General features: G+C 34.6%; 1 non-coding gene across 1 annotated transcript; it reads left to right on the top strand.

Annotated features, from left to right (window-relative positions):
* The first annotated feature begins 40,205 nt into the window (after positions 1 to 40,205).
* Trnai-uau (transfer RNA isoleucine (anticodon UAU)) lies at positions 40,206 to 40,278 on the top strand. Its single transcript has one exon. It is a non-coding gene; the product is annotated as a tRNA-Ile (tRNA).
* The last annotated feature ends 31,811 nt before the right edge of the window (positions 40,279 to 72,089 follow it).

Raw genomic sequence — 72,089 nt, 5'->3', positions numbered from 1 at the left:
ATGTTTTCTGTAGGTTTTTGGCAGGCAGTGATTTGAATTAACAAGTGATCTAAGTACAGATATCCGGGATATGTAAGTACTTTGTAAACGGAAAACAATATGCTAGATAATAAGCAGTATGTATATGCTTTACTGGTGAAAAAGGAATTTCACTTGGATTCTGGGCAGCCAGCCCAGTGGAAGGAGAAAGAAAAAAGAATGGTAAGAATAAACGAACAGTCCATAACATCTCACTTAGATATAGCCTACATCTAAAAGAGGTTTAGACTTTATATTTATATTTAACAGAAAAAAAAGTTTATAATTAGAACAAAGAGAAAAACAGCTCTTTCATAGTATTAACAGTAGCAGGCCTTTAACATGGAAACAAAACCTTGGGAATCAAGATTCAAATGCAACTCTTAACACATAGGTAACATAAAATCTAACATTAAATTTGTTCCTGAGGTTTTTATCTAATAATTTTCAACCTCTTAGGTCCAGGCATACCTACACTTGAAAGCAACTTCAGGTTCTATATTTGGAACCCTCTATTAGTAAGACCTAGAGATTTTAAAAGAAAATGATGACAATTATAGTTGTGAAATATATGTTTGTAAAATAAAGTGTTTAAATGCTGAGAAAAATAAACTGAATTCTTGTTAAGAAAATCTTACCTGAATTGGTACATCTTGTGTGCTCAAGACAAATACAACTGAATTTCCAATTGCTATGTTTATTTGTTTAGTGATCTCAGAAGAGCCCTTTAGTAGATCAAAAACTCAGCTTTCTTTTATGAAAAATGGATATGTTAAAGTAGCTCTTCCCAAGAAATGAATAAAATTTTGCATTCAAAGTGTTTAGCACAGAGTTTGCATGGTAGATAATGGTTTACCAATAGTTAAATATTAAAATTATTTTAATATATATTTAGATGTATCCTAAAAATGAGAACAAATAATTTTCCAATAATCCTAATTTATCTTGATCAAAATAATCATTGAAAATTAAAATTTTTTTTAGTTATTTTAATGCATATTGGTGTATGTTAATTATACAGGATGGTGGGTTTCATCATGGTGTATTTATACATGCACATAATATAATTTGATTAATTTTAATCCCAGTACATAGAATTATATTTTAAATAGGTATGCATGATTCATAAATGATATTTTCAATTGATCATTATACATTTGTAAACTTAAATAGTACTTTTAAGAATTTATATTTTTGACTGCTTTATAAGCCTTATCGATAAATTCTAAAATTTTGAAAACCCTTTTTCATTTAATTTGAGTATTATACAATAAGAATGAATAACTCCAATATTCTCTAGAACTGATTTTCAACTACCATGTTGTCATTTTGACTCATTAAAACCTGTTTGAAGTCTCTTATGTAATTTCAAATGTATTTTGATTGAGCGTTGTTAGGGTTTAGATATTAGGTGTCCCCCAAAAGTTCAAGTGTGAGACAATGCAAGGTTTGGAGGAAAAATGATAGGGGTATGACAGCCTTAACCCAATCAGTGAATTAATCCTCTGATGGGATTAATTGAGTGGAAATTGAAAGTGGGCAGGGAATGATTGGAGAAGGCGGGTCATTGGGGGTGTGCCTCTAGGGTGTATTGTATCTGGTGAGTGGCGTCTCTCTCTGTTTTCTGATAATCACGTGAGCTGCTTTTGAGCATCCTCTTCCACTGTGATGTTCTCCCCCACTTTGAGCCTGGAATGGAGCTGACTGGATTGAGACCACTAAAACCATGAGCCCCCAAATAAACTTTTCCTTCTATAAAATTGTTCTCATGAGGTCTTTTAGTCACAGTTATGAAAAAGCTGATTAAAACAAGTGTAAAAAGTTGAGTCTAAAAAAAAATATGCTTTCTTTTTATTCCAAAGTGTAAGAAATAGAGATCACAATCTCATTTTAGTATATGTGATCTAGGATTGAAGATTATGTCAACGTTATCTTAAAATTCATATTTACTTTTGTTTATTATTTTCAAGTTATTTATTTATTTATTATTAATTTTTTACAGACTGCATTTTGATTCATTGTACACAAATGGGGTACATCATTTTGTTTCTATGGTTGTACATGATGTGGATTTATACCATTTGTGTAATCATACATGTACATAGGGTAATGATGTCTGTCTCATTCCACCATTGTTCATACCCACCTACCTCTCACTTCCCTCTACGTAATCTAAAGCTCCTCCATTCTTCTCTCATCCTCCATCCCCCACCCCCATTATATATCATCATACACTTATCAAGGAAAACATTCAGCCTTTGTTTTGGGGAGATTTCGCTTATTTCACTTAGCATGATATTCTCCAGTTCCATTCATTTACCTGCAAATGCCACAATTTTATTCTTCTTTATGGTTGAATAATATTCCACTGTGGATATATACCACTGTTTCTCTATCTATTCATCTGTTGAAGGGCATCTAGGTTGGTTCCACAATCTAGCTATCGTGAATTGAGCTGCTATAAACATTGATGTGGCTGCATTACTGTAATATGCTGGTTTTAAGTCCTTTGGGTATAAACCTAGGAGTGGGATAAATGGGTCAAAAGGTGGGCATCCAGGTTTTCTGAGGAATGTCCATACTGCTTTCCAGAGTGGCTTTCCACCAATTTACAACTCCACCAGCTATGTAAAAGTGTGCCTTTTTCCCCACATCCACACCAACACCTATTACTGCTTATGTTCTTAATAATAGCCATCCTAATTGGAGTAAGATGAAATCTTAGAGTTGTTTTAATTTGCATTTCTCTAATTACTAGAGATGTTGAACACTTTTTCATATATTTACTAATTGCCTGTATGTCTTCTTCTGTAAAGTGTCTGTCCAGATATTTGGCCCATTTATTGATTGGGTTCTTTGTATTTTTGGTGTAAAGTTTTCTAAGTTCTTTATAAATTTTGGAGAATAGTGCTCTATCTGAAGTGTGTGTGTGGAAAAGATTTTCTCCCACTCTGTATCCTTTGCTGAGAAAAAGATTTCAGTTTAAATCCATACAATTTATTGATTCTTGCTTTGATTTCTTGTGTTTGGGGAGTCTTGTTAAGGAAATCTGATCCTAAGTCAACATGATGAAGATTCAGGACTACTTTGTCTTCTATTTGGTGCAGGGTCTCTGGTCTAATTCCTAAGTCCTTGATCCATTTTTAGTTGAATTGTGTGCAGGGTGAGAGAGGTTTAATTTCATTTTACTGCATATGGATTTCCAGTTTTCCCAGCATGATTTGTTGAATAGGCTGTCTTTTCTCCACTGTATATTTTGTCTAGTATGAGGTAACTGTATTTATGTGGGTTCATCTCTGTGTCTTCTATTCTGTACCATTGGTCTGCCTGTCTATTTTGGTGGCAATACCATGCCATTTTTGTTACTACTGCTCTGTAGTATATTTTAAGGCCTGGTATTGTGATACTTCCTGCTTCACTTTTCCTGCTCAGGATTGTTTTGGCTATACGAGGTCTCTTGTTCTTCCAGTTGAAGTTCACGATTGCTTTCTCTATTTCTATGAGGAATATCATTGGAATTTTAATTGGAATTGCTTTGAATCTGTATAGTGCCTTTGGTAGAATGGCTGTTTGACAATATTAATTTTGCCTATCCAAGAACATGAGAGATCTTTCCATCTTCTAAGGTTTTCTTCAATTTCTTCCTTTAGTATTCTGTAGTCTTCTTTGTAGAGGTCTTTCACCTCTTTTGTTAGATTGATTCCCAAGTTTTTTTTTTGTTTGTTTTTTTTTTGGTTTTTTTTTTTTGGTGAATGAAGTGGTTTTCCTAATTTCTCTTCCAGAGGATTCATCACTTATGAATAGAAATAATTAGATTTATGCATATTGATTTTATATCCTACTACTTTGCTGAATTCACTTATAACTTCTAGAAATTTTCTTGTGGAGTTTTTTGGATCCTCTAAATATAGAATCATGTCATCAGCAAATAGTGACAACTTGAGTTCTTCTTTTCCTATTCATATCCCTTTAATTTCTTTGTTCTCTCTAATTGCTCTGGCTAGTGTTTCAAGGACAATGTTGAATAGAATTGGTGAAAGAGGGCATCCCTGCCTTGTTCCAATTTTTAGAGGGAATGCTTTCAGTTTTTCTCCATTAAGAATGATGTTGGCCATGGGTTACACATGGATAGCCTTTACAATGTTGATGTATGTTCCTACTATCCCTAATTTTTCTAGTGTTTTAAGCATGAAGGGATGCTGTATTTTATCAAACACTTTCTCAGCATCTATTGAAATAATCGTATGATTCTTAACTTTAAGTCTATTGATGTGATGAATTATATTTATTGATTTCAGGATGTTGAACCAACCTTGCATCCCTGGAATAAACCCCACTTGATCATGGTGCACTATCTTTTTAGTATGTTTTAGTATGTTTTTGTATGTGATTTGCCAGTATTTTGTTAAGGATTTTTGTATCTATATTCATCAGGGATATTGATCTAAAATTTTCTTTCCTTGATGAGTCTTTGTCTGGTTTTGGTGTCAGGGTAATACTAGCTTCATAGAACGAGTTTGAAAGGGTTCCCTCCTTTTCTATTTCCTGGAATACTTTGAGGAATATTGGTATTAATTCTTCTTTAAAGGTAGAATTCGGATGAGAATCCATCTGGTCCTGGTTTTTCTTGTTGGTAGACTTTCATGGCTTTTATTTTGGTGCTTGAAATTGATCTGTTTAAATTGTGTACAACTTCCTGGTTCAGTTTGGGAGGATCATATGTCTCTAAAAATTTGTCAATGTCTTTGAGATTTTCTTTTTTGTTGGATGATAGATTTTCAAAGTAGCTTCTAATTATGTTATGTATTTCAGTGGTGTCTGTCGTGATCTTTCCTTTTTCATCATGAATTCTAGTAATTTGAATTTTCTCTCTCCTTTTCTTTGTTAGCGTGGCTAAGGGTTTATCAATTTTGTTTACTTTTTCAAAGAATCAACTTTTTGTTTTGTCAACTTTTTGAATTGGTTCTCTTATTTCGATTTCATCTATTACAGCTCTGATTTTAATTATTTCCTGTCTTACACTATTTTTGGTGTTGATCTGTTTTGTTTTTTTTTTTTTTTTCCCCCTAGGGCTTTAAGATGTAATGGTAGGTCATTAGTTGTTGACTTTTTGGTTTTTTAATGTATGAGCTCAATGCAATGAACTTTCCTCTTAGTGCTGCTTTCAGAGTGACCCAGAGATTTTGATATATTGTGTCATTGTTCTCTTTTGCCTCTAAGAATTTTTTTTATTTCTTCCCTGATGTCTTCTGTTATCATTACATCATTCAATAGCATATTATTTAGTATCCAGCTGTAGGAGTGGTTTTTGTTTTTTTACCATTGATTTCTAATTGCATTCCATTATGGTCGATAGAATACAAGGTAGTATATCCAATTTTTTGTATTTACTATGGCTTTTTTGTAGCATAGCATATGGTCTCTTTTGGAGAAGGATCCATGAGCTGCTGAGAAGAAAGTATATTTGCCCAATGATGGATGAAGTACTCTGTATATGTCTGTTAAGTCTATATCATTGATTATATTCTTTAGTTCTACAGTTTACTTGTTCAGTTTTTGTTTGGAGGATCTATCCAGTGGTGAGAGCAGTGTGTTAAAGTCCCCCACTATTATTGTGTTTTGGTCTATTTGATTCTTAAAATTAAGAAGGGTTTGTTTGATGTACATAGATGCTCCATTGTTCGGGGCATAAATATTTAAAATCATTATATCTTGCTGGTTTATGGTTTCCTGGAGCAGTATGAAATGTCCTTCTTTATCTCTTCTGACTAACTGAGATTTAAAGTCCACTTTATGATATGAGGATGGAGACCCCTGCTTTTTTACTGGGTCCATGTGCATGGTATGTATTTTCCCATCCTTTCACCTTTAGTCTGTGGACGCCTTTTTCTATGAGATGAGTCTCTTGAAGGCAGCATATTGTTGGGTCTTTCTTTTTAATCCAATTTGCCAGTCTATGTCTTTGATTATTAAGTTTAGGTCATTAACACTTAGGATTATTATTGTGATATGATTTGTATTCCTGGTCATTTTGGCTTATTTTTTATTTTTAACTTGACTTGATTTCTCCTTTGATTGACTTTTCCTTTAGGATAGTTTCTCCCTTTGCTGACTTGTATTGTTGTTTTTCACTTCCTCCTCATCAAATATTTTGCTGAGAATGTTCTGTAGTGCAGGCTTTTTATTTGTAAATTCTTTTAACTTTTGTTTATTGTGGAAAGATTTTATTCATCATCAAATCTGAAGGTTAGTTTTGCGGGGCATAAGATTTTTGGTTGGCATCTATTTCTTTCAGAGCTTGAAATATATTGTTCCTGGCACTTACTGCTTTTAGGGTCTGGACTGAGAAATCTGTTGATATCCGTATTGGTCTCCCCTTATAAGTAATCTGATGCTTTTCTCTCTTAGCCTTTAAAATCCTATCTTTATTTTGTATGTGAGGTATTTTAATTATAATGTGCCTTGGTGTGGATCTCTTATAATTTTGTGCATTTTGTGTTCTGTCTCTTGTATTTGATTTTCCATTTCATTTTTCAGGTTTGGGAAATATTCTGATATTATTTTGAACAGGTTGTTCATTCCTTTGGTTTGTATCTCTGTGCCTTCCTCAATCCCAATAATTCTTAAATTTCGTCTTTTCATAATATACCATAATTCTTGGAGTTTCCGTTTATGATTTCTTATCATCTTCTCAGTTTGGTCAACTTTATTTTCAAGATTAAATATTTTGTCTTCATTGTCTGAAAGTTTGTCTTCTACAAGATCTATTCTGTTGATCTGCTTTCTATTGAGTTTTTAATTGGGTTCATTGTTTCTTTTCGTTTCAAGTATTTCTGTTTAGTTATTTTTCAGAATCTCTATCTCATTATTTAAGTGTTCTTTGCTTCCTGCATTTGCTCTTTTATTTATTGGAGTTTATTGGAGTGATCATGCATTGCCTGCATTTGCTGTCTTTTCTCATCTTTTACTTCATGGATTATTTTAATTATGCAGATTCTAAACTCTTTTTCTGTCACTTCTACTGCCATGTTGTCATTGGATTCTTTCAAAATAGCATCTTGGTTTGTTAGGGATACTTTCTTCCCCTGTCTTTTCATTTTGTTTCTCTATATTCCCCTCTAGCAGTGAAGTTCTCAGGTACTACAGTTTCCCCCCTGCAGGCTTATTGTGAACATGCAGGTTTCCAGTACCTCTCCTTTGTGGGGGAGATCAATATTAGCAGCACCCAATGCAAACAATATGCAGCCTTAAACCAGGTAGTCCCTATAAAGTCTTTAACACTATTGTAATAAAGAGGAAGTGTTTGATTATTATGTACAATATTTCTAGTGGTGGACAAAGAGGATGTAAGTGAGTAAATAGAGGTACCTGTCAAAAGGCCTCCAGTCTCCTGTAGGTGTCTCAGGAAGGGATCTGCCCCTCCAATGATGGTGGCCACACCCTCAGAAATAATTCAAAATGTCTGCACCAACCTCCAAAGAAGCTGGGGAGTCACAGAATTTAGCACAACTAAAGTGAGTTATAAGCCATACTTGTGTAGACTTCAGGCTTAATATTCTGAATATCTCACCAATTATGCCCTTCCCTTTACTAGTTTCTGATACTTTACTATCTGTTATCTAGTTCTGTGTTAAACATTGACAGAAGTTGAAAGTAACTTTAAGATAAATCATTTTTTATAGTGTTATATCTGGGTGAAATGTGAAAAATTGGTAATCTTTGGAGAATTATTTAAATCACATGGGATTTTAAAGCTGAAAATTTATTTTCCATGACATTAAAAATATATTACTTAACAAATGTTTTAGTCAGTTTTTTCACTGCTGTTACTTTAGGATCTGACCAGAACAATTTTAAAGGAGGAAAAGTTTATTTGAGGGTTAATGTTTTCAGAGGTCTTAGTCCACAGAAGGCCAGTTCCATTCCCTGGGGCTCAAGGTGAGACAGAACATCATGACAGAAGAGTATGGCAGAGGGAAGCAGCTCTTATCATGATCAGAAAACAGAGACTTCACTGGCCAAATACAAATATATACCTAAATCCATTCCCCAATTCCCACCTCCTCCAGCCACTCATTTAATCCTTATCAGGGAATTAACTCACCGATTGGGTTAAGACACTTAGAACCCAATCATTTCTCCTCAGAACCTTCTTGCACTGTCTCACACATGGGCTTTCGGGGAACCCCTCACATCCAAACCATAACAACAAATGTTCACTTAAAATGTTATTATTGTATAGGTGTTATTGTTTGTACCTAAAAATGTTCTCCAAAGAGTTTAGGGGTTAGACAATGTGGCAGTTTTCAAAGGTGAAATATTGAATTATGAGAGCATAACCTCATAAGTGAATTAATCCAGTTGGTGGATTAATAGTTTGGACTCAATGTATGCAGATAGTGGAATGTGGTTAGAGGAAGTAGGTCATTGGGGTATGACCATGGCCTGTATCTGCCCCTGGCCCCTCCCCGCTCTGTTTTTTACGATCATGAAATGAAACAGCTTTTCTCTGTCATATTCTTCCACCATTAGGTTCTTTTTCACTTCAGATTCAAAATCATGGAGTTAGCACACCATGAACTGAATCTGAAGCTAAGAACCAAAAGTAAATTTTTCCTCCTCTAAGTAGTTTTTTTCAGGTATTTTGGTCACAGTGATGAAAAGTTAAGATGATAGACAATTAACCATGAATTCTCTTGCTAGGAAATAAATAGTAAAGATCTCCAGGTTTTTTAAGATCAGTGTTCAGATGTTCAGGTGCTTTAAAGGGAAAGACAAAATTTATGAACCTGACTCACCTACCATAAAGAAAAACTAAGTTTGAGTGCATTGAGGAACCTTAGTCAGATTAGAAAACCACAGTGAAGCCCTGAACATATAGTCAGGAAAAAAAATAAAATAATCCAGATAGGAGATGCCTCTTTTAAAGAAGACAGAGTAATTAGGAACATGTAAAAATTCTCAAGCAGTAAATTTTAAATATGTGCCATTTACTGTATATGAATTGTTCTCCAAGAACACTGTAAAACCAAAAAGTAAGAAGAGATGCAAAAGATCACAAACAAAACCAAAATGATAAATAGAACATTCTCAATAGCCTAGAGATAAAATTCTGAATAACCCATCATGCAAAGAAGAAATCACAATGGAAATTAGAAAATATTCTAAATATCATGAAAACATAATACATAAAAGTATGGAAAACAACTGAAGCAGTAGGGAGTGGAAAATTTATAGAATTGTATAAAATAAATATTGATAAAAAAATGTAGTTATTTTGAACGGATGTCCTGCTGAGGGTGAGGATGATGATGTCACCCAAAGAACACAGACATTGGAAGGTACAGACCTAATTTTACTTATGATTGTACAAGACATATCTAGGCACATTATCCAATCAGGTTAAGACAGTTGTTAAAACATAACAAAATCAACCTATTGGTAAGCTATATATCATACTAATGTAAACAAATCAAGGATCCCTAAGTGGTTCTGTCCAGCAACAAGTCTGAGACAAAGGACTGGGGAAAGGGCAAGACTCCAGCACACAGCATGAGGCGAGGCAGCGCAGGAGAACTCACATCACAGCTTGCCTTGATGCCTGTTGAGTGAGGCTTTCCCTCAGCTCGTAGCTCAGCCTCAGTAACTGCAAAGGCCTGCAGTCCATGGCAAATCTTTACCCTTTCCTCAGTTTCCCCATCCAGACTATTGTATTTATTTAAACCATTGTGTCAGCGACTGCTGTCAAATAAACTTGAGGAATGTTCCCTACAGAAAAACATCAATTTTCTGAAGTATTTGGAGAAGTTAGAACCAAAGGGAAAAAATCAAGCATAATGAATGTAGAAATAGCATTAAAAAAACAGGAGTAACAATTTAAAATCAAAAACTATAATGCAGAAAAGTTCACAAAGTAGAGTTGAGTTTTTGTAAGTGTTAATAAAATCAAGTAATATCTTACAAAAACAAAGAGAAAAAAATCTATAACCCAAACTAAAGAGACCAAAAACACCAGTTACAATCTGAGGAAAGATTAAATGATAGTAGTTATGACAAAATAAATGCATTAAATGCCCAGTAATAAAACAAAGGTCATGTAAGATATCTATGAACAAAATGAAGCAAAACACCTACAAAAAATTTTGGAAGAGATCAGAGACTAATTAGGAATATAGAATATTCATGGATCAAAGGGATTGAGATTATAAATAAGATTATTTTCTGCATATTGATCTAAAACTTTAATGTAATTAAAAACAAATTCCTGGTAGTTTTATGAAAATTGGCACAATGACTTTCTAATATGCATAAAAATGCAAAAGACCTGTAATAACCAAGCAAATGTGGTATCAGATAACTTACAACACCAAGTGTTTCATCTTCATCTAATTACAATGTGAGTAAGTACTGAGATATTGGCACAAATAAAGTGATCCACAGAACAAAACAGAATGTAGAGTCACACACATATATACACAGTTATGACATAATACAAAAAATTAACTCACAAAAGCAAAACTCTCAAATGAACATATTGAACCTTATTAAAATTAATTAAAATTCTGGAACCTCAAAGAATATTAAGAACTTGAAATGCAAATCATTGAGAGATTATATGTAAATATGTGTGTATATAAACATATATAAATGGCAACTATTAAGAAAAACAAAGAAGATTTCAGATCAACCATATCAATATAGATAACCCTATGAAAGGACTGTCTCAAGACTAGGGCAGTTACTTCAAATAAAGACAATTCAAATGATGTGTAAACAAACTCCCAAATTGAAACAATGAAATATCACTATATATTTACTGGGATGATTAATACATAGAATAATGACAATTGAAAATGTCTGTGACAACATAAATCTCTCATGGTAGGAATGTGGCTTGCTACAATCCTTCTGGAAAATCAACAGTATTTATTGAAGCAATTGTCTATCTATGAACATACCTAGCCAGATATTTATATACGTTTATCAAAATGCTTTAGATATCCACATAATGGAATGCTTTAAATTGATGAAAATAATTGAAGTGCAAAGTCACAAAATTGATAATTGTCACTAACAAAAGGATAGGCAGAAACTCTTTTCCCAAATGTGTACATACATTTTCTTTTACATACATTTCATAAGTAGGCAAAGGTAATCAATGGTGATAGAAGTTCAGACAGGAATAACAGATAACAGTTAATAATAGAGGCAATGACCATGAAACACAGTTGTCAGAAATGGAATATGCCTTTCTTCTGTGCACTAATTTATTTTTTAAGACAAGTTTTCTAACTAAAGGATTGTCTTCACGAAATAGTGACAAATGGAGAAAAGCAGTGAAGAAAAGTTCTGTAAAAAATATGATCCAACATCCAAGCCCTTTTGATCCAAAGCTACCCTGTTTTTAAAACCCATTACATCCCATGAGTGAATCATAGCATGTGTTCAGAATAATGAAAATTTGGTTCACTTAATTTCTCAATTTTTTTATTCTTCCATAAACCAAATATCAATAACCTTAGAAAAATGATGCTCAAATCTAAATTAAGTGGTGACCTCTGTTTTTGTTTTTTTTTTTTTTTTTTTTCCTGTCATGGACCCATTTATTTTCTTCTCTAGCCTCAATTAGCCAAAGAAGAAAGGGTATCTTTAATTATCTCATTGATCCATTTGTCACCTGAAAATGTAGGAATATAGTGATTTATTTTTCTTAATATGACCTTATAAACCACAGCCAAAATAATAAACTTCCAACTGAGTTTCTTCTATGCTATTGTCTAAATTGAACACCCATGCCTGTTACACCTCCCCCCACAACACACACACCTTTTAATGTGTTACACAAGGTGCAATTTTGCTAAAACAGGCCCTTTAATTATACATTGCCAAAACTGTCACCTACTGTTAAATGATTCCTGTGCTACAGACAGAGAAACTGTGAGCCCTGCAAGGTTCTGACGGTTTCCATTATGTGCACAGACCTCAAGAACAGCTGTCAACAAATCTGTTGGTGATTTTGTGTAAAAAGGAGTCAGGCTATGATCTTGCTACACTTTTGGTCAGAGAAAGCTAATTGGATTTTGACAGAGTTTATGGACAGGAGAAAAGACAATATGGGTATAATAATAGTTCAGCATGAAAGATGGGCCAACATACTACTAACAAGGAAAGTTTAATTAAATGATGAGCAGGAATCAAAAATAATTTATCTTTTGGGAAATTGACAAAATGAATAAGAATATATTTTAATGTTCTCTTAGATTGCTCCTTAATGGGAATTTAACTTTATCAAAATGAAGCAGAAAAAGACAAATTTGAATAGTAGTGTGGATCAAAGTTTGGATTCTCCAGCTTTTATAAGACCTTTATCTATGTTGGCTCTGATTATTTTTATCATGTGATTTTAAATTATGATATATTGTATATAAATACAGATGATAGATATGCTTTATTCAGTGACAAAAATGTATACTCTTCTATTTTAGTGTCATTCCCTTTTACTATGGAACTTAAACATGGGGATATAGAATGGACCACAGAACTTATGGATTTAAATGTTAAGTCTAAATTCACTCACCATATTATTGCAGCTAAATTACTTACTTTAAATTCTTCACTGTGTAATAAAAATAATATTATCAAAATTGTTTACATTGAGCATGAGTCTCAACATAAGATAATTTATATTTATAAATTGGTAATAAGAAAGAAGTACTTTCTTACTGTGATGAGGTTGATTATAGTATTCAGTATCTGAGTTTCTCCTGCTTACTGGACATACCTAAATATATTCCTTATAGTCTTTGCTAATGAGCTTGACAAGAAAAAATTCTGGTTTATGAAATGTGTTATGTAAACTTCCAGAGCCAACCAAAAAGCAATCTTCAACACATTATTTTCTCTAAGGCCCTAGAAGACAATGGAAATAATATAAGTTGGGATCTTCCTCAGTCAAAAAGCTACCCATCGGGTCACCCACGAAGGAACAAATGTACAGAATTTTACATAAATAAAGGATAAATTTTTATTTTGCTAACTTCAGAAATCTGAAGAGATTATTTGTTTCCATAGTTATCCTAGCATGGCTAATAAAATGCAGATATTTTTGCAAAATATATACATATATTTCTAAGATATAATTGGTCTATCTTGACATCAACACTAAGTATAGTTTGGGAGGTTTTTTCTTGTAATAGAATTGGAAAATTCAAATACTAATGTGCTGGAGATTATATATGAGAAATGTTAAATACAGTACTTATTTTTCTATTTTTTACAACCCAAAAGAGTACAAAATTTGTTTAAGCTTTTTAAATCTTACCCTATCATTGCATAACAAATAGTGTGCATATGATTTTAAGGAGAAATTTTATTCTATTTGTAAGTATGTGGAGCACTAGTTCTATAATTGTTCACTGCAGAGAAATACATTAATCTTCCTTTGTGAAAAAAATTATCTTATAAAAGCAAGTTTTACCACTTATATGTTTTTAGTTATCAGTAAATAGTATGGTAACTCTGGTTTATTAGTCTTAAGTATATTTTATTTTGCAGACTGTTTGCAGACTGTTATTGTTCACTTTATTATATTCTAATCAAGCTATAATCTATTATAATCAATTAATGTATTCTTAATTATAAATAAAAGGGTTTGAGATAAAATAACACATATATGTAAAGTGTTTCATTGAAAATCAAAATTCAAAGCTATATACAGAGTAAAAGAAATGACTTTCTGAAATTAAACAGAATAATACTTCTTTCATAGATATATACTATACTATAACATAAATGTATGGTGATTATAGAATACATCCTAAAGGTAAAAAGATAATGATTTATTTTAGTAACTCTATATAACTAATGCACTTTTTTAATACATCTTCTTGAAGCATCTTGAAGCATTTCAATACAGCAGAATCTACAAGACCTGGGTTATCCAAGGCACACATTCCTTAGTAACAGACTCCCTCTCTTTACACTCCTCAACTATTTTGTTTTCCTTTCCCCCTCTGGTAGTCCCTGTTCCACAAACTTTCTAAAATCCTACAGCTCAGAATATTCTTTGGGCCTCCAAAATTGATCTTTTTATTCATCAGTTACTACACCATTGAAGGGTTCACGTATTATTCCCACAATTATAGTTTTGTGGAAATATTTCCTGATTGCCTGTGTAAACTTGAAGTTTAGCATATTATCCTCATCAGTGCTTCAGCTCTGAGAAACAAAGAATGATAAATAAATGCATAAATAAATTTTTGCCTCTGTAAATTTGAGTAATAGTTTTGAGGGAGAGTTTTTAGTCAGCTCAGAGATACCTGAAGAAATGTTGAAAATACAACTAATAAGCAGGATCAAGATGGCATAAAAACAGGTGATGTGAACATATGTGTCATGAGAAGTTTGCCTTTATTCACCAGGCAATTTTGAATTTATCAGTCAAGCTAAATGAAGAGAGGAAATATCAAAAAGCCAAATCACTGAAGCTGCCTAGTGAGTATCAGTACAGAAATATTTCTAAAACCTTCACTCAACAAATGATTCACAATGTTTTATCTTTCTCTACGACTGAACTTCTTTAAAGTTCCATAAAAAGGTTTGCCTTTACTTTGTCAACTCCCACTCACTCACTTCATCAACTCTTTACAATCTAATGTCTGCCTGTACTACTATATTAAGATTCAAGCCTTAAAGGCACAGTATAAACTTCTAATTGCTACATGTACAATGATTGCTAATTCATCACCTTGGTACTAGTTACTTTATTAATTAAATGTTTTTTTCTTAGCCTCAGTGACACCTTCTCTTTTTCTGACTTTGCTTTCTGCATCATGTACCTCCATGAGTTTTTAAATTACCTTTTAATTAGCTAAACCAGATTATATTTCAATGCCCTTGTAGACTTTATGTTCTTCTTTTGACCTCACTGCTCAAAATACTCTCCTTCTTCCTATATGCTTTAGACTTACCACACTTCCCTCATTTGCTTCTTCATGGGTTTTGCATAAACCATCTTCTTTAAAGAGTTCTTTTTACTTTCCTACTGGCTAAATTCTGCTCTCTAAGATAGACCTAATGTATCCCTTGACTTGACTGAACTTTGTTCAGGCTTCTTCCCACCTCTTATCCCTGACATCCTGTTCACATAGAACCTCACAGAGTCCAGGTGGTTTTATCAAAAAGGTATCTTATCTCCCTTCATTCTAAAGTCAATGTTCTCAGAGCATTGACTTTAGAACACTTGCTTTGTTAATTTGCAAAATACTTTCTTTTGATTATGTATTTATTAGTGCATTATACATAACAGTGGGTGCATTGTGATTACTCATATATGCATATAAAAGAATTACAATTGTAATTACAATTCTTTCTCTGCCTTTGAGATATAAATCCTTTACAAAACCTTTGTCTAGACTATCATTCTTAAGGGTCTGAGGGTCATATTTTTGATAAGAAATCAAGGAAAATAGCACCCCTATCTTCTATCTCCTAGTCTGTGTGGGAGCATAGGAGACAAATTCTGTTGGGAGCCTTGTTTCAAGTTGTAGAACTCCTTGCTATTACAAAGATACAAGAAATTTTACTTTCCCTTTGGGTAAGGCCAGTTAGCAAATCATAGATGGCTTATGATTTTCCCACCCCAGCTTTACTGAAATGGTCCAGAGAGGAACATGGTCTCTAGTAAAGGTCACCATCAGACCACAATGACTCTATTAAAAGGAAACTGAGTTGAGTAGCAGTTTGATGGAATAAACACCCTGATCATACGTACTTTTTTTTCCTCTTCTGCCAATCCCTAACTGAAAGTTAGGTTAAGAAAGCCTATTGATATAAACCATATGGCCACCTAGTAAGGTGGAAAAGGGTAGAAAACAGATATAGAGAAAACCAGATGAAAGATACACATCACAGTTAGTAAGCTAGTTGAGTCACTCATCAATCTGCCTACTCAACCCTCAACAAACATTTTTATGTGACAGCAACTGTATTAGATTCTGGAGATTTAAAAAATATATATCATTGTATTAATAATTGCATTATAACTGCTATGGCACAAGTATTTCCAAATGCTGTGGAATTCTAGAAAACAAAGCAAACAAACAAACAAAAAAGGTAAATAGTGAAACCTTAACTGCCATTTGAGTTAGGGCACAGAGAGAAGTACATTGCTAAAAAGAAAGTGGAAGCAGGGATTACCGGGCATGAGTGGCTGTATGTATCTGGACTATGGTAATCCGCAAAGGAAATAGAATGTTCAAAGATGTTGGTAAAATTATAGATAGAAGGAGCATCACCACGGAGACCATAAAATAAAAGTGATGACAGTGGTGTAACTCAAGTGTCCTGAGTGTGGAACTCTCAACGAGAATCAAGACTGAAACTTGACCTTTGAGTTTTGATTGTGCAAAGAGTATTATTGGTCTTCACAAGAGTTTTAGGAAGAACATTACAGAAGATTGAACTTTTATTCAAAGCTCAAGAAATCTAAACATTTATTACATTTTTTTTCCAAAAAGACAAGTGATTTCTCATTTCTTCCCATTATTTTTTGCTGGAAGAGGAGATTTTAGTGGTGGATTCTATTTTCACTGTCCTCCAAACCTTGCTTTTCTTTTCAGAGGCAAGGAAATGATTAGGCAACACATGAAATAGTCTAATCTGATATCAATGTTGATCCATATCTATAAATCCTAAATGTGTGTCTATTTCTCAGAAGTTCAAGATAAACATTATTTGTATCATTCAAAACTGTTTTTTCATTTTTTTGTTTTTAAGTCAAAGATCTTTAATCAAACCCTGAACTTCAACCTATTCTTTATAATCCTTTCCTATTTTTTTGAAATTTATTTTAGTAGCATTTTAGAGTACTTGTAAGTTTTTAATTATGAGTTATAATAAGTACTATGAGGAGATACCTTATACTTTAGTATTTAAAAATTTTTTTTGAAATGATAATTGATTTATTCATAATAGCTGTCAGAGAGAATAAACCTCAAATATGAGGGAAACATATTAGTTTATAAGCTAAGGTAAATCTAGATGCAGAGACAGTTTCAATATAAAGAGAAATCAACCAATTAAAACCTAATTAGATCATACTGAGAATACAACTTTTATTAATATATTTTATTATCTTGTCACTAAAGGTAGATGAAAATAATTATATATAATTACATCTGTGATATGTGTAATTATATATGTAATTTTTATCTATCCTTAGTGACAAATTCTACCTCACATGCATATATAATTTTTATATAGGCTTATTTTAATCTACCCTCAGTTCCTCATATTTTGAGATTTCAGTGCCCATTAAGACATTTTCCAACTGCAGTAACCATAAATATTAACAGAAGCTTACCATGAGTTTGTAATTTTGAATATGAATTCGATTTGTTTAAAATTACTCAGTTAGCAAGCAAATAATATAGGCCTTTCCCTGTGAGTAGACTATAGTTTAACTAGAGTATACTATTTCACATTGTAGTACAATTGCATAACTTCCTCCATTATAGACTCTAAGCTCCCTAAGTTACAGAAGTGTTTTATTCATCTATGCATTTTTTTTTACTACCACAGTAACATTGAATGAACAAATTAGAATCTAGTTATACAAAAAAAAAAAAAAAACCCACAAAGAAGGCACCTTGATATACTTTGTAGCATTTATATTAAGTTATACTTGAAAATTCTTAGAATCCAATGAGTAGGTTCAAGAAGATTCTGACATGCTAAGCAACTGCTAAGGAACTAGTCAAGTGTATACATGAGCCCAGAGTGACTTATCTTTTCCTTAAAAGCTGAGAATTTCAGATAATATATTATAACAAACATTTCCTTCTTCTGGAGCCCATTTTTGTAATTGATAAAATTATTGCTTTATTGACTGATGGATTATTTTAGTGTAGTTTATTTCCATCCCCCATCTCCCGCATTTCAATCTTCTGAGGTTTTTCTTCAAACATCAATGCCTTGTGCAGCCCCCAGACCGCCTGGGAAGACCATTATTTCAGGGGGGGCTCTCTTTGACATCTCCTTCTCTGACACAACCAGCTATTACTATCCTTTAATTGCCAGACGATTATTCTATTGTTTTTAACAACACCTACACCTAATTATATTAGTTTTCTACAGATTAATCCAAATTTTTTCAGGAATTGTCCCTTAATTAGACCCATTGTCCCACAGATGGAAGCAAGTAGAAAGAAGCTCCTAACCTCTAGGGCAATTTCAATCAGAATTGTGCCATTAAAACAGACAGCTCTAGGTTAGGGAAGAACTATTGATGCCCTTCCCCTCCCAGGAAGATGTTACATTTCTAAAGTGGCAGTTGGGAGCAACTTCTTGGAGTGGAATTCATAGTGGGACTTCTAGTCATGAGTAAGGAGGGACATAGAGAAACAGTACAAATGTCACGGACTATAGTGGTTCTCACCTTGTTTTAGTAGATTTTCTTGAATAAATACTTTATTTTTTGTATGTACTTAATACCATCTAGAGATTAAGTGTAGGATGTGTGTGTGTGTGTGTGTGTATATATATATATATATAAATATATATATATATATTTATCATCAGTGTATGTATGTGTAAGTATATTTCACCAACGTATTTCATGAGGATTTCTTCATGCTGAATTCCAGAATACTTATTCGGGAAATAAACACTTATTAAATACTATTTCTGATCATATTATGATTTAAAGGCAGAAATCAGAGAGGGTAATTCAGAAAATAAAATCCTAAATCCCTTATTTTTAAATGTGTCACTAAAGGTAGATAGCATTAAACATCCTAAAAATATTATTTCGTTAAAATAAAAATTATACGAGTAAGATTTATGAGATGGCTTAATTTTTTCACATTATGAATTTGTTAGAATAATTGAGGAGTCAGGGTTGGAGGAGTAACTCAATGGTAGAGTACTCGCCTACCATGCTTAAGGTCCTGAATTCAATCCACGGCATAGGAAAAGAAAATGGAGAGTCAGTTTAGAGAAATATCACAGGAAAGGTTGTGTTTGCTGACCTCACAAGTTCAAAATGGAAATTTTTGTAATTGCAAGAAATAAAGCCATCAACGAAACCAAAAAGTATGGATTATTTAGTGGTTACAGGAGTAATAAAACATACAAAACCAAAAATCTAATAATAATAAAAGTTAAGTAGTGAATTATAATAGGTTAATGTGTGGAGAATTACTGGTGATTTCTAAACATCTGGGATGATGTCTTTTGCCAAGGAAATCTAGATGGTGCAATGGGACCAAAAAAATTAATATTGAACAATGTAGCAATGTAATCAGCAGATATGGCTATTGGAAATGATGTCAGGAATGAGTTTGTATATTAGAAAAACATAAAAAAGTTCACTCTATCTGGGCCATGTAAATAAGGAGGAAAATGATAATTTTAAAGGTATTTTGGTCATTATATTTCCCAATCAGATCAGCATCATACAATTCATGTATGAGACTATTCTGTGACAAGTCTTAGAATTTTCTGTGCCTTTGTACGTCCTCATGAAGGAGGAAGTAGTGACACTGAAGGAATAGTGTTATGATGTGAAATCGTGATTTTTGGTACCAAAACACATGAGCCTTAGTTTGTGTTGTTGTGGTACCAATTTATCCTTACTATGTGGAGCTCTCTCTCTCTCTCTCTCTCTCTCTCTCTCTCTCTCTCTCTTCTCTCTCTCTCTCTCTCTCTCTCTCTCTCTCTGAGACAGAGACAGAAAGAATGAGAGGAGTCTATGTAGCCTGTGATACATTATGATACCGTACTATCATTCATTAAAACATAAAAAAAAAGATGCATGTTTGCTTCCAAAGTGATCTTGTATAAAATCTATGAAAAATTTCTAGTATGACTTGTCTTCTGTTTCTGCTCCCTGGAATCCCAAAGCACCCACCAATGCCATCATTACTCATTTTACAAGTGGGAAGAGTGAGACACCAAGGTACCTATTGCAACAATGGTTATATAATGAAATGGTCTTTAAAAAAGGCCTTTTCTCCTGGGCCCAGGTGGAAGGTGGTAGAAGAGAAGATGAAGGGACTCATCTTCAAGAGAAGGAAGAACAGTCTTGAGCCTGCATAGCATGTCTGTTTAGTATATTTTACAGTCCTCTGCTGGTAGAGGTCAGGGGCCCAATGCAGGACCACAGAAGGTAAGTTGGTAGACACACAGATAGTAAAAGGAATTGGCTCCCACAATTATGAAAGCTGATAAGTCCCTAGTTCTACAGAGTAATTCAGACAGTCTAGGAACTAGGGAAGCTTGTGGTGCAGTTCTAGTTGAAAGGCAACAGGATCTAGACCCAGGAAGTATAGATATATTAGTTTTATTTTGAAGGCAAGAATGAAACCTGTTCCCATTTGAAGTCAGTGAGGTAGAATACATTTTCTCTTACTCAATGAAGGATAACTTTCTGCCCTATTCAGACTTGAGGCTGATTGGATGAAGTCCACCTACATTAGAAAGGACCATTCAAAGGTTAATCTTATCCATAAACTCCCTCATAGAAACACTATGAATATTGTCTGACCAAATATCTGATCATCCTACTACCTAGTCAAATTTACATATAAAATTAAACATCATACTTTGTGACCTTGTACAATTCATATTCTCTATATACTATTTCATTTTCCTATAGATTATAGTAATAACATCCCATAGAGATATTATGAAGAATAAATAAAATAACCATGAAAATATATGAAGTACTTTGTAAATTGGCATAGTTATGCTATTTACTGTTATTTTGTCTGGTTTTACCAAAGAAGTTTTTAAAAAAATCAGCTATAGGAATTTCCAAGTTGTACATGTAAAGTTATATTTAGTAGTCATACTTCTGGCACATATAGTGTTCTATTACATGGCATATATTTTATTGAAGGTTTTGTAACTTTTAATACCATTTGAGAAAAACTGCTAAATACCATAAGAAGAAATTAAGACAAGAACTTTTTGAAATTCAGGCAAGGATTTTTAGAACATCTGTATTCAGTTTAGTTTAATATATTAATTTGAGACTTTTCCTTTTTTTCTTTGTTTAAATCACTTGAAAGAGAGCACAAGTGTGCTTCGGGAAAGCAGCATCTGGCATTTGTTGGGGATGGGGATGGTTCAGAGAGCCAGGAGGATTAAGCTGTTGGAAGGGCAGGCCTCAGGTGCTGTTTACTGTGTTAACAGTTAATAATTATGTTGAGGATTTTTGCTCACACTTCTGTTATATTCTAATTATTTATAGGTCAGGTGTCCAGGTTTGCATACCACTCTCTGCCCCATGGTCTCTGGAGATATCTGGAAACAGCAGCTGGAGAAAGTGACTTCAGGTCATGGACTGAGTTGAATTAAAGTCTTCACATTTTAGAATATGGAAGGTTGGATTCTCCTTCCTGTACTGGCAATAAGCTTCTCTGATTGTTGATCACTCCCAGGCTATTCTACATGATGACAATCAATAGGTAGTTAGAAGCAAACACTATCAGTAAGAAGATTTCTTCTTACATTGTTTGACACCATATATTTAAATGCACTCATAAGTGTTGCTTAAGGGAAAATATTTTTAAGAAAAAGTTAAGAGTGTTTGAAAGATGGAGATTTGATTAAAATGTGGAATCACCCTCAGTGGGGGTATTAGAGTTCTCCAAAGAAACAGAATGGATACGATATATTTCTGTCACATATATTGTTCATACTATGTACAATTCTTTATTGCAATATATGGTGTAAAGAATTGACTCACATGATTATGCAAGCTGTTATCTCAGGAAAGCAGGTGGTATAATAAAAGTCCTAGTTCAAAGACCCAAGAACGGGAATACTAGTGTTGTAAATCCCAGTGTAAGTATTAGAGAAGACCAATATCACAGGCACAGAGAGCAAATTTGTCTTTCTCCCTTTGCTCTATTCATATTCTCAACAAATTGGATGATACCTGCCCACACTAGGGAGGGCAATCAGTGTAACTCAGTCTACCAATTCAAATGCTAATATCATATAGAAATGCCCTCCCTAAGAAATCATATATTAGCACATATCTGGGCATCATATAATGCAGTTAAGTTGACTGATGCATAATCACCACAGAAGTTATACCATCAATTGTATTCCCTAAAATTTAAAAAAAATTACACATTATTCTGGATATGCACGAATTTTGGATATACAGAGGTGTAAAAGGTTGAAGGAAGCTTAAAAATGCCCAAAACCAGTGAGACAAATTAAAGAAAAAAAAAAAAGCAGTGGTGAATATTGAATAAAAGAAGTCCCCTAGCTAAATTTTAATGTGAAAAAATATAGAGTTCCATCTCAAAGAGTGGAAGCAAAACAATACTTTCTATCAGATTGAACCTGACCTTCTGTGGAACAGGAGATTCTGTAAAAAAGTGTAGAGAATGATGATATGTGAGAGTCCTATCAGGTCCTACATATAGATTTTAGGGAGGTTTCTTAAAAGTGAGGCATTAACCTTTATGTGAAATTTCAAATTTTTATTTTAGAAACTATGAAAATGTAATTTTTTTGCCTACAAACATTATTAAAATTCTAGCCTGAAATATTTATCAACAAGAATGGTCTCAGTGAAAATAAGATATTAGTCATAAAAACAGTTCCCTGTTTTCCCCACTTGATAAGTTCTTTAAATATAAAAACCAATTGCTTATTTCTTAAGAATTTGAAAATTTTAAATCTGATCACCTTTATAGATGTGTATATACATACACAAGTACCTATAGATATGGATAAACTAAATCAATAATAAATATTGACTATATTAAACATGCTACTATTAGTTGTATAGAATATTAGTTATATATGCATATATAAACTAAATTATCAAATTAACCTTACTTCGAGTATTTTTTCATTTTTATTTTACTTTTGGGGGGTACTTTTAGAATTTTTTTCTTGGTTTATTATGGTTCAGTTTTATTTCTTGAATTTCAAGGGTCTTATTAAGGAAGTCAGTACCTGTGCCAGTATGTTGGAATGTTGACATTATGTTTTCTTCTAGCAGTTGCAATATTTCTGAACTAATTCCCAGATCTTGGATTCACTGTGAACTGATTTTTGTGCAGGGTGAGAGGGAGGCATCTGTGGAGAGTGAAGACATGAACCATGGTTTCTGATTGCCTCATGGCTGTGTTTGCGCTAGGAATTTCCTGGGCAAAGGTACAGGTCAAAATGACCCAGTTGCTATGTTAATTCTGGTCTGAGGAGGCTCTGTGCAAAAGAAACTTCTATCAGTTGGACCTTGAGCTCAGGCACCAACTCCCAAGGATAAAGAATTCTGGGGTTGGGGATTTAGCTCAGTGGCATAGCGCTTGCCTAGCAGGCACAAGGCCCTGAGTTTAGTCCTTGGCCCTGAAAAAAGAATTCTGAGTATAACAAGATAACCCTAATTTTTCACCAGTCCTGCGTTCTTCAGATTGCCTGCTTTGCTGAAACTTTCCCACAAATAACCTTTTGATGAAACCTATATAATAAAAGTGTTATACATGCTCTGGGTCATCATCCTCCATGAGAGGGTGCTATCCCACCTGGCCTCAGCTTTCTCTCTCCATGTGTGTCTGTCTTTTCTCAATCCCCCATTGCCCCTGGCCAGTTTTTCTGAATTAATGGTCATGGTTGAGAGCAGGATGGCCACAACAGGTATCTAGTTTCATTCTTCTACATTTGGGTATCCAGTTTTCCCAGCACCATTTGTTAAAAAGGCTATCTGTTCTCCAACATGCTTTTGACACCTTTGTCAAAGAGCAGATAACTTCATGTAAATTTGTCTCCATGTCTTCTAATCTGTTCATTGGTCTTTGTGTCTGTTTTTTGCCAATATCATGCAGTTTGGGTTTACGATAGATCTGTAGAATAATTTTAGATCAAGAATTGTGATGCCTCCAGCATTGCCTTTTTTGGTCAAAATTGCTTTGTTTATTCTTGGCTCTTTTATTCTTCCATATAAATCTTAGGAATGTTTTTTTCTAATTCTGCAAAGAATGTCATTGTTGTATTGATGCAGATGTCATTAAATTTGTAGAATAGTTTTCATAACCTGGACATTTTGACAATATTAATTCTGCCTACCCAAGAACAATGAAGGTCTTTTCATCTTCTAAGATCTTTGGTTTCTTTCAATGTTCTATGATTTTCATTCTAGACGTCATTCACATTCTTGGTTATATTTATTCCCAGTTGTATGTTTGTTTTGTTTTGTTTTTGAGGTTATTGTGAGTGGAATTGTTTTCCTGGTTTCTTCCTCAGCAGATTCATTATTGGGGTTAGGAAAGCTATTGATTTTTTTGTTTGTTGATTTTGTTTCCTGCTGCTTTGCTGAATTTGTTTATCAGCTCTAGAGGTCTTCCTGTGGAACATTTTGGTCTTCTAAATACCTTTTAAAATGTAACATCTTATATATCAACATATTCAAAGATGTTATAAAACTGGCTTCTTGACACTATAGTAGGATAACCCAAATAGTGAAACTATGTTGCAGGTCAACAGAGAAAATCAATAACCCAAAAAGACATTGTGTGGAAATAGCATTAAATAATTCTGAAGTCTATTTGCATTTCTACACAATTGCTTCCAGTGAAAATCTCAACCAAATATTAAACAGAATGTTTATTAGAATTGTGAAACTAATGGAATTTGAAGATTTTGGAACACTTCACATAAAGAATTATATGCAGAAATAAGTGGAGAAAATCAGCTATATTTTGAAAGGGTATTCTTTTACAAATGATTCTTTTGTTAAAGTGCTTTGCTAAATTTAGAATAAAGTAAGAGAGATTTAAATAGCATAAATGAATGGAATTTGCAAATCTTTCCCAATATTAGTTTTCACAATTGCATGACAACATGTAAAACTAATTTACAATTAAAATACTTAAGAAAAATTGATCAAATAATGATGCAACATTTATGTATAATGACTGGTTAATTTATTTAGTTTGAATACCAAACAGGAATGTGAGGTTTATGAATGAAACAGTTTGCTTCTTTTTTGCTAATTATCACTATTATACAAATTGGTAAATCTACATTTTTCACAACATTGCCTAGAATGTGGAAAAAAATAAACTTAAACAGATATTAATAAATTATTGAAAATATGTTATTGCTTGTAAACCTTTTAATCACCAATATGGTGTTATTGTTGACTAATATTGGACTTGGAGTTTAGATACAAACTAAAATTATTTGATTCAACATTCCTTATTTAAAAGTTGAGTGAAGAATTTCAAGCTTGTGTAGACTGTCAGTGGCAAGTAGAAAAATAATTTCTGGATTGAAACCTATTTTTTTTTAAATTTTTTCTTTATAGTTATACATTACAGTAGAATGTATCTTGACATATTATACATACAGGGAGTATAACTTCCCATTCTTCTGGTTGTATATGTTATGGAGTTACACTAGTCATGTATGTTGAGAGCAGGGTGGTATCTGTGCTGCTAACTGTCTCAAGGACAAACAGGACTGCTGGGCCCCTGTGCTTACCAAGGTTGTTAAGAGATATTTGTCCGAGGAATGTGCAGTTGCCTGGAGACCTTATCCGTCAAGGACGAGAGCAGGGCCTAGCCCCGACTCAGCTCCTGAATAGTTCACCCCTTCCCTCCTCCCTTCTTCCTCTAGGACCGTCCAGTTCTGGCCAGACCCAATGAAAATCAAATAGATTGACCGGACCCAACCAGGGGAGGTTTAGCTGTTCGAATGTTAGCCAATTAGAAGAACACTGTAAAACTGCTTGCTTTTCCTTATAAAAACCCTGCTGACGAGGGCTCGGGGCCTCTCTCCTAGCGTCGTTGATTAAGGACGCAGAGGACCGGGTTCGAACTCGCTAATAAATGACTCTTTGCTGCTTGCATTGATCGTGGTCTCTGGTGGTCCTTGTGGGGTCTCAAGCCTTTGGGCACAACATATGGGGGCTCGTCCGGGATCCCCAAGCCCACCCAGACACCTGATCATAGAGTCATAAGTGACATCTTCCACCGGTGAGTAAGGCATTGCCGTGTGTTTTCTTTTCTGAATTGCCTGCAGGCTCTGGTTCTGGGCTGGCACAGTCCTGACGGACGCGCTATAGGACCCCAGCAGGGTCTCGGGAGACGTCCCCTCGACCCATCTGGTGACATTTGTCACATCTGAGCAGCGGGTGCTGCATTCTGGCGATTCGTCGCATCTGGTGACATTATTGTCACATCTGAGCAGCGGGTGCTGCATTCTGGCGATTCATCGCATCTGGTGACATTATTGTCACATCTGAGCAGCGGGTGCTGCATTCTGGCGATTCTTCACATCTGGTGACATTATTGTCACATCTGAGCAGTGGGTGCTGCATTCTGGCGATTCGTCGCATCTGGTAACATTCTTGGCACTTCTGAGCAGTTTGTGCTGCATTCTGGGTAAATTTGTCACTTCTGAGCAGCTTGTGCTGCACTCTGAGCAGTTTGTGCTGCATTCTGGGTGAATTTGTCACTTCTGAGCAGAGTCTGCGCTGCTTCTGAGCAGCTTCAGTATTGCATTCGGACGACGGGCCACATCTGGTTAACTCTTTGTCCCATTTGGGCTTTGTGTGGCACCTGGGAAACTACAAAATACCAGCTAGCCAATTTTTGATTTAGCATGCTATGTGTCTGTCTGTTTGTGTATTGTACTATATGGTCTTTACTCTTGCCTTCTATTAAATTCTTCATTGTGTTAATCCAATCTTAGGCTTAGGGATACTCATTGCAGGGTACTTTGCAGTCCTTCTCCTTGTTCCTGAGAGATTTATTTACTCCAATCCCCCTAGGCAGAGAGCTCAGCAGCTCCATTCCTCAAAAGTAGTAAGAAATAATGTTTTGTGATTTTCTGCATTCAAACCTAACCTGATTTCTCAACCAGAAAAAAAAAAAGAGTTAAAAAAGTCCTGGGTGATCCTCCCTCCCCCCTGCCTGGCCTTGCTGAAGCCTGCATTGGAATGTAAACTGCAACAGTCTCAGCGGGAAAGGGGGGTAACCTGAAGATAAGAAAAAGAAAACAAAAGGGTGTCTGTTTTAAACTTATGGGTTGCTAACAGAACTAATTCATTTTCCAGGATTCTTGTTTTGTTTTGTTTCTCTTTAATGCTGTATTTATGAGCTCATAATTTTGATCTTGCATACCTAGGTTAATGATTTTTTTTTGATCAGTTCTATTTTTTATTCAACTAAAGTTTTTGAACATCTGTTACATTGCAATGGAGATTCACCTATAAAGTTACCAGGCCTTTAATTTTGTGTTATTTGCATGTCGTGCTCTCTGGTGTCATGTCTTGTCTGCATCAAAAACTGAGCGCTCCTAAAATTAAAATTTAAAGATGGATCCAAATACTTTTATTCACGTGATTTAAAGGTTCAATTCAAATTGGGTAAACTAATAAAAGTAAAATGTCTTTAAAAATAACTCATAAGTCTCTAGGTGGTCAAACTAATGAAATGTTGATGTTAAACAATGTCTAATATCATTTGTTTCTAGGACTTTTCTTCAACAGGAAAGAGACAGCAAATACTGTTCAGGACACTTGACTGCTTTCTTGGTTTTTGCAGAATAAGTAAATTAGAGTTAACATGTATGGGATTACTCAAATGTGTTTGTTGGTGACATTTGATTAATTTGCAAAATTAAAATGCTCATTGTTAAATAACATCAAGTACTCTTAACCCCTCAAATTCCATGGGGCATCATACTTAAACATTATTGGTGTTTTCATAGGTTGGTAAATTAAAAAGAGTTTAAAATTGCTTTGTGTCATTACTAAAAACAAGGTTATTAAGAGTTATGTTCTAACAGATAAAACCTCAACTCGGAGAGTGAGTGTTCCATCTGCTCCCTTACCACTTCCCCCTGCTCCCCCTCCAGTTCTGCAAAGCTCCAAGGAGCTCTTAGACTTGGATTTAGAGCTACCATCTCCCCTTTCACTGTGTTTCAGTTAGAGTTGTTTCAGAATGTGAACAGAAAGGGGTCAACAGGTAGGAAAGAGAGAATAAAAGGTTCTGGGTTTGGAAATATATTTAATAAAAAGGAAAAAAAATGTTTCTGGGTAAGAAAGTGCCTGTGTGATGGAATACATGAGGGTCTAAGTAAGTGCTAAGAAAGTCTGTGTGTAAGTAAAGGGCAAGTTTCAACAAGTCTGTGTGTAACTAAGTTGGTTGTGTGTATGTGAGACAGCTAAAGCTATTTAAGATTTTTCCTATGGTGAAATACTAATGTTCTGATATAAGCCAAAGTTTAAAATATATGGTAAAATAACAAGGATTTCTTAGAAACACTAATTTACTCTTAACTTTGTGTCTATTAAGTTTTATTTTTTAAAACAATTAGTCTTAAAAATTGGGGTTTATACAATTATGGTTAAACAACTGTTAAGAGTATTGTACTATGTTACAGAGTCTAAATTTTTCTTTAAAAACTAAATTTAGTAAGATTAAAGTGTCAAGGTAACTGTGAAATGGTCACTCCTTGTATATTAAATGTATTCATATTTTCCAGGTATACAAGTTTTTAAAGCAGGAAATTTGTCAAGCTGCTATTCTCCAGAATAAACTTGTCTGTACTGGTAATATTAAACTTAAAGAGTAAATTTTATTGGGGATTTATTTCTATCATTTAATGTTCTATTATGGGACATATTATCAGTAAGGTATATGTAAAATTGGTTACTTATTTCACTGAGATAAAAATTTAAATGTAAATGTATATCTAAGAGTTAGTGACAGCCTGATTTGTTTAAAGGTTCATATTGTAGAAGGTGAAAGCACTTTGCTACACAAAAGAGAAGTTAAAAGCTCTCTCAGCCTTTCTTTGATTGATTCCTGTTCTGGATATAATGTTAGACTGTGTTAACTAATATTCATAGGGACTCAGAAATCAATATATGTAAACTTCTTAAAATGACATTTAAGAAAGAGTATAATGCACAATAGCAAAAATGGGACAACAATGACTGAGATTGGGGTCCCTGACTTCATGACTGTAGCATGCCTGGTGCCTGGGAGTGTTCCTGTGTAGGAGCACAAGATGCCTAACTGCTGTGGCAGTAGCCTCCCTGGGGAGGCTCTGTACAGGAGTCCTATCAGCTCTTACATTGATATCAGGCACACAGCTCTTGGGCAGGAAGAAATTGTTTTGTTAGATAACCAGTGTTTCATCAGTTCCCTTCTCTAGTTCCTGCCCACCTTACAGTAACTTTGGACAGTGGACTTCTTTGAGAGCTACACAGAGTTCCTAACATTGCACTTTGCAGTTGTGGGAAAAAGTTATGTAGATGGTCTAGTCTCTGTAACTCTCCTGAAAACAAAGAATAATGCTTACATAGTCTTTAACTTAATAATAAGACATGTATAAATGTTGCTAACATAACTCTTTAGATCCGCATTTCCATCAGAGAACAGAGTTCCATCTGATCTCAGTTTAATCTTCAAAATCTGTGTTTATAAACCTTTATTTTCTAATACTCCTTTGACCCTCACTGAACTTGAAAATTTGGTCATGCTGGTCATGACAAAAGGGGCAAAAATTAGTTTTAGGATTAGAACATTTTACTTAAGACTTGTGAAGAGCCCTGCCTTACCTGAGATAAGGCTCTGCCTCACCCTGCTACATGTTAGAATGACTCCAAAGTAAGCCAGACTTTAACTCATTTAAAGTTGTGCTCAAAAGTTTGATGTTTGTTGTAAAGATTACAGTGATCTCAAACAGGGTATATAATGTAGAACTCAGCCAAAATTCAAGATAACTATTATACAAGCTAAATATGTTTTTACTCTTGCTAATTTCATTTTGTAAAACTGTTGCCTGTTACTATTTTGCAGAAGTAGCTGCTTCCAGAACATACAACCTAGGTAACTTGTGATAATAGGCCATCACCTTCAAAACAGATAGTATGTGGTAGTACTTTAATAAAAGGGTAAATGACTATAAAGTTATGGACATTAAAGTTAAAGCCCAGTACTCTTACTGTATGACTGGTGAGACTGGCTTGCTGGATGATTAAGATCAAACTTAGAAATTGGAATTAAATACAGAGGCCAAGAAAAAAAAAAAAAAAACCAGTATCTTGCCCTCAAAGTCAGCCTGAACCCAGGGAATAAGAGGACTTCTCTAAGGAGCGCTGCTGCAACTCTGGGTCACACAACCTCCTGATCAAGGAGATTGTTGAGACTAGAGGATGAGAATCGCTCAGTGCATCTGCTGCAGAGGAGGGTCATGGAAAAAGGGAGACACCCCTAATGCTTTCAAGGAAAGCCACCTCATCGAGAAGACCCTGCCTAACCAATGGCACTAATGGAGCTAAGAAGCTGCTCTTAAGTTCTCTATGAGTGGCCCCTGTGGAAACTCAGCTGACTCTTTAACAAGACAGGAACCAGGTCAATTTGACCAGCTTGGTCTTGGACACCCAGCAAAACAGTTAAAACCAAAATATAGCCATTCTTGGGAATTTAAAAGAAATAATAGTTAAAAGTAACTTAAGATGTACACTTGTGTTAACCCACTAAAATTAAGAGTGGAAGCTACAAAAGAAAGATTCTTAGGCAAATGTGCCTGATAACTATCAAGGGAAACTGCCAGAGTCAGAAGATTTTAGTCAGTTTAAGGCCTACAGACCTTCCTAAGCTATACAGGTAGACTTGATCTATGTTTGCTCGTATGATTACCTAGCCCTAAGTAACAGAAGTATAGAGATCTCTACTAAACACAGGTTATACCAATAAGGGATATTTTACAAAAATCAGATGACATTAAGTAGCTTAACTATATTTTCTGGGGACCTCAATGACATTAAGAGTTAAATATTGTGTTTACATTCCTGATAACTTGTACAATGTTAAAGTCCCCAAATAAAGGCCTTGTCCTCTCCAGCCTTTGCTAGGCCTAGTTATGGGAACAATTTCTCAGTTCTTCCACCTCCTGGTGAGAGATTGACTTCTGTCATTTTCATGATACTCAGTGGCAAGTTTCAGATGCTGCAACATTTACTTTGTACTAATCTCATTTCAGTACTCATGTCTTTTTGTTCTTCTATCATAGAAGCACCCACCCCCAGATGAGTTTACAGCCTGCTCTTCCCCAACCAGACTTCTACCTTGGACCCCTCAGTTGACCCGATTTTAAAAAGGGAACTCCAAACTGCTTGCCCCACGCTGCCCACTTCCAGCTCGAAGAAGTCAGATTGGTCATCACCCATTTTCCCTACAGCAGTGAAGGAGTTCCTAGTATTAGAGGGGTAAATGAAGTCAGAATAAGGACAGGTAGTTAGTGTAGAAATAGGGAGTCGGGTCAATTTGAGGAAATGAAGCCATGAAGCCATCGCCTTTGGAAGTTGGAGACTGCTCCTGGAAGAATAAAATGTCAAGGATCTCCGGAGCTCATTAATTACCAAATTTACCTGACTTTAAAGACTGTAAGCAAGGAGGTCTATGTGCAGCTCTGGGAGAAAAATGTTGGTTTTATGCTAATCATTCTGGAGTAGTGAGGGAATCCATGGCAAAAGTCAGAGAAGGACTAACAAACAGAAAGAAAGAATGGGAAACTAGTCAGAACTGGTTTGAATCCTGGTTCAATTTTTCCCCTTGGTTAACTATTCTGGTGTCCACTACAGTGGGACCCCTAATATTGCTGTTACTAGCTTTAACTATAGGACCTTGTATAATCAATAAGTTAATTGCTTTTGTTAAAGATAAATAAATACAGTACAGCTAATGGTGCTAAAGGCCCAATATCAGCCCATTAAGCAGCAAGAATTAGAACAGTAGAGACCCAAGATTGGCTCTCTAAATGTTCTTGGAAAGGGGGGATGTTGAGAGCAGGGTGGTATCTGTGCTGCTAACTGTCTCAAGGACAAACAGGACTGCTGGGCCCCTGTGCTTACCAAGGTTGTTAAGAGATATTTGTCCGAGGAATGTGCAGTTGCCTGGAGACCTTATCCGTCAAGGACGAGAGCAGGGCCTAGCCCCGACTCAGCTCCTGAATAGTTCACCCCTTCCCTCCTCCCTTCTTCCTCTAGGACCGTCCAGTTCTGGCCAGACCCAATGAAAATCAAATAGATTGACCGGACCCAACCAGGGGAGGTTTAGCTGTTCGAATGTTAGCCAATTAGAAGAACACTGTAAAACTGCTTGCTTTTCCTTATAAAAACCCTGCTGACGAGGGCTCGGGGCCTCTCTCCTAGCGTCGTTGATTAAGGACGCAGAGGACCGGGTTCGAACTCGCTAATAAATGACTCTTTGCTGCTTGCATTGATCGTGGTCTCTGGTGGTCCTTGTGGGGTCTCAAGCCTTTGGGCACAACATGTACATATATGAACTTAGGATTCATTCTACTGTCTTTCCTATTCTTATCCCCACTTCTTTCTCTTCATTTCCATTTGTCTAATCCAATGAACTTCTACCACCCTCCCATTGTGTGTTAGCGTTGGAATAGCAGAGAGAACTTTCATCCTTTGGTTTTTTGGGGATTGGTTTATTTCACGTAGCATGATAGTCCTCATTTCCATCCATTTACTGACACATGCCATAATTTCAGTCTTCTTTATGACTGAATTATATTCCATTGTGTATATATATCACATTTTCTTTACCCATTCATCTGTTGAGGGGCACCTAGGTTGGTTCCATAGCTTAGCTATTGTGAATTGAGCTGTTATAAACACCGATGTAGTCATGTTGCTATAGTATGCTAATTAAGTCCTTTGCATATATGCTGAGGAATGGGATAACTGGGTCCAATGGTGGTTCCATTCCAAGTGTTCTGAGGAATCCCCATACCGCTTTGTGGGAAGCCATCTGTGACAAGCAGAATCAAGTTTGGTTCAGCCATGGAACATGGAAATCTGAGTCCCAGGAACTGACAGTCATGAGAGACTGTTTCAGCCAGCCTGGGGGAGGTGACTGTGCAGAGTGACTCACCGCCTGAGGAAATGCTAATTCTACTGGGATGACCCTCTAAAGCAAGTGGCTTCCCTAACTCCACCCCATCCTGTTCCTCACAGAAGAAGCTCCTCCTGTTCCCCCTTTACCTGTAGAACTATAAATAAAGGGAAGGTGGGCTTCTCCGTCTTGTTAGAGGCCAGATCTTGGCATGGCTCAATCCATCACACCCGCTTCCATTTAAAAGGATTATTGGCTCCTGTTTTTATTTTACTAAATAAGTTTCTTAGTGACTAATTAATAGCCAGTACAGTCCTCTGACAGAAACCCTTTCCCTCACCTGGCTGGACAAGGTAGAATCCCGCCTACACCACTTTTCCAGAGTGATTGCAACAATTTGCAGTCCCACCAGCAATGCGTAAGTGAACCTTCTTGCTCACATTCTCACCAATCTTTATTATTACTTATACTCTTGATAACTGCCATTATGACTGGAATGGACACCTATTTTTCCTTTAATTAGATATCCTTGTCTCAGGTTTGGCTTCTATTTTGGATTTCATTCACAGTTAAAGTTTGGATAAGAATTTTAGTACATAATCAAATGTTTTGAAATTTTGAATATCTTATATTATTATTTTAAAATGCGTGTGTGATTTTAAAGCAGTGCATTGGAAGTGTTGAATTATAGAAGCTGACTTTAATATGTGTGGCTCCAGTTATTTTTGCAAGTTTATCATTCACAAGCACATTAAATTCACACACATATTTTTAGCTGAAAGCTACTAAATCATCATTTCTTGTCAAAATTATTATGAAGCAATAATGAGGTGCTTCAAAGGCTATAATTAAGAATAAGTTAATCTGAAACTCTCAACTGAAAGATGATTATAGTTTAACTCAATTACTCTATTTTAAACCATCTCAGACTCTCCAGAACTTCTAAATAAATTGTTGTTATATAGTTATAAAACCATCTAAAGTCATCCTGATGATCATACTCTTGAATAAAAGCATGTGCTCATTTGCAAAAAGTCTAAGGATTTCACTTCTTAATGAAAAATTCAAAAATAGTCACATTTGATAATATTTTAAAATGGGTGAACCAAAGGTGTATATATTGAAATGATTTCCAGTGTTTGATGAATGGGCAATTGTTTTCATTTGTTTTGTGAAGTTTCAGGAACAGAGACTGGAAAATGTTCATCTACATTTTGTCAAGGAAAATTATCATCTATTTGTAAAATATTTATAAACCATACCAGAAGAAATTAAATCTTCATATATGTAGGATAAAATGTGAAGTTAAAAAAATTGCCCTTCTCTCTTGACCATCTGTGCCTAGGATAGTCCAATAACTTTTGGGTAGGAGCTACTCAAGAAATCTGTGGTTAAAATATTTGTGGTTTTTCTTTCCTTTTCCTTTTTTCTTAGATATTGGTTGTATTCATTAATCCTTTTGCAAAATTAAATTATATTAAACAACTAGAGAAATTTTAAAGACATAAATGTAAGATAAAATTTTCAATTATTAAATTTAATAGACATACAATCATTGCTACATTATTGTTCCGTAGAATTGCCAAACACTCATTGTGATATTAAACTCTTTATTGTTGAGAATTGCTGAAAATAGGCACTGTCTGCAGACTTCATTTTCAGTAGCATAGATTTGGTGTTATACAGCTCCATACAATTGTCTATGAAGACACTGCAAGGAGAATTAAATCCTTGACTTATCTTGCTTTTTCTGTTTCAAAAATAGAATTCTTATTGTCAACATCTATTGCATTTTGTTATAGATTTTGCCTAGATTGGTTTGAGTTCTGCCTTGTTTAGTTCTTTTTCTCATTTCTTACACCAACCACTGTCATACTCTCTCTGAAATTTCTTTTGTTAGAACCTCTGTGTGTTGCCTGGAAGAGGAGAGAATTTGTTACTCTTTTTCACATGGACATTTAATGGAACACAGTCATTGTTCCAACTGAATAACTTCCTACCTAACTGGACCCATTGTCTCCTCCAGCTTGTGCTATTGCCTGTTGCTGTGTACTTACACAAGAATTCTTGACTAACTTTTTTAAACTTCTAGAGTATTCATATACTAACTTTAAAAAGTTTATCCATCTGCTAAGTTACCTGCAACATTTTACACATTGGTGCATATGAGCATATTTAAATTCTTTTGTCTTCAAAATGATTTACCATCATAATTTTAATGAAAATACTAGTATGCTATAAACCAATAAACTGCAGATTAAAAACTTTTTAATAGCAAACTTGGAATTGAAGCAATAATAGTATAATCACCTACATCTTTATCACTCATCATCACAAAGCATTAGTTTTTAAGACTTGTAAAAAAATTGAATAATTCTTGATCTCTGAACTTTTATGCTCTAAGTACAAGTCAATTATCATCTAAATAAGAGATCAAGTACATTTCTTTTATCATCCTGGTCTATGCACAGAGTGATAGCAACAGTCACAATAATGATTTAAAGGATGTTGTTATAGACTCAACTTGATAGATGAAAGACAAAACCATTGGTGATGAACGGGGAGCTCAAAAAATAAAAAAGGAAAGAAAAAGAAAGAAGAGAAAGGAAGGGAAAGAAAAGAAACATAGAAACTAAAAAATCCTGAATTATGAAAACACATTCTTAACTACCTCTGGACAGTATTCTAGACATTTTGATGTATGGATTTAGGCCAAATAAGGGTTATTTCAGAGTTTTGAATATTAGAATTCTGAAAGAAAACAAAAAACCAAAAAACATTGTTTTAAGCTGCTACATTTATGGCTATTTGTTACAGCAAGAATGGAAAACTAACACAGGGTCTTTTGTAGGTGAGGAGTCATTTTTCTATTGCTGCTTTCAAGGTTTGCTCTTTAACATTGTTTTCATCATTTTTATTATCCTGTGTCACCCTTTTACATTCATCCTATTTGTAACTGGACACAAAGATTAATGCTTTCATCAAGTTCGGGAAATTCCAACCATTGTTTCTTTGAATAGGTCTTTCTATTCCTTTTTCTCTATCTTCTTCTTACATCTCAATACCCATATGTTGGATATCTCACACTTTTCTGAGATATCTCACACTTCACTTTTCTCCATTATTTTCTCTTTCTGTTCTTTGGATTGTAAAGGTAGATCTCTGTGGATCTGTCTTAGATTGATTTTCTCCTATCAATTCATACTTCCATATCTATCTTCTGTTGAGCTCATGTAATGAACTTTGTATTCCAGTTACCAGACTTTTCAATTCCTGAATTTCCATTTAGTTCCTTTTATATTTGTACCTCTTTACGGATATTCCCAGTTTGATGAGGCCTTATCATAGTTTCCTTCGCTTCTCCAAGTGAACATTGGCTCAACTTCTTTGAACAGAATGACTACCATGAAGTCTATCTGCAGAGTCTGATATTTGGACCTTCTAAAGGCAGTCAGTCTCTGTCCTGTTGAATGTTTCTTTTTCTGTTCCCATGAATGGGCTGCACTTAATTGTTTTTGTTGAAAACTGGATGTTTTACATAATGTATTAATGTGTATCAATGATGGATACCATTCTCTGTGCTTCTGAATTTCATGATTGTTTGCTTGCTTATTTGTCTATTGCCTACTGACTTGACTGGATTATTTTAATGACATCTTTTCACCTGCATTATGAAGCCTCTAATTTTTTTTTTCAGAGGCTGCAGACTTAAGCATTAACAACTATGGTTTGAGCAGGGTTCTCTTTTTCCATTATTTCCATGTTTGAATATCTTTTTATGAGTCTTTTTTGGAATTCTGACCCAGGTCTTAGCCCTCACTAATTAATGGATGATTGCTCAATTGTTCTAACAAATTTATTAAGGGAGGGGAAAAAAAAAAACAATCTGACTGCACTGTACATGACGAGTCATGTCCTTGTTGCTGTTCTCAGAGCATCCTCCTTGATTTGTTCTCAACTGTGTCTATCAGTTAAAACTGTGACCACCCTGTATTTATCCTACTTGTAGCTGGTTGAGCTTATTTCATTTGTAGATTAATGTTTTTCTTGTTTCTCAATTAAGGTTCTCGGGCAAAAATTGCTATAGTCTGATTCAATAAAATTTGGGTCTTTCTTTAAGGAGCTTTTGATCCTTCTGAGTCTTTTTCTGACCCCAGGAATAATCTCCCCATTTCCCTTTCCTTTTTTTTTCTCTGCTAAAATAGGTGGCATTTGGGTTAATTTGTTGTTTTGGAGCTCCCAGCTTCCTCTTAATTGCTTACCAGTAAAATCTAAATTGTTTGTGAGTATTTTAAACTTGAAATTACCCACACTATATTCCAAATAAAGTCAGTTCTATTGCAGAGATCTTCAGAGCTGTCTATTCTATGTTTGCCTCTGAACTTGGGTAAACAATATTTTACTGCTCTTAGTGTGCACACCTCCTTTATGAGCAGGATGTGAAGCAAGGATAGGATCTTCTGGTGTCTGCTTGACTCTCCAGGATGGAAGATTTGAGGTATGAGCAAGCAGGGAACAGAGTAATAATACCCCTCAGTATTTTTGGCCTCCTATGCTGCGGATAGAGTCTTATGCAGATACTATTCTTAATGCAGGAAGGGGGCCTCCAATTTCTCAGCTGTCTACATCTAAAAATGTAATCTCTAAATTATGGAGCAATATGGGGTGAAAAATTCTAGTGCCCTAAACCTTCTAAGGAGATGCTTGAGTAAGAAGGACCCTGTCTCTTGGCCATGTCTGCCAAAGTGGAGCTTCCAGTACCCTTGAGGTGCAGGTTAAGGAGAAAGAAAGAGGTAGATTTGTGGCTCAAGTGTCATAGTCTCCCACTGCTATTATTGCAAATTAATAGATTTTGTTGAATAAATATTTCTTTTTCTTTGCTATATGTCCTTAGGACAATTTCCAGATACTTAAAATGACTTTTTTTCTAAAACTAATTTTCACTAATTATGATGTATCACTGGGGAGTGGGTCTGTGGTTTCTCATGTCATTATTACAGAAATGGAGTTGGATTTTTGATTGTTATAAAGCAAGTCTTCCCTCCAGATTCTAGATTAAAAATCCCTTTGAGGGAGTAGAGAATAGATAATGGAGAGTTATGGAGTCAAAAGAGAGCCCAGAGATATAATGGCAGCCGTTAGTTTATTCTGGATATAAATCCAGCATGGTCACTGGGAGCATAGGAAAAACAGTCTCAGTGAATCTAATCAAAGTTATTGTGGATATCAGGAAAAATAAAATAAAAAAGGTCTAAGTATAACTAAGTCCCTTCTTAAAATTATTTTTATTCCAGTTTAGTGGATTTGCATAATGCCTAAATCAAAAGTGTAAATATTCTTAATGCTTATGCTTTTCTTCAATTTTTATTTGCTTTTTTTTTTTTTTCTTTTGGTTTTGTTTTGCAGTGCTGGGTTTTGAACCCAGGACCTCACACATGGTAGGCAAGCACTCTGCCACTGAACTACAACCCCAGCCCCTCACCTCTATATTTTGACAAAACAAACAAACAAACAAAAACAACAACTAGATTTAGTAATTTCCATCTTTGAAGACCAATGGAAAGGTTATCTGTATTGAATGACAGCCACTCAAAGATATCCTGGAAGTTCTAGAGCAAGGTGAGAAGTTTAAAATTTCTTACTGCATAAGGATAACCTCCTCAATTAGAATGACTCTACACCTTAAACAAAACAAAACAAAAAAGTCAAGTAAAAACAAATAAAACTATTTCTATCCTTCACTTAAAAATAATTTAAACAATGGAAAACCAAAAAATTCAAGTTACAGACAATAGCAAATAAATAACCAAAAACATCAAGTGCAGTGTCAATTTTAAGTGGCTAATTGATGGAGGGTTTATAGAAAAAGAGATTGGGAAGTAAGGCTTTAGGATTATGATTTAGATAGAACTTGCCCTTTTCCATCTCACTCCATATAAGGTTTCAACCACAGTGGCAAAATACAGAGAAACATGGGAGCTTTTGTAATTTGTATTTATTTCAATAGATCTTTCTGTAGAAAATATTTCTGGGTTTGAATTTTGGATTTTGAAATGCATCAATACCCATTTATAGTTTGGATTTTAAAAGTGAACTTTATTATTATAGAGATACACTGCAATCATATATTTATATATATATATATATATATTTAGTACTTCATGACCAAAGTGTCTCTTGATTAAAAAGAATCCAAATATTTATTAAATATAGCAGAAATAGATTTGTCAACTTTTTAATTAACATTCTTCTTTTGGTTCCATTTTTACATTCTTTTTGGTTTTATTTTGCTTACAAAAGTCACTGTACATTTTCATGGAACTACATAGTAGAGGAAGACATTAATAAAACCACATTTGTTTTAAAATATATAATTTCTCAGAAGATTTTTTTTCATAAATCAGCATGTCTATGATTAGTAACTTGAGGAAGACATTTAGTAATCAGTGTCAGGAAAGGCATACAGTTCCTTAGAAACATAAATGATTACACAAATTGAAAACTGAAGGAAACTATATTTAGGTTTAATTTACTCATTTTTGATGCAGTCCTAAAGACCAGAAAACACAAATTACAGTTTCTAATAAGTGGCTGCAATGCGTAACATTTTCAAGAAACTATGACTAAATAATTCTGTGCACTGCATGCATACATATTGAAATGACAGGTGTTGTGTGGGCAGTGAGTTTAAAGAGCTGTAGTAAGTCTGTGTGTGCATGTGCCTGTGTGTGTGTGTGTGTGTGTGTGTGTGTGTGTGAGACAGAGAGAGAGAGATGGGGGGAGAGAATTAATATCTCTGTCTATCCCATACTGAGGATGAGTTTTTAAAAGTGACTTTTCATTTATACCTGAATCAACATTATCAAATAATAAATTATTATCTATTGTAAGAAAAAGAAATAAATAGTCATGCCAAATTCATGTCTGTGATCATATCAATGTCATCTGGATGAAAATATTTTGTAAAATGAATTAGAGGAAATCACACCACGTGAAAACAAACGATTTTCTGCTAATTGGCAAATGTTTATGTATAATGAGTGCAAATCATCAATTTGGCATTATGAAACTATAATGATGTAGACTAACCTCTCAAGATCTTCAAATTTTTAGTTAAATCAGATTTCACTGGAATTCAGTCATAGGAAAGACAAAATTAACAGAAACTAGTCCTTGTTTCCTTGTTAAATAATTTACTTTGATATTTCAATAGTGTTATTTAAGTATGTATTTTATTCATAAGAATCAATCCATCTTGGCTAACAAAATTCCAATAGAAATAACTAATTCAGGACTGGGAAGATAGCTCAATTGGTAGAGTGCTTGCCTTATAAGCACAAGGCCCTGGGTTCAATCCCCAGTACTGCCAAAAAAAAAAAAAAAAAAAAAGAAAAGAAATAACTAATTCACCTCTTGCTACAGGCAAGTTACATACTTTCATGGCACAAGATATAAATAACTAAATGTGTTTCCCTAATACATAGCATAACCTCAGATTTGTTTAAACATACTTCTATATATTTTTAAATGTAGAATAATCAATATACAAAATGAGAAAGAAGAAGAAATAATAACCTAGAATTCAAGATATATCTTGGACAGTATGTTTAATACACACACATAAAGAAAAATGTATTAAAATTCTTTCAGTTGAGATAATCTAAATGGTAGCATTTTCATTGATTTTTGTAACTGGCCAATATGTATTTTCCAAATTTTCATATATATATATATATATATATATATGCATACACACACACACACATTAATATCTCTAAGTATGTGTACATATATATCATATTCAGGGAAAAATAATTACCATAACAATGAATACATGTAAAATAATAAAAGTATAAAGGAAAAGGATTCAGTATCCAAAGATATACATGTATATACAATAATGACCCTAAAAATATTTCAGTAATAATATGTTTGTTTCTAGGTAAATAGTTAATATCAAACTTTTTAATTTCTTTTGGGAAATGTTCCTATGTCTATTTCAAATTTTAAATTCCATACATTGAGAAATTCATGTGACTTATATTTCAAATGGCGTATTGGTTTCTAGGGATATACTTATTATCAGGTACAGGTCTTGCAAATTTGTCATTACAGCAATAGACTATATCAAATAACACATAAGTATGCATAGATAGATGGAGACATTAAAATTGTTCTTATTAATTAAACTATTATTTTTCTCTTGTTGCGTAGTAAGTGAAAAACTGAGTGGTTTAAATTTATCAACTAATTTATGATATAAATTTATGGTCTTTCAAGTTTGGAGGTCTAAGTCTGAACTAGCTGTCAGTAGGCCAAAATAAAGCTATGGAAACACTATATTCTTTTCTTGGAACTCTCTGGAAGAATTCTTGCCTTTTCTACCTTCTTAGCATACGGCCCCTTACCCCACCCAATTGAAGCTCCCTCTATCTTTCTGTATTTCTCTTTTACTTTTGTAAGGACCCTTTTGATTACCCACTTGAATAATTGAAGGTAATTTCTCCATCGTGAGGGCCTTTAACAATTTACTCACATCTTCAATTTCCCTTTGCCATGTAAAATAATATTCTCTCAAACTCTGCAGATTAGGATGTGGAAATCTTTGGTGGGTCAGTTTTCTAGTTATTTAGCAACTCCTGGTGCTAAACAGTGTTGAGACATCTTTGCTTATACAACATTATCATTAGTGACATATCAGAGTCATTGGTGACATATCAGAGAACTTAGTAGAAACACTTCTGCCTATGTAAAGCATATATTCTAGCAATGTAAACTAGAAGCAGTACACAATAAATATGAGTATTTTTTTGTTTTAGAAGAAGATAAAGTAGATGGAAAAAATAGAACAGAGTGAGGTAGAACAGAATCTGGGAGAGATGAAACTGGTACTTCACGTTGAGTGATCAAGATAGAGCACATGGAGAGGATAGTATTTGTTGAATTTCATGCAGACACCTAGAAAATGAACATCTCAAGAATATGGTGTAGCTAGTGTGATTTTTCAGACATGTCCTAGCATGTCTAATATGAGGAGAAAGATCAGACTTCACAGTAGTGGCAAAATGTGGCTAGAGGAGAGAAGAGCAGTAACATGTAGGATCAGAAAAAAAGAATAAAGGAAGAACAGAACAAATCATATGGGACCCTGGGACATTTGAAAGGATTTTGACTCTCCTGTATATGAAATGGAAAACATCATAGGGATTTTAACAGTAAGCAAAATTATGTGCTTCTCATTTTAAAGAATCACTCTCACTTGTTGAGAGTGACAATGCACTGGGGCAAGATGGGAGAAGGGAAAGCAATTAAGTGGCTTAATTATACTCCATGTATGTATAATATGTCAAAATATACTCTACCATCACGTACATCTAAAAAAAAAATGACAACAAAAAAAGTGGCTATTACAGTTACATATGCCAATTTTGGTATTGGTTTATGGCAAGAGATAGCAGTGTTCAAAGAGAAGCAACTGGAAAATTTGTAAAATAAATAAATAGGTTAACGGTGAAACCAACAGTAAGTAATTCAAGGAAAGAATTGAGCAAGGGAAATAAACAGAGAAAGAGAGAGAGAGAGAGAGAGAGAGAGAGGGAAAACAAGAGAACTAGAGAACAGAGACAGCTCAACAGCAACACAGGTTTGTTCAGAATAAGCCTGCAGGGGGTGTGGCCCAGTGGAGACTGAGACTCATCTTCTGCTCACAGCCTGGGATAACTATAGGGAAGTGATAGGGTGGTTTTTTGTGGTTAGGCCATTTCTAGGGGCTTGTCATCACCTTTATTCTTTCAGGTGGTCAATGTTACATGTCAAACCAAGTGTTTTTCAAGATTTCAGTCCCAGATGACAATTCCCATTCTTTGTGTCATGATGGAGTGTTTTCTGGGGTTTAGGTCAGACTGAGTCAGAGACCATGAAGTGACCATTCCTCTTAGATGGAGGATATGTTTCGAAATGTCATTGCCTGTGTCAAGTCCTCCCGAATAAGTCAAACTGTCCAATGTTTCTGATAAGTCAAATAGGATAAGAACTGATAATTGATCATTTCAATCAACCACAAGCAAGTGATTAACCACCTTGAAGAAGCAGTTTTGGTGAAGTACGGAAGATGAATCCTGAATGAAATTAGTTATCAAAAAATAGCAGGAAAGAGATTGGAAAGAGTAAGCAAAACAACTTTCTAGGAGTTTTGCCAAAAAAGGACAAGGTGAAGCACAAAGGTTGCTGAGAAATGGATAAAAAGAAAGCGAAAATGAGGAAAAATAACTGTGTTGTTGCAATTATAGGGGGAAAGTCTGTTAAGGCAGAAAATTAATGAGGGAGGAGAGAAAAGGCAGAATTGCTAGAAAAGATGTCTCGAGTATGCAAGGGTAAGTGGGATCTGGTGCACAAATAGAGATATTGGCTTGAGGTGGGAGATTACAAAGACTACAGTTATAGAGAGTGTAGTGTATGTGGGTTCAGATGTTGGTTATGGGGTAGATGTCTGTCACTTATTTGAAGCTTTACTTCTTCTGTGGCATGAAAACCTTGAGTATATAGCTCTCTCAAATAACTTGCATCATTTAGATTTAACTAGGGAAACCTCGTATAAAAACATAAAAGGATACTAATAAAATGACTATAAAATGACATTTAGTACACAAAGTCAATAATTTTTGAAGTACATGATCCCTGACACAATGCAAACATGAAAAATGTCTAGGTATCATTTGTAAAAATAATATTGAAAGATTTATGTGTTCGGCCTCACCTAAATGAAGTTTTCATCTTCTCTAGCAGAGATGCCTCTAGTACTTTATTAACCTTAATTAAAGTGTTCTTATTCTCCACAGGTTAGGACTCTATCAGGAGTTTTTATCATAAAATAATAGAAGCAGAAAAGGAAATCCCAGAGAAATAAGACAGACTGTTTTTGCCGTATAACAATCCCTAAAATAAGGAATAAGAAAATGCAGTATAAGTATTTTCTAATCTGTAATTTATGAACTTCCTAGTTCAATAGTTTGCAGTCTTAAGGAATGACTTTTTAAATTAAACCCCATCAAAACACTAATGAGATTTTTTTGTAGAACTGGAAAAATATCCAAAAATTCATATGGAATCACAAAAGACCCCGAATAGCCAAAGTAACCTTAAGCAAAAAGCAAAGTTGGAGATATCACAGTACCCGATTTCAAGACACACTACAGAGCCATAGTAATAAAAACAGAATAGTATTGAAATAAAGAGAGACATGTAGATCAATAGAACCAAATGGAGGATTTAGAAATAAATCCACGCATTTTCAAACAATTTATTTTCAACAAAGATGCCTCAAATAATCAGTGGAGAAATGACAGCTTCTTCAGTAAAGGGTGCTGGGAAACTGAATATTTACTTGTAGAACACTGAAATTGACTCTCCCCTCTTACCCTGTACAAAAATTAAATTCAAAAGAATCAAAGACCTTAATGTAAGCCCCGAAACTCTGAAACAATTAGAGGAAAATATTGGCACAGGCAATGAATTCCTGATTTGGATTCCAAAAGCACAGGAAACAAAATCAAGAATTAACAAATGGGATTAAATAATATCGCGTTCCCTGCCCGCAGAGAAACACGACACCTGGTTGAAGTTTCAATGCTTTATTGCGCGCTGTCTTTCTGCTTCTATTGTTTCTTTTTCTTATCCTATTTCCTCTTCCCCCTCAGCAGGGAAGTTACAGACCTTATATAGGTAAAACCACCAATCAAAGGAGAGCACACGAGGGAAAAGCGTGGACAGATACAGAGAGCCAAGCAGGGCATACCGAGATCATGCGTTGTGCATAAGACCAGAGAACCAGTCATAAAGACTTCCTTAAAATGATGTCAGATGTTTGTGCAAAAGTTAACTGCTCTGGCTCACTGCCAGGCGCCATCTTAGCCACACCTAGGGCCAGGGGTCCCGGGTACCCCGACAGTTCCCCCTTTTTTATTATAAAATTAAAGCTCGGGACCGTGCCTGTCTTAGGTTGAGTGGTCAGCATATGTCCTTACCCGTCATCAGAGTCTGCAGAGCATGCTGCAACTCCTGTCTTAGGTTGGTACATAGCCACCTCCTTCATTACCCGTCTTTGACTACCAGTCCAGCATCGAGAGCCACACTTGTGGGGAGCTGCCGGCCTCTAGGGCGGTCATGGCCTGATGAAACATAATCCGATCCCTGTTTTGGCTGGTTCGTAGACGCACAAACAGACGAGTGAGGAAAAGGATACCAATGAGGAGAAGCAGTCCCAAAGTGCCCAGACCTGCCCACTGTTTTACAAAATTGAAAGCAGAAGAAAACCATTCAGCCATCTCAGATACAGAAGCAATATGTACCCCAGTAGAATTAGCTTTGACAATTTCGGCTCTAAGTTGTGAGGTAAGATTATCAAATTGAGATGACCAAGTAGAAGTAAGGTAAAGTGACAAATTACTAGATAACTTAGCTGCAGTGCTGAAATTATCATATACAATAGGGGTAACACAAACAGCTCTTAAAGAGTAAACACATCCCAGTCCCAAAAGTTCTTGTAATATGTCCACTTGTTCTTGTAATAGGTCCACTCTTTGATTCACCAGGAGTAAGCCTGCCCTTAAATGTTGGTTTAAAGTCTCTTGAGTTTGTAAGGCAGTAGCTGTGTTTTCAGCTAAACGGTTGACTGCAGTCGCTGTTTGTATAGTAGTTGTCAATTCACAGCTGCTGCGATGCCAAATTGTCTTTTATTTCTTGATAGTAGCACTGGTAATTCTGCATCTGTAACAGAGACTTGGATAGGTAGGAAGGTAGGGATGCGCATTAAGACCGCACGGGAGAAATTGGTAGCATTTCAACATTGAGAAAGGTAGCAACTAGATTGAGAGCAATCAAGAGTTGTGTTATTGGAAATATTGGTTAGTAGAAACATAAAAGGAGGGAACACACAGGCTGGAGTGGATGAGAATGTAATGTCTCTAGTACAGTTAGTAGTAGTCTCAGCTCCAGCATTTTTTCCGCTCCACGCCGAAGAGTTCCATTCGCATTGTCTAAAAGATCCTCCTTTAAGAGCAAAAAAAAAGGTTGTAAGTTAGTATATCCTGAAGTCAAGGTGAATAGCAACCAGCTATCAAAAGGATTACGCGCTCCATGCCCAAGTTGGCGTCATGATCAGCAAAATTATCAGTGGTACGCTGGGAAGTAAAATTTGGTGTGAAGAAAAATCCATGTTGAACCGGGGTCGCTCGCTTGGCATTTTGACAACCTGTCCAAATGGGAGGTGTGGAAAATTTTGGATTACATGGAGGAAAATTTCTGGGAGTTTTAAATCCATTAGTGGGAAGAGGTAATTTGTGAGGTACAAATCCTGTGATCAAAGTAGCTTCCCCTTCCCAGTATGTCCTTGATATGGTTATTGAATTATTATTGGCATACTGAAGACCAAGCATAGCATAACCCTGGAGCGGAGCATAAGGGGATTCCATACTCTTATAAAAGAGACCCTGTACCTGCTTTTGGAGAACAATACAAGGGCTAGAGTTATTCAAAGCATAAGGCTCCAGGGAGGGAGATAGCGGAAGAATTATATGGTTGAGTCTCTGGATCATAAAGTGTAGTGGGTAATCCTGTAGCCGCATTGGTGGTGAACAACGGAGGGAGTAGAGAGGAAGTATTAGTTAACGGTAAAGGATATGGCCAAGCTTTAACTATTGCCCACAGGTTTTGGGTCTGGCTGTCCGCTTGTGTCTTTGTAGTTATGGGAAGGCTCACTATCGTGAGGAGGAGTAGTATCACTTCCATGTTGTATAGGTCTGGTCAGTCTTTCAGGAACCCAGATCGGAGTTTGTTGATCCTGTGGAAAAATACAAACAGACCCTCGGACCCAACATAATACTGGATCTGGTCCTTTCCAGCAACCTGTCAATATGTCTTTCCACTTGGCCCATGTTTGAGGGACAGGGGAAGGGTTGCTATGGCGATCAGCCGCAGAGTGTCCATAATTGTCTATAGTCAAAAAATTTAAAATAAAAAGAACCAGATTAATTTTGTCCTTGGGAGATTTAAAGGAGGCTCCTATTCCCCCTTTTTGTTTATTAAGACAATTTTTAAGGTGAGATGTGTCCTCTCGACTATACCTTGTCCTTGTGGATTATAGGGAATACCAGTAATCAATTGAATATTAAATGTTTGTAGAAATAGCCGGAAGCTTTTGGAGGTATAAGCAGGACCATTATCTGTTTTTATAACTTTAGGTATGCCCCAGCAAGCAAACGCTTGTAGGCAGTGTTGAATGACATCTTTTACCTTTTCTCCAGAGTGAGCGGAAGCCATGATGACCCCTGAAGCAGGGTCTACTGACAAATGTACATACTCTACAGTACTGAATTCAGGAATATGAGTTACATCCATTTGCCAAACATGATTAGGTAACAATCCCCTGGGATTGACTCCAAAAGATTGTACTGGGATCAAAGGAGCACAGTGTTGACAATTTTTTACTATTTACCGAGCCACACATTTAGAGATAGGAAATTTTCTACTCAAGGTAGTGGAATTTACATGGAATTTTTTATGAAAGAGTTTTGTTTGTTCCTCTATGGAAAAAACAAAAACGGATTTGGTAGCCATATCCACCAAAACACTTGCTGTAGCCAAAGGTCCCGGTAAATTAGAATGAGCCCTAATATGTCCTATATAGAATGGATGTTTACGCTGCAGAATAAGGTTTTGCAGTGTAGTGAAATAGGAAGCCACGGTGGATAAAGAAGAAATACATGGCACAGTTTCAAGAACACTTAAAGCATTAACAACATATGAACTATCAGAAAGGAGATTAAACGGCTGATTATCTGCTACTTTAAAAGCCAACACCACAGCTGCAAGCTCAGTAACTTGTGCCGAGTTGGATTGAACTATTATAGTATGAAGTTGATCATGAACAAGTGCAGTGCCTACTCCATTTTTAGATCCATCAGTAAATATAGTTATATAATTTTTAATAGGTTGGGCACTAGTCACTTTTGGAAAAATTATGGGAGTAACTTTACAAAACTGAATCCAAGGATGTTGGGGATAATGGTTATTAAACTGAGTTGAGGTGGAACAATATAATACTGACTAATCATCATCATTATTGTTTAGTCATTTAATTTGTTGAGTGGAATAAGGGGTTATAATGATAGAAGGATGGATTTCAAAGACAGTAATGCAAGATTCTATTCCCTTAAATATTACTTGAGCAACAGCTTTGGGATATGATTGTAATATTTTAGCTGGTAGGAATAGGCATTAAGACTGTTTATGAGAACCTAGAAGCATTCCAACATTGAGAGAGAAGTTTGGAGAATAGCAGCTTGATAAATACCCTGTTTTAAAACTTGTATACTTGGAAAATATGAATACATTTAATATACAAGGAGTGACCATTTTACAATTACCTTGACACTTTAATCTTACTAAATTTAGTTTTTAAAGAAAAATTTAGACTCTGTAACATAGTACAATACTCTTAACAGTTGTTTAACCATAATTGTATAAACCCCAATTTTTAAGACTAATTGTTTTAAAGAATAAAACTTAATAGACACAAAGTTAAGAGTAAATTAGTGTTTCTAAGAAATCCTTGTTATTTTACTATGTCATTTTACCATATAGATTGAACTTTGGCTTATATCAGAACATTAGTATTTTACCTTAGGAAAAACCTTAAATAGCTTTAGCTGTTTTACATACATACAACCAACTTAGTTACACACAGACTTGTTGAAACTTGCCCTTCACTTACACACAGACTTTTTTAGCATTTACTTAGACCCTTATGTATTTCATTATATAACACTTTCTTATCCAGAAAGATTTTTTTTTTTTTTTTTTATATCTTTAGGTTACCTCCCTTTCCTGCTGAGACCGCTGCAGCCTACATTCCAATGCAGGCTTCAGCAAGGCCAGGCAAGGGGGAGGGGGGATCACCCAGGACTTTTTAACCCTTTTTCTTCCTGGTTGAGAAATCAGGTTAGGTTTGAATGCAGAAAATCACAAAACATTATTTCTTACTACTTTTGAGGAATGGAGCTGCTGAGTTTTTTGCCTAGGGGGAGGACTGCTTTAAGGACACGGGTGTTCCCTCCCTAGGTGGCCATGGAGCTGCGTGGAAGGGATCAGGAGGGGGGCCTTTTTCTGTCTCTTGTGATAGTTTCTCTTGATCCAACAATCCCGCATTTAAAAACCAAGGGGCTTTATCTTCTACAGTTTTTAAAAACTTCCTAGCTGAGGAAACCTTTAAAGGTGCTCCATTAGCCTTTAATAAAGCCTTTAATAGACCTTCCATGTGAACTCTAGACACCTCAGAACCCATGATTAATTTGCTGCGATCACTTTTCGCATACCAGTTTCAGTTCACTGGACTGCCTTCTGCTTGGTCCGGGTTGATTGATGGCCACCTTTCGCGCACCACTTTCACTTTAATATCTCCAATGTGGACCGCCTTTCGCTTAGTCCAGGGTGTAGCCGCCTTTCGCGTGCTACTTTCACTAATACTTTTAAGGTGGACTGCCTTTCGCTAGTCCACTCCGAGCTGCGTTTCGCTTAGCTCTGTCTCCGGACTGCCTTTCGCTAGTCCACTCCGAGCCGCGTTTCGCTTGGCTCTGTCTCCGGACTGCCTTTCGCTAGTCATTACTTTCACTTTAATCGGACCGCATTCCGCGTGTCCCCAGACCACCTTCCGTGTGTCCTGACTTTAATTGGACCGCATTCCGCATGTCCCCGGACCACCTTCCATGTGTCCTGACTTTAATTGGACCGCATTCCGCGTGTCCCCGGACCACCTTCCGTGTGTCCTGATAGTCGCTTTACCGCGAACGTCAAGGCTGTCTTTATCACTCCTTTTTTATTATTTATAACATTAATCTCTAAAACTTACCTAGGTAGTTGCTGCTGGTTTGTTGTCTTCCCGGGTTTCGGCACCACTTGTTGCATTCCCTGCCCGCAGAGAAACACGACACCTGGTTGAAGTTTCAATGCTTTATTGCGCGCTGTCTTTCTGCTTCTATTGTTTCTTTTTCTTATCCTATTTCCTCTTCCCCCTCAGCAGGGAAGTTACAGACCTTATATAGGTAAAACCACCAATCAAAGGAGAGCACACGAGGGAAAAGCGTGGACAGATACAGAGAGCCAAGCAGGGCATACCGAGATCATGCGTTGTGCATGAGACCAGAGAACCAGTCATAAAGACTTCCTTAAAATGATGTCAGATGTTTGTGCAAAAGTTAACTGCTCTGGCTCACTGCCAGGCGCCATCTTAGCCACACCTAGGGCCAGGGGTCCCGGGTACCCTGACAAATAAAATTAAAAAAGCTTCTACACAGCAAAGGAATGAATAAGGTGAGGAGAAAACCTACAGAATGGGATAAAATCTTTGACAGATATTCATCTGATTGATGGTTAATATTATAAACATGTAAAGAACTCAGTTTAATAAAAAAAGAAACAAGTAATCCAATTTAAAGACAGGCAAATGATTTGAATAGACACATCTCAAAAGAAGACATATGAATGACCGACACATATATGACAAAGTGTTCAATATCTTTAGCCATTAGAAAAATTCAAATCAAAACTATCACGAGATTCCATCTTATCTCAATTAGAATGGCTATCATTAAAAAAAAATAACAAATGCTGGCGAGGATGTGGAGTAAAAGGAACACCTACACCTGTTGGTGGGAATGTAAATTAGTACAGCCACTGGAAAATTAAATGTTGGTTCCTCAAAGAACTATAAATAGAACTGCTATATAATCTAACTCTACCATTCCCAAGTATATATCCCAAGGAAATAAAGTTGGAATACAAAAGAGATACCTGCCTAACTATGTTTATTTTGGAACTATTCAAAATAACCAAGATATGTAATTTGCCTAGGTGCCTATTGCAGGAAGAATGAATGAAGAACACATGGTATGTGTGGGTGTGTGTGTATATATATATATAACTATTATTCAGCCATAAAGAAAATGAAATCCTATCATTTGCAGGAAAATGGATGGAACTTGAAAACATCATGTTAAGCAATATAGAGATAAACAGAAAGAGAAGTATTCTATGTTTTCTCTCATGTGGAACAAAAAAGGAAGGTCTGGGAAGGAAATTGGGGGGAGAAAAAATAGAGAAAGAGAGAAGTAAAGAGGATGGACATGAGCAATCCATGGCATATGTATGTATGGAAATATCACAGTGAATCCCATTACTTTGTACAATTAATATGTGTTAAGAATCAAAATAATGATAAAGGAAGAGGTTTTTGAAGAGAACATTGTGCAAGGTTTTTTGGTTTTGTTATCAGTAAAGATGTAATAGGCATTTATCAAAAAATAAAAGAATGATTACTATAAGGCAGATCAAGATATGTCTGTGTGTGCATTGTGTTTATATAAAAATATGTATATATACACATATGTGTTTATATATACACACACATATATTCACTTTCACTATTGGATAATATTAGAAAAACTATCAGTTTGAATATAAATATTAGAAGTTATAATCTTTAGTATTACATTTAGTTATGTTAATAATTTCTATATTTTGATATTAGTTCAGTTGCATGTTGTCACAATAATTTCCAAAAGGTATTCCAAAAGATGGTTATTCCAATAGTCTTTAACCAATATAATTTTAATTATTTGTTTCATGCTTTTCATATTCAAAGCATTATGTCATTTATGATATTCTGGGGCTAGATAACCCATGGTAAACTTGAATATTTAGATCTCTTTTCAGGAAAAAATGATACATAATCAATAGCTGTCATTAGTAATATAAAGAACATTTGAAAAAGTGAAAATTATCTAGAGAGTGTTTAAATAACTATAGTAATACTCCAAAACTCCTCTCTTATTCCAGATTCTAAGAAACATGAGTGTTATGGTTAAATATGCCTGGTGAGATGACAGGTAGCAAAACTCCTACTTTGGCAAGGTATATATCCATTTCTCACATTTCTAAAATATGAATAAAATTGAAAAAAAGGAAAAAAAATAATTCAGAGCATATGTATTTCAAAGATGAATGCAAAACTCAGTAGAGCTCTAGGTCAATGACCAAGAAAAGGAATGGATGTCATGCAATCTGAAATGAATACATTTGTCTAAGTGAAAAAATTCTTGGTCTAAGAAAAATTTCAATCTTATCATGTTTAAATTATGAGAACATTTACCTAATATATGTGGTTTTACCTGTGTGTGTGTGTGTGTGTGTGTGTGTGTGTGTGTGTGAGAGAGAGAGAGAGAGAGAGAGAGAGAGAGAGAGAGAAAGAGAGAGAGAGAGAGAAGAAAGAAAAAGGGAGACAAGGGGCACCCTTTTCTACCTTTAATTAAATCATTTTAACCCTAGAGAGAATCTCGTGTAATCATGTATCTCATGTTTTGCTGATGTTTCTCAACTTACAACTATTTCATTGCTTTGATGTATTGATGTATGCTGAGGAGAAATTCATTCCAATAAAGCAACCTATGGAAATAGTATGGACAAATTTAAAATATGAAAATCTTACTACCTGTTAGGCATGTGAGTGCTTTCCTGATATCTGTGTTGTTGCCTAGGACAAGGCTAGAAGCAGTAAACTCCTTACTTGCTGGTATGAGAGTCAGTGTTGATGTAGTTCCAATGTTCCTTTTGAAATGTAACTTCATTTCTCCTTACTTGATAACCTATTTCTTACACAATTGCCTTCCATATTATTTATATTATTATACATAGTATTTGATTTATAAGATAAACTATAATTTTTTAGGCACACACTTCAACATTCTCAGGAATTTCTCTTTTTGAGATGGTATAGATACATCACTTAATTTCTGACACTTCATCACTTAAGTTTTCCATGATGAAATCTGGATTTCCCTTCCAAGTTATCTGATGTGTACTTAGTGTAGGTTGATAAATACAAGCTTAAAAAATTAATAAAATATAGAAAGAGTTGAATTCTTTGCTCACAAACATGTGAAACACGATAACTCAAATCTATTTTGGAAATTTCCCTAAAAACAATTTCTATAACTATCAGTGATTGTAATATTCAGAAACAAGTTCTATGCTCATTATAGCATCACATTCTTGAATAAAGATGAATGATTTTTGGAAAAGGGTGATTGAAACAAGAGTACAGTACAATGATTTTCTTAACAGATTCTCAACTTTCCTTGTGGAAGTTGTCTGATAATTAAAGCTTAGTAGGGCGCACAGCCAGGCTCCCCCCCCCCCCCCCCCCGACCCTGCGGCAGGCCTGGACAGCAGGCAGCTTCTCAGAGCAGGGCTGGGCATCGAGAGGCTTCCACAAACAGCCAGTCTCCCCCTTCCACGCACAGCCAGGCTCCCCCCAGCCCCAGTGGTAGGCCTGGACAGCAGGCAGCTTCTCAAATCAGAGTCAGAAAGTGAGAGGCTTCCATGCACAGCCAGGCTCCCCCGGGGCCCGGTGGCAAGTTCGGACAGCAGATGGCTTCTCAGAGCAGGGCCGGGCAGCGAGAGGCTTCCGCGCACAACTAGGCTCCGCTGGCCTGGACAGCAGGCCAGACAGAGGCCCAGACCAGCCATGCCCCAGCCCACAGTCTAGTTCCCCTTTGGCAGACCATTGGTTAACAAGTGGAGGCATCTCTGCCCACTAAAAGGGAATATACCTCACCTGAAGGTCACCACCCCTAGAGGGGCAGCATTCTTGTGGAGCACAGCATTATCAAGTTCCTCCAAGACTTAAGGCTACTGAAGGCTAGGAGGTGATATACTGGAAATCTACAGGGACACGATAAGCCAATAGAGGAAATCTGCAATATCTCAGAGTTCCTCTGATACCTGAACAATATGAGAAAACAAGGGAAGAAAAAATAACAGAATGAATCAAACATCATTACTCTATGTAAACGTATGAATATGCAAATGGTATGCTGTTACTCCATGTACAAACAGACACAACATGTATCCCATTTGTTTACAATAAAAATAAATTTAAAAAAATAAAAATAAATAAAATATAATTCACCATAATAAATTGGTCTTCATCCAGGTATGCAAGGATGGTTCAATATGTGCAAGTTCATATATGTGTAAATACAATAGACAGAACCATAGGATTGTCTCATTAGATGCAAAAAAAAAAAAATTTAAAAAGCATTTGACAAAATTCAGCATCCTTTCATGATAAAAGGTTTTCACCAAGTTAGTAATAGTACAAATGTAAGCCCACATAGTCTAGGTCATATGATAAACCCACAGTTAACATTATATTTAAAAAAAAAAAAAAGAAAATGTCCCAAACAAACCTACATTCTATATCAATAAAACCCAATGACAGCATGGCAGAAGAAATGTCAGAAAGGGAGTTCAAAATGTACATAATTAAAATGATCAGGGAAGCAAACAAGGAGATGAAAGAGTGAATACAAGCACTGAATGATTGCACTGATCTACAGTTAAAAGAGAAAATACACGAAGCAAAAGATCATTTCAATAAAGAGTTAAAGATACTGAAAAAACAAACAAACAGAAATACTTGAAATGAAGGAAACAATAAACCAAACAAAAAACTCCATAGAAAGCATAACAAATAGGATAGAACACCTGGAAGACAGAACCTCAGACATTGAACTCAAAATGTTTAATCTTGAAAACAAAGTTGACCAAACAGAGAAGATGGTAAGAAATCATGAACAGAATCTTCAAGTATTATGGGATATCATGAAAAGGACAAATATACAAATTATTGCGATTGAGGAAGGCACAGAGAAAAAAACCAAAGGAATGAACAATCTATTCAATGAAATAATATCAGAAAATTTCCCAAATCTGAAGAATGAAATGGAAAATAAAGTACATGAGGTTTATAGGACTCCAAATATACAAAATGACAACAGACCCACACCAAGGCACATTATAATGAAAATATCTAACATACACAATAAAGACAAATAAGGGTGCAAGAGAAAAGAATCAAATTACATTCAGGGAGAAACCAATAAGGATATCAGGAGATTTTTCAATCCAGACCCTAAAAGCTAGAAAGGCCTGGAACAACATTTTTCCAAGCTCTGAAAGAAAGCAAATGCCAACCAAGAATCTGATACCCAGCAAAACTTACCTTCAGATTTGATGATGAAATAAAATTCTTCCATGATAAACAAAAGCTAAAACAATTTACAAAAAGAAAGTTGGCATTAAAGAACATTCTCAGGAAAATGTTCCATGAGGAAGAGATGAAAAACAACGATGCAAATCAGCAAAGGGAGGAACTATCCTAAAGGAATAGCCAAATAAATGAGAAATCAAGTCGTGTCAAAAAACAAAAATGAGCCAAATGACCGGGAATACAAATCATATCTCAATGATAACCCTGAATGTTAATGGCCTGAATTCATCAATCAAAAGACATAGACTGGCAGATTGGATTAAAAAGAAAGATCCAACAATATGCTGCCTGCAAGAGACTCATCTCATAGAAAGAGATACCCACAGACTAAAGGTGAAAGGATGGCAAAAAACATACCATGCACATGGACTCAGCAAAAAGCCGGAATATCCATCCTCATATCAGATAATGTGGACTTCAAGCCAAAGTTAGTCAGAAGGGATAAAGAAGGACATTTCATATTGCTTAAGGGAAGCATAAATCAGCAAGAAATAACAATCATAAATATCTATACCCCAAACAGTGGCTCATCCATGTAAGTCAAACAAATCCTTCTCAATTCCAGGAATCAAGTAGACCACAACACAATAATACTAGGTGATTTTAACACACCTCTCTCACCACTGGACAGATCCTCCAAACAAAATTTGAGCAAAGAAACCATAGATCTCAATAACACAATCAATAATTTAGACTAAACAGACATATATAGAATATACCATCCAACAAAGAGCAAATACACTTTCTTCTCAGCAGGATCCTTCTCTAAAACAGACCATATTTTATGCCATTAAGCTAATGTTAGCAAATACAAGAAGATAGAGATATGACGTTGTATTCTATCAGTTCGTAATGGATTGAAATTAGAAATAAATGACAGAATAAAAAACAGAAACTACTCCAACACCTGGAGATTAAATAATATGCTATTGTATGATGAATTAATAACAGAAGACATCAGGAGGGAAGTTAAAAAATTCTTAGAAGTAAACAAGAACAAAGATACATCATATCAAAATCTCTGGGACACTATGAAAGCAATACTTAGAGAAAAATTTATTTTGTGGAAAGCATTCACTAAAAGCAGAAAAATTCAACAAATAAACGACCTAACACTACAGCTCAAAGTCCTAGAAAAAGAAAAACAGAGCAACACCAAAAGTAGTAGAAGACGGGAAATAGTTAAAATCAGAACTGAAATCAATGAAATTGAAACAAAAGAAACAATTGAGAAAATTGACAAAATAAATAGTTGGTTCTTTGAAAAAATAAGCAAAATTGTAAACCCTTAGCCACACTAACAAGGAGAAAGAGATAGAAAACTCAAATTACTAATATTCAGAATGAACAAGGAAATATCACGACAGATACGAGTGAAATACAAAACATAATTAGAAGCTATTTTGAAAATCTCTACTTCAACAAAACTGAAAATCTCGAAGACATCAACTGATTACTAGAGACATATGAATTACCTAAACTGAACCAGGAGGATATACATAATTTAAATAGATCTATTTAAAATAATGAAATAGAAGAAGTCATCAAAAGCCTACCAACAAAGGAAAGTCTGGGAACAGATGGGTTCTCAGCCGAGTTCTACAAAACATTTAAAGAAGAGCTCATTCCAATACTCATCAAATTTTCCATGAAATAGAAGGAACCCTCCCAAACTCATTCTATGAAGCCAATATCACCCTCATACCTAAACCAGACAGAGACACATCCAGGAAAGAAAATTTCAGACCAATATACTTAATGAACATCGACGCAAAAATTCTCAACAAAATTTTAGCAAATTGCATACAAAAATATACTAAAAAGATAGTGCACCATGATCAAGTGGGTTTTATCCCAGGGATGCAAGGTTGGTTCAACATCCGGAAATCAATAAATGTCATTCACCATATCAACAGACTTAAAGTTAAGAATCACATGATTATCTCGATAGATGCAGAAAAAGCATTTGATAATATACAGCACCCCTTCATGCTCAAAACACTAGAAAAAATAGGGATAGTGGGAACATTCCTTAACATTATAAAACCATCTATGCTAAACCCATGGCCAATATCATTCTAAATGGTGAAAAACTGAAGGCATTCCCCCTAAAAACTGGAACAAAGCAGGGATGCCCTCTTTCACCACTTCTATTCAACATTATTCTTGAAACTCTAGCCAGAGCAATTAGACAGACCAAAGAAATTAATGGGATATGAATAGGAAAAGAAGAAATCAAACTATCCCTATTTGCTGTTGACATGATTATATATTTAGTGGAACTGGGAAATTCCAACAGAAAACTTTTAAAACTCATAAGTGAATTCAGTAAAGTAGCAGGTTATAAGATCAATGCTCATAAATCTAATGCATTTTTATACATAAGTGATGAATCCCCAGAAGGAGAATTTAGGAAAACTACTCCATTCACAATAGCCTCAAAAAAAATTAAATACTTGGGAATCAATCCAATAAAAGAGGTGAAAGACCTCTACAATGGGAACTACAGAACACTAAAGAAAGAAATTAAAGAAAACCTTAGAAGACAGAAAGATCTCCCATGTTCTTGGATAGGCAGAATTAATATAGTCAAAATGGTCATACTACCAAAAGTGCTATACAGATTCAATGCAATTCCAATTAAAATCCCAATGATGTACCTCACACAAATAGAGCAAGCAATCATGAAATTCATCTGGAAAAATAAGAAACCCAGAATGGTTAAAGCAATACTTAGCAGGAAGAGTGAAGCAGGGGGTATCGCAATACCAGAACTTCAACTAAACTACAAAGCAATAATAACAAAAATGGCAAAGTATTGGTACCAAAATAGACAGGTCGATCAATGGTACAGAATAGAGGACATGGACACAAACCCAAATAAATACAATTTTCTCATACTAGATAAAGGTGTCAAAAATATGCAATGGAGAAAACATAGCCTCTTCAACAAATGGTGCTGGGAAAACTGGAAATTCAGATGCAACAGAATGAAACTAAACCCCTCTCACCCTGCACAAAACTCAACTCAAAATGTATCAAGGACCTAGGAATCAGACCAGATATCCTTCAAATTATAGAAGAAAAAGTAGGTCAAAATCTTCAACATGTTGGCTTAAGATCAGACTTCCTTAACAGGACTCCCATAGCACAAAATATAAAAGCAAGAATCAATAACTGGGATAGATTCAAACTGAAAAACTTTCTCTCAGCATAGGAAACTATCAGCAATGTGAAGAGAGAGCCTACAGAGTGGGAGAAAATCTTTGCCACGCACACTTCAGATAGAGCACTAATTTCCAGAATATATAAAGAACTCAGAAAACTCTACACCAAGAATACAAATAATCCAATCAAAAAATGGGCTAAGGAAATGAACAGACTTCACAGAAGAAGATCTACAAGCAATCAATGGATATATGAAAAAATGTTCAACATCTTTAGTAATAAAAGAAATGCAAATCAAACTAACCTAAGTTTCCATCTCACTCCAATTAGAATGGCGATTATCAAGAATACAAGCAACAATAGGTGTTGGCGAGGATGTGGGGAAAAAAGTACACTCATATATTGCTGGTGGGTTTGCAAATTAGTGCAGCCACTCTGGAAAGCAGTGTGGAGATTCTTCAGAAATGTGGATGGAACCACTATTTGACCCAGCTATCCCACTCCTTGGCCTTAAAATCAGCATACTACAGAGATACAGCCACATCAATGTTCATAGTTGCTCAATTCACAATAGCCAGATTGTAGAACCAACCTAGATGTCCTTCAATTGATGAAAGGATAAAGAAACTGTGGTATATATATACAATGGAATATTACTCAGCCATAAAGAATAATAAAATTATGGCATTTGCAGGCGTGGATGAAATTGCAATATCATGCTAAGTGAGATAAGCCCATCTCAAAAAAACAAAGGATGAATGTCTCGCTGATAAGAGGATGATGACACATAATGGGGGGGTGGGAAAAGGGCAAGAATGGAGGAAGGACGGACTGTATAGAGGGAAAAGAGGTGTGGGAGGGCTGGGGGGAAGGAAAATATAACAGAATGAATCAAAAACTATTACCCTGGGTTAATGTATGATTACACAAATGGTATGCCTCTACTTCATGTACAGAGAAACAAGATGTATCCCATTTGCTTACAATAAAAATAAATTTAAAAAAAGCTTAGTGCACTATCTTAATCCCATCACAACAAAAGTGTATGTAAATGATATTGTAATGAATTGAAATTAGGCAACATGGGCTACATAATTAAGTGATAAGGTTTTAACTAAAATATGCAAACTGTGATGTATATCATTTATGAACTTTATAAAAAATTAATTCTTATGCCCTGCTGACTCAATTTCTTTGCTAATGGGGCTAACTGGGAAAAAATTAACTGTTCTTAGCATGAATCCAAAGTAGATATATACATACCAAAATTTGAAGAGTAACTGAATTGAAAAATATCTTTAAAAACAAGATGTAAAAGCATTATAAATTGCTCTAGAGCAAAATCTGACTTCCTAAATTCCAACATTATTTCTGAATAGTATAGAAATAATATTTTTTCTTATACCATATATCTACTGAGTTTTCAATATAACAAGCAAGGAATATGTCAAGAAATAAACTTATTTTCAATCTATATACAGCAACTTAAAATTTCAGAGTACACAGTTCTGTAAATTTTGACAAATACATATTGTCATGCAACTGCCATTTCATTCACATTACAGAATAACTTCCTCATCACAAAAAATTTCCCTTCTCCTGTCCCTTTGTAGAAATCTCTCTATCCATTGGTGAACATTGACCTGTTCTCAGTTCCTAAAGATTTGTGATTTTCAAAATGTCCTGTTAATGAAATCAGACAAATGAAACTTTATGTTTTTTTTTTTTTTTTTTTTTTTTGTGGAGGGGTCTGGTTTTATTACTTACTATTATATATTTGGGTTTGAGTCATCAGTACTAATACTTCTGTTTCTATATAGTAAATGTACGACAGGGCTGGGGTTTTGGCTCAGTGATACAGCACTTACCTTGCATGGGTCAGGCACTGGGTTTGGTCTCCAGCATCACATAAAAAAAAAAAAAAAAAAAAAAAAAACCTAAGTAAACAAAGGTATCGTGTTCATCTACAACTAAAAATTAAAAAGAAAAGAGGAAAGTATGCTACAGTTGGAAATAAAAGAAATATAAATAATTTCAATGTTCAGGAGGACATCATGGTGCAAAGACATCTAGATATATAGACATCTAGATCTTAGATATATAATCTGATAGGTAGCAGACAGGCTAAGAAGATAACTCTATAGAGTGAGCCTACTGCAGTGACCCCCACTCTGACCCTGTCTAGCTTAAATCAGTAGAACAAGCAGCTTTCCTCCCCAAATCTCCTGGTATCTTCAGGAGACATGTAGGCTCAAAGAGTCCTCCCTACTATAAGAAAAACACAAGTGCTTTAGTCAGTTTTGCTTTTCTGTGACCAAAATACTTGACAAGAACAACTTAAAGGAGGAAAAGTTTATTTGGGGCTCACAATTTCAGAGGTCTCAGTCCACAGATTTCTGATTTCATTTCTCAGGGCCCAAGTTCATTAAAATAGTAAAATTTCCCCTCAGAGGGTAAGGCCATGTGCAGTGGAGACTTGAAAGTCTGATTCCATTCTACTGTCCATCAAAAACTTAAGTGCAGATAAGGGCAGGACCCTCTGAAAACTTCCCTAGAAACTCCAAAAAAACTGATGGGCAGTAGAAACAGACCTTTATGAGAGGACTCACTCTCTCCCTTCTGCACTGAGACTGTCCAAAAAATGTCCCTTTTCCTTTCTCGTCTAATAAACTCTTGCCTTATACTATGTGCAAATTTTTTGAAAAAATTTCAGTCAATATTTCAAAAACCAATAGTCTAGGATCCCTGTGGTTGCTTTTACTCTGCAGGCAAATCTTATTCTGAAACACAATTCTTACCAAAGTCAGTTATTTATATATATTCACATGTGTGTGTGTGTGTGTGTGTGTGTGTGTGTGTGTATTTAAAATTTTAATTTGTTTAGAAAGTCAACTTGCTCTTCTTTGAATTGGCAAAACAGAATTACAGATATTGCTCTGTAAAATGTGTTCTGTAATATGTTAAGCATATATTTTTTGTCTTTTACATTTTATCTTGTATCCCCTAAACTTTGAGAACAAATAAACCTAATTAAATTAAATCAAATTGATGAAAAGTAATGAATGACATCTTCCACAAGACAATGATTGACATCTTCCCATTTACCTGAAAAAAAAAAAAGCTCTGATCCATGACTTCCCCTCACCAGTTGTAGAGATGTCTCTAAGCAATGTATCCTTGAGTTGTAGTTAGTGTCTTCTTAACCAAGACCAATTCTCATTTGTTAATAACTGATTTATCCTACGAAAATATTCTTTTCTCTAGTCTAACCCTATTTTAGCTATGTGGAACAGATATTTCATTGACATGTATCCAATAAGGTCTAATTAATAGAGCACTACATCCCACACTGCCCAGAGAAGGCAGTCCTTACATAAGAATCAGAACAAATTGGACAATCAGAGTGGGTCCAGACACTATGTGAGGTGACCAGTACAAGAGTTTGTTTGTTTTAGGTTCACCTGCAGCAGTTGGGATGTAAACCAGAGATTTAAGGGACTGCAATTAGGACTTTCACATAGGAATGAATATATACAGTGAATAAAACAGAGGAATGTGGAATCATATGCAATGAACTATAAAATAACACAAAGAAAACACAGACCTTAATCACATCATTTGAGACCTGGAGTATCTAAATACTGAAGAATATTTTCTCTTTGGTTTTTATTTAAATGATCCGATTAAACATAACATGACATAGAATAAGTGTTGTTTGTGCAATCCAACTAATTTTGATTTTTTTCCTGTTATAACCCCAAATTTCCTAATTCATCACGAAATTCATTTTGATGCCCAAAATCATAATTCAGTGTTTCCAAAACTTACATAATCATAAAAATAAATTGATATTTATTTTAGAATGCAGATTTCTAGATTACTTCCCTGAAGATTCTGTTAATTAAGGGTTCTGTATTGATTGGAACATGAAATTTGTGATTTGGAATATGAAAATACCATACTAGTTCAATATTTAAAATTGGAAAAGTATTAATTATCCATCAAATTATACTTGCTAAATATTACATAATTCATAGACATGCTTAGCAAACCAGTATAAAACTACAGAGTCACAAAATGTTAAAGATAGAAAAAACAGTAGATATAATGGAATCCCATAGACTATTTTTTTACAATGAGAAAATTGCAGCTGAGAGAAAAAATGTCACACAGAGAAATCCCATGGGACTTAGTAGAAACACAAATACTACAATATGACTTTCCTTCTAGCTTCAATTTTTGTTACTAAGATCACATTTCTAAATTATAAAACAGTACAAATAAATACATAACTGGCAGTATTCCATAAAATCTACATCAATTCTTCATGGGCCTAGAAAATTAACTAGAAAAGCTCATAGCATGTTCTAAACTCTTAGCACACCATGTTATGAATTATTAAATTTTTGTAATTATTTAAAAATATTGTGGCTATTATAGTAAGAATGAATCCTCTACTCTTGAAGAGTACTTTAAACACTTACCCTAACTCATCCTGTGATTTTGTAAAAATCTCCTCTAATGTTCATGTAATAAGTGATTCATTTATAATATACTATTGAATGCTGTTATGGATAAAGAGGTATTATTAGATAAGTCACTTTTTTTAACTCCAAGAATGAGCATAACAAGCTGCTTGAAAAATCATGCAGTCAAATGCAATGGTCCAATACAATAAATTTTGGGAGTTTTATATGCTAAGGATTTTTCCAAAAATTTTCCTCAATGCTTTGGGAAAAAAATGTATGGAGTAGATTTATATCAGGTGTGACTGTTTTACGGGATTGTATAAGATCATTTGATAAATGCATAGGTCCAAAGCTTCTTTATATTATAAAATAAAGATCTTGAAATAAATACACTCACCATTTTTTTTTCTTAAGTGGCAAAAATCAAACCTATTACTTGCTATGGTTGAAATCATTAAAAAGAGTTTTCCACTAATGTCACAAAAGGTGATATTCTAAATTATTTGTTACCATCTCAAAACTTCAATATCCTAAATATATTATAAGTAATTATACAGAGAATATTAGATACTGTCATTGCTCCTTATGAAGAATTTTCTCAAAGAATCATATTTATGTTAAAATATGTGTTTATATAAACATTATAGTTACATAAATTCATTACATATATATTTTTCTCTTCCTTATAATTAATTTCTTATAAAATGTTTCTAAATGCACTTAAATTTTAAGGACAACTTTACTATTTTAAATGAACAGCATATACACATAATTTGAGAAGAAATTTAGAAAAAAAGTAAAAATTGTTAGGTCATTGCATAATATTTATTAACATCACATTTAAAAAGACCATGTTAGTCTTCAAATAGTTTCCAAATTTGGTCCTACATCATAATTAATACAGACTGTTTCTTTTTCCTGATTTTATTTGTTTGAATTACTGAGAATCTATACAATATCATTTGATAAAATAATTTAAGACAAAGAGCAGAATTCTAAAAGAAGGAATTCGAATAAGGTTAGTGAATCATTTTTATAATTTCTCTACTAAAATGTGAACACATTAACATTATGAAAAGAAGGATTTGATTGACAAAACCATTAAAAGAGTAGACTTTAGGAGTACAATTCATTTACAGTGGAACTCAGTGTCCAACTATTTTTATTGTTAATATGATGTTACCAAATATTATACATTTTTCCCCAAATTCCTTCCGAGCTATGAACAGTGCATCTCTTCATTGTAAAAAGTCACCTTGAATCCCTAATAGTCATATAAATCTATTGCATATATAAATCTTGTAAGATGTTATTAAATACTAGACCTCAGTTTAATTTTTTTTTTATTTAGAAGGATATACTAACAAGGAAGAGCTATGAATGTATTTCAAGGGCAATTGCAATCACCGAAGCTTTTGCTGTCTTTACATAGCTCTAAATGAGAGGTGAGGCAGAACATCATGGTAGCAGAGCATGGCTCAGGGAAGTAGATTAGGACATGACAACTAGGAAGCAGAAAATTCTGCTCCCAAGGGACAAATCATAAACTCCAAAGTCATGTCCCCAGTGACTTTCCTCCTACAACCACACCCTACCTGCCTATAATTACCAGCAACCATTAATCCATATCAATGGATTAATCCAATGATTAGGTTATACCTCTCATCTAAACATTTCACCTTAGAACATACTCCATTGTCTCACACATAAGTTTTTGGAGGACACCTCATATCTAAATCATAATACTTTCTGAGAAAATGAATGCCAATCACTTTCAAAGGTTTCCCCCCAGGGACCTAACCTTCCTCCTAAGGGATATCAGTTCTTAAAGTTGTCACTACCTCCCAGCAGAGCAAAGCCTTCAACACATTGACCTTTGGGGGACATTTCAAATCCAAATCATAACAGTGGCCATGCTCAAAAGTCAGAAAAGGTGAATGACATTTTATTTATTTATTTATTTTTATTTTGATTCATTGTACACAAATGGGATAGAACATTTGTTTCTCTGGTTGTACACAAGGTAGAGTCACATATATACATGTACATATACATACATGTACATAGGATAATGACATTTGTCTCACTCTATTATCTTTCCTTTCACCTACCTTCTCCCCCTCCCTCATTTTCCTCTACACAATCCGTCCTTCCTCCATTCTTCCCTTACCTCCTCCGTCACCACCCCATTAAGTATCCTTATCCACTTATCAGAGATATTATTCAGTCTTTGGTTTTTCGGGATTGGTTTATTTCACTTAGCATGATATTCTCCAACTCCATCCATTTACCTGCAAGTGCCATAATTTTATTCTTCTTTATGGCTGAGTAATATTCCATTGTGTATATATACCAGTTACTTTATCCATTCATCTATTGAAGTGCATCTAGGTTGGTTCCACAATCTAGCTATTGTGAATTGAGTTGTTATAAACATTGATGTAGCTGCATCACTGTAGTATGCTGATTTTAAGTCCTTTGGGTATAGGCCAAGGAGTGGGATAGCTGGGTCAAATGGTGGTTCCATTCCATGTTTTCTAAGGAATCTCCATACTGCTTTCCAGAGTGCTGCACTAATTTGCAACAGCACCAGCAATGTATGAGTGTACCTTTTGTCTCACATCCTCGCCAACACCTATTGTTGCTTGTATTCTTGATAATCACCATTCTAATTGGGATAAGATGGAATCTTAGGGTAGTTTTCATTTGCATTTCTCTTATTACTAGAGATGTTGAGCATTTTTTCATATATCTGTTGATCGCTTGTAGATCTTCTGTGAAGTGTTCGCTCATTTCCTTAGCCCATTCATTGACTGGGTTATTTGTATTCTTGGTATAAAGTTTTTTGAATTCTATATAGATTCTAGAGATTAGTGCTCTATCTGAAGTGTGTGTGGCAAAGATTTTCTCCTACTTTGTAGGCTCTCTCTTCAGATTGTTGATTGTTTCCTTTGCTGAGAAAAAGTTTTTTAGTTTGAATCTATCCCAATTATTGGTTCCTGCTTTTATTTCTTGTTCTTTGGGAGTCATGTTAATGAGGTCTAGTCCTAAGCTGACATATTGAAGATTTGGAACTACTTTTTCTTCTAGTAGGTGCAGAGTCTATGGTCTAATTCCGAGGTCCTTGATCCATTTCGAGTTGAGTTTTGTGCAAGATGAGAGATAGGGGTTTAGTTTCATTTTGCTGCATATGGATTTTCAATTAATATTGCTTTTCATTCTATGGAAAACAACTTGTGAGCAATCAAGCATCATATTGATAAATGATACTCTCAGATAATTGTAACAAATATGCAGTTCATTATACAGATAACTATTGACATTACCCATTATATTAATTAATCTTGAAACTGATTATTTCTTGATAGAATAACAGAAAACATTATTTTGATTTTCCTCCTTCATTTTTATAACTTCTCATAGCTTATAGGTTTAATTTTTTTCTAATAGTGTGTAAGTTGCTAATATGCTGCTATTATTTTTTTATATTCTTAAAGAAACAATACTTCTTTCCCATATTCAATGTTTTATTTTTTAATTAAATTAACCATAGACAGTTTTCAAAAGTTGGCATTAATTCTTGGAAGCATGTGATATTTTTTCAACTGTATCACTGTTTTATTGTAAAATATTCTATTAAATTTAATCTCATTTAATTAGAGTTAAAATAGTGCTGACATATTAGGTACATCAATAACTATTGTTTGTGGAAGATATTTAAAACAGTTTGAAATATACAACTGAATAATATTGACATTTTAGTTGTAGGTAAAATGTTAAAAATAAGTAGTGAATCAGTAGAAAATATCTTCAAATAGTAATATAAAATAATTTACAACATACAGTTTGGCACAAATATGCTGTACTGACAACTAAAATCTTTCAAATAGTTTTGCCATTAGTAGTTTGGTCGCTAATGTGTTCTACTAGTCTTTGTAAATTTGGAACCAACTAAAGTGTAATTACTAATCAATTTACTTATTAGCTTTATTTTTACAAAATTAAATATCACTTAAATCAGGCAAAAATGTTTTTTGTGTTTATTTACATTTGGAAAGACGGGTTTTAAACAGATTTTTAGTTTTCAACTGTTACTGTCAAGGCATGTGAAGGCTGAGTTAGATCAAACAACTGTTTTTTGTTTAAAGTTGTCCTACACAGAGCGGAATGTCTTGTGTCTATAACACCCACTAAATGTCAGCACAACCATTATATCACTGAAACAGAAAAGACTGCCAAATTCAGTCCCCTAAGAACTGTGCTGCCCCTGTGAGATTCTCTATCTTAAGACTATCACTCTGCTAATCTACCTGTTGCAGCACCTAACGCATCATATTGATCATGTCATCACTCTGCTCAATTTACAAAAGATAACCTACAAATTCCTTACTTGGCATTGAATACTGTCTATTATCTGGCTCCAGAGTCCAACTCAGAATTTGTCGCTGCCAAGACACTTTATCTTAATGTTCTGTTAATAAAGGACTCAGTCCTTTAAGTCTGAACTGCTTTTCCTTTACATAGCATTAATGGTGTTCTACACTTGCTGATATGTGCATCTCAGCTTGCATTTACACACTATGTAGACTGGGTATAGATGAATTATTCATCCTAACTGGCTTTGTCCAGAAATTTTACTCACTGAGTCTCAAACTACTTTGTAGCAACTTGTCAAAGGAAACAAAGCTAGTAAATGTTGCAGCTGACCTTAAATTCATAAGTCACTCTGAGACTAGAGTGCTTTCCACTGTGTATTTCAACCCTGCAAGTTTGTAGGACTAAGTCCACGTAATGACAATCAATGACTGACTGCTATTATTAGCAAATACAAAATGCTAGGTTTTCACTAATGAACATGTTTTAACTCTGCTTCTTTATGACTGATTTTCAGAGTTAAATAAGAGGGCTGTAACTTCCCTTGTTGCCTTTGCTTTCTTGATTAGAAATCTTTTCAGTTTTTTAGAAGTCCAACAACCATTAATTAATTTTGAAAAAAAAAAAAAACAGCAGTGAAAATAACAGTATTCTGAGAAGAACATGAGATATCATTTTAAATTTAAAGTCCTTTTCCTAGACTCTAGACTTAATAGAGTCTCTGTGGATGAAAAGCATTGGGATACTTGCCTGTGTAGACTGACTCTTGGGAAAAGATTGTATCTTTTGATCTCTCTCTCTTTCTCTCTTTTCAGGTTCTATGATGTGTTTGCCTGAAGCTATTTTTCACACATCCACCTTTATTCCAGTATAGCCAAACTACATCTAACAAAGTTAAATGCAAATGTTCTCTCAAAGAATGTTAAATCAATGAAGAATCCCTAAGCTTAATTTTAGTGTGTGAGTCTTATAAATCTTTTAATTATATTGTCTGAGTTGCAAAGGATACATGGTTCTGTGACATTTGCTAATGCACTAAAAGAAAATTTTGTGTTCACAGGAAAATTTCACAAGAAAAAATTCTTATTTTTTTCTTAAGAGATTGGTCTTCTAGATTTTTCTTCTTGCAGTGTTTTTTTTGCTATTGCTCTGTATTATGGTTTAGATATGAGGTGCCCAAAAAGCTCACCTGTGAGACAATGCAAAACTGTTTAGAGATGAAATGACTGGATTGTGAGAGTCTTAACCTAATCAATGTATTAATCCCCCAATAGGGACTGATAGTGACTACAGGTAGGTAGACTGTGGCAGGAGGAGGTAGGTCCTTGGGGGAATGCCTTTAAGGTATGTAGTTTGTCTCTGGTAAGGAACTCTCTTTTTTTCTTGGTGGCTATGTCCTGAACTGTTTTTCTCCACCACACTCTTCTGCCATGTTCTGCCTCATCTTGGGCCCAGAGTAGTGGAGCGGGCCACCTATGGACGAAGACTTTTGAAACTGTGAGCCCCAAATAAACATTACCTCCTCTAAATTTGTTCTTATCAGGTCTTTTTTCATAGCAGTAAAAAAGTCAACTAAAATACTATGTTAGCTATCGTTTTCTTTTTGATGCTTATGTATATAACTTCCCTTTTGTCCATTTAAACAAATGTGGAACAAACTCATGCTCAGTACAGTTTATGCAAACAAGTTAACTATTCAATGTAGAAATGGGTTAAATAAGGTAGATTTGAACTTTTTTGTTTATCCAGTATTTTATTTCCCACTTGCTTTGTGGGAAATTCTATGCAGACATCGCATCTTCAGTTTTCAGGTAATATATTTCTAGAGGCTCACTCCAACCCAAGGACCAGGGTGTAGTCACACAGCATCAGATAAGTAAAGCTTAGTTGTCCACTTTGATTGCTAATGCAGGTCAGACTGATCGAGTCATAGGTAAAAGAACAGAAGTTGAATCTATGGGGCAAAAGTCTGAACCAAGCCATACCTGAAGTGGAGCTCCAGTTCTTGATTTTTAAGATTATATGAGTCAAACAATTCTTGTTTGACTGATGCCACTCCAAATGACAATAATAGTATCTATAACTAGAAAAATACTAAGTTTACAGCATAAGGAAGGGGAGAGGGAATACTGGAAACAAATTAATACATACTCCTGTTTATTAAATACCATCACCACTGAGGATATCTCATGGCTCATCTTTTACCTTCATTCCCACTTTCCCATTATTAGTTCCATTATATTTCATCAGATTTTCTCTTCTCTCCTGCAATTCCACTCTCCCTTCCTCTGAGAAAGAATAAATAAACATTTTGATTAATTTTATTATGCAGATAAGCAAGAACTTTTGCAGGATTTGTCAACCATTTTTTTTCTTCATTTTCATAGACAAGGAATGTACATGGTACACAATTAGAAAATTAACTAAAATCTACACAAGTACACAATGGAAAGAAAGTTTTCCTGCCACTACTATGGTCCAGATACCCAATTTCTATCCTTATTCACGTGCATTGCTAACAGTTCAAAAGAAAATATTGGAGAAGATTTTTGGATATTTCTACAGGTTTTTAAGGAAAATCAGTAGATTACATTTTCTTAGAGACTTTCAAAATGGGATAATTGCTTCAATTAACTCATTTAATAAATCATTATGCAAGGAACACATAAATAATAGATATAATTTTATGCTTCTTAGAGAAGTATTTAGTAATTGCCTTTTCTGTGTGCTCTGAAATTATTTCACAAAAAGGATTAATAAGTATGCATGAGTGAAATAAAATAGAAATAGTGACACTATGTTCCTTATTTTATGTGTAGTTTTAAAGTTACATCAAAGGAATAAAATGAAAATATTATTAAAATAAATAATATAAAACATTTAAATATAGAGATTAAATGTTTACATAAACCATCAATAAAGCAGTACTTTACTTTTCTTTTTACAATTATTCATCATAAAATCAAAAACGAAGGTTAATCACTATTACATTAAATCTTTTCACTTGCGATTTTAAAAATAAACCGTTACATAACATTTCATATACTAAAATGTTCAATGTAAATAAAATGCAAGGGAATTTTATTTAGTATAAATAGACATCTATCTTTTGATTGCAGCATTAGCTTGGTTCAGTTCTCTTCATCTAGGCTCTATAAGCATGCAAGAAATATGGATATGAACATATATTCATCATTAATCATTATAGAATCTAGCTGCCTTGTACTGATTCTACTGTAGTGCTTTGTACTATTGCTTTTGATTATCTATAAAATAAATAAATATAGAATCAAAATCCTCTCTTTATAATTAATTATTAACATAACTGAGCTGGTCCCATCAGTTTCATATATTCATTTTGTAGTGTGAACTTGTTTGAGGGAGTATACATGTCCTGACTCTAAATTAGAGACTCTACATCCTGAATCCTGAAAAGGAGATCATTTTCTATTATTATTATGGTCTATCTTAAAGCATACTACAAAACCATTAATTCATATTTAGGAGTATGAAATTGCAGCAGGATTGGAAAATTACCTGGGTTCTCCTTTTCTGTTCCTATATGTTGAAGGAGCAATCATGGTAATCCTGAGTCACAATTCTCCATTTGTTTTTAGTTATTCCTCTTTACATTGTGATTTTAGTGCTCATGTTAGGGATTGTGGCATACAACTTCAACTTATTGCAATCTAATTAAAATTGTGTTTTTCATATGAAATATAAACATCTTGCTGCAGTACAGCTCCATTTATTTCTTCATCTTTGACACTAATTTTTATAAATGGTATCTACATATATTGAATATACTATTATATTTGTATGAAAAAGGTTTATATATATATATATGTATGCCTTTTACAGAAATCAAGAAAAGAAAGAAAAGATTATGAAATCTTTTATATTTATACATATACTTACTACTTTTATTTTCTCTATTCTTTCCTGTAGATATGAAGGGCATGCTATAAAATATTATTTCATGTCCTCTTGATCAACATAGATTCTCTTGGTCCTTAGCACATGCCTACTGTTGATGAATGTTTGTTTTTGATATGAAAAACTTTTCATCTTATCTCGATTTTTGAATTACAGTTTGTTTATAAAGAGAATTTTTCATGAAGAGTTTCTCATTTGGCATTTTAAAATTATGGTTCCTTTTTCTTCTGTTTCTCACTTTTTCAAAAAAGAAAAAAAGCAGTGTGTCAACTTCATTTCCCTAGGGGGTTCTCAGATTAAACATATTTTGGGGTGTTCCTCAGGGGATGTCTCTAGACAAAATTAATATTTGAATCAGTAGACTCAGTAGATTATCTTCCCCAACAAAGAATGCAATTATTGAATCTATTGTAGTTCTAAAAAAACATAAAGGCAGAAGAAGGATGAATCTATTGCTTTTAATTTGGGCCTGCCTGCTTAAATTGGGACAAGTCTTTTCTTGCCCTGGGACTAGGTTGACACTGTTGAGTCCTCTGGTTCTCATAACTTCAGACTTGAGCTGGAATTATCCTAACTTTCATGAGTCTCCAGCTTGCTGATGACAGAGACTTCTTGGCCTCCACATTAACATGAGTGTGTGTGTGTGTGTGTGTGTGTGTCTGGCTGTCTGTCTGTCTCCTATGGGTTCTTCTTCTGTTGGGAATTCTGAATAATACTAGCTTTTGTATTAAAAGTGGTGTTAAGGATGAATTTTCTGAGATGATTCCAGATTTTTGAAATTTGTTTGCTAATCTTATTATATTTAAAGATGTTCATAACTATTTTTAGTTCTGAAGTGAGTACGAATTGTCCATGGCATTATCTGGCACTCGAGATACTCAAAATACCTGAATTTAATATGTCATGTCCACCTCTTAGAAGAAGCAAAGAGCTGGGTGACTGAATATATTAGTGTGAAAATTTTTGGAAAGCTAATGAATATAATAATGTTGAATAGTTGCACCTAGTGTCACAGGATGAAGTGGTACAAAAGAAAGATGTATTCAGAGATTCAAATTTATAAAACAAACA

Source organism: Sciurus carolinensis, chromosome 3 (assembly GCF_902686445.1).
Source record: "Sciurus carolinensis chromosome 3, mSciCar1.2, whole genome shotgun sequence".
In the NCBI taxonomy this organism is placed as follows: Eukaryota; Metazoa; Chordata; class Mammalia; order Rodentia; family Sciuridae; genus Sciurus; species Sciurus carolinensis.
The sequence above is the reverse complement of the archived record's forward strand: the minus strand, read 5'-3'. Positions and strand labels throughout refer to the sequence as shown.